The 60948-nt window shown below is 39.9% G+C and overlaps 1 protein-coding gene across 1 annotated transcript; it reads left to right on the top strand.

Annotated features, from left to right (window-relative positions):
- Nucleotides 1-855: 855 nt before the first annotated feature.
- Nucleotides 856-47235, top strand: tspan15 (tetraspanin 15). Its single transcript, XM_071545136.1, has 8 exons — nucleotides 856-989; nucleotides 15597-15782; nucleotides 16781-16855; nucleotides 23044-23139; nucleotides 36564-36680; nucleotides 42499-42549; nucleotides 43334-43450; nucleotides 44512-47235. The coding sequence occupies exons 1-8, from the start codon at nucleotides 900-902 to the stop codon at nucleotides 44674-44676; spliced, it is 897 nt and encodes a 298-aa protein (XP_071401237.1). The 5' UTR covers nucleotides 856-899; the 3' UTR covers nucleotides 44677-47235.
- Nucleotides 47236-60948: the final 13713 nt, after the last annotated feature.

Below are 60948 nucleotides of genomic sequence, written 5' to 3'. Positions count from 1 at the left end.
TATATAGGAAAATACATTTGTGATCACCCTTGTTTATTTACAAATCATGATATACAGTATTTGTAAATCTTGTTTTGTGCATTTATTTAGGCCTATTTACAGTATGAAAGACTCCTGATTCCCTAGATTAACACTAACAGGGTAGTGTCCTAAACACATTTTTCAGTTCGGTGTGTGTCCGATAATTGATTAACCAGTAAATGATGGTAATGGTGGTGTGGGGATGAGAGGAAGGTGGAGGGGGCCCCAGAGTCACCTCCTGTGCAGTGGGCCCATAATTCCTAGCTGCGCCCCTGGCTAGAGGTGGTTGTTTGAGGCAACCTCATCAGTTATTGAGGTTCAACACTTCAAGACAAGTCTGAAATTGTATTTCACATGTAAGCAACCCATCAATCAATTCAACAAAATGTCAGTGGACTTATATAAAACGTATAATAGCTTCGGTCTCCTATTTCGCTCCGATTTTCAATTTCATTTCACTTCGAGAGGTTTATGAGCATGGTTCAACACAAGTTTACATTGATGTAAGCAGACAGGAACGGCAAATTCATCTCACTCTCTTTCACCCCCTTACTTCTCTGAGACACTCCGCTTTTATTCATTTCTTCAATCAATTTAACATGAGGAGCACAATTTCTGAAATTCCCAAAATACATTTTAAATTTGCGATATTGTGTATGAGTTCATAGGCCATAGTCTACCCATTGGTTTGCATTACACGAGGAACATACTGTATATCCACCTATCATCCCCCGCACCCACCCGTAACCGCCCCACAGCACCCTCCATCCATCATCCCCGCCCTGCGATTCCAGGTGTGGTGACGATGACAACGCGGAAGTGGGTTGTCAACAGCAGCACAGAGCCGCTGGAGTCAACTGTCAGCGAGCAAACACACAATGTCCAACAACGACGACGTCCGATACTGCCACAGATTCTCCTATGTTGTCCTCAAATTCATCCTGTTCAGTTATGCCATCGTTTGGTGGGTGAGTATCGTCAGTTTTTTTCTTTACGTGCACACAGAGAGACGCAGCGCCGTTTGTGCAGCTCTACGGAGAGATAGTCAGGGTGTGTTTTCTTCTGATGGGACAGTGTGTGTGTGGGCTGTGTGACTCGCGTTTACAACAAAAGACAACATGGGGAAAACATGGGTTGACGAGGAAAAAATGGAGACACAGAAGCTGAGCCTGTTTGATACTTAAACGTTGAGTTGTGTGAAGCTGCACATCTTTGAAGCGACAGGTGTTCGCGACTCGGACAGCGACTGAAGCCTGTTGAGTTGAGATATGGTTTTCTGCTGGCAGGAGCCTTTTCTGATAAGCAGTGTGGCCACACCCTCTGTAGTGGATTTTGAACCTGCTCTTACCTGCCCACATAGAGGAGCGAGACTCGGAGAGAGAGAGAGATAAGCAGGCTTTTCTCTGGGGGGGCATTCCTAAAACTGCTGTTGCATTTTGTGTAGTTGTGTAGCCTGGCGCTGCTTTGGTGAGACTGAATTACAAAATGAGTCATGGGCCTATTTCTGGCGGGACACCACATGACAAGAGCAGCAACCTTTAATAAGTAAAGGTAAACTGTTTTACAGATGATGTCATTTGTTTTACTAAAACTGAGATAGCTGATATAGAAAATGTTATTTCCCCTTCATCCTCTAGTCAAGTGGTGGCATTTGCAGTTTTGTAGTATCAAAAGTATCACAGTGTACTAATTAATAATTTACAGTCCAGCTACTTGTGTTGGTTGTGTTGGCAGTATTAATACATGCAAAGGATACATTGAAATGTTCAAATGTTTAAGGATAAGATGCACATACTATTTGGTACTTTCTGCCCTCTTGGGACTGTAGCTACCAACCATTTATAATAACCCGTTTTTCATGACTCTTTACTATGACACTACTTGGTATCGTGACATTTGATTTCATATTAATATGGTAATATAGAACTACAACTGTAGTTGTGGGTATATTTGTCTGCTTTACCAGCCTCTTTAACATGTACTCATACAACATTGTTAGGATAATTTCTGTCTACATGGTTGGTCAAATAATTACAGTGGCAAATCCATTCAGGATCCATTATGCACTGAGCCGGTGGATGAAAAAGACAACACCGTACACTGGTGTCATGAATCGCTCTATTTTGCTATGCCAGAATCTAATGTTTCTGTTCTATTAAAATTATTTTAGCTTTACATTTACAGGGTAGCTTCCTTTTTCCTTGATACCTAACAAGGGACCTTTGTAATAAGGTACCTTGTCTGCAGTTAGCCTCTGCCTACAGCCAGTAGGATCAAACCGCTTTCAGATTAAAAGAAATGATAAAAATCTGCTGGTTATCTTAGTTGTTGGCTATAAAAAAAAATAGGCCTAAGCCATGTCATTTTTATATTACTGTGCAGCCAGTTCATTTAATGACCATCAAACTAAGCCTTGAAACTCTCTTAGCCTACAGCTCGTAACATTGTCAGCAGCTAGCTAAACTATGCCAGGCATCCCAGAAAGAATTGACTGCACTAAAATGAAGTAATATGATTCCCTATTAACAATGTTCACATAAAATGAATTGAAAATGTATGTTATTTGTTATGGTTTTATTTTCATTTTGGAAAACCGTTTGTCAAAGTGGGGACCTCCGTTCCGGGAAGTTTCGTTGCTACCCAACTAGGAAGCTTCCTGTGGCTTGAGACAGAGCCTTAAATTCATGTATCACCAACATTACAAGCAGCCATTCTCAAGGAGTGCCAAAACAACAGTGCCCAGGACAGAAGAATAAGTAAAAAAAACAAAAACAAACAAACATATGTGTTTCCCTAGAATATTCATGTATCATCAATAATAGAAAAGTAGTAGGAACAGTCAAGCAGAGAGAGTATTTTATTTTTGTAAGACAGGCACAGTTGCCAGTAGAGATGGAGGTGAAGTGTTCCCTGAAGAGAAACACTTAGTCCAATTTATTTACTTGCTAGATGAATTAGCGAATAAATAAAAGGTCAACCAAAAAGACCATTACCTGAGTGGTGGGAGCAGCTCTATAACACTACCTAATAGGGTATGAAAGTGCTTGGTAATGGAGACTCTTGGCAGCCTAACAGGCACATCATACTCCAGCACACATCTCCGGCTGTAAGACGGCACAGTGTGATTCTCCAAAATGTCCACCTTATCTAGCGATTTAACCTTGTGTTCAGTCTTCAAATCGGATTTCTCCAAAACCATTATTGCCTTTCTTTTAGAAAGGCAATAACTTAATTACAACAAATCACTTGATTCAACAAAGATGTCACTTGTTTCAACACTTCTTTAAATACGTTTTTTTCAGTATATAATTGAAACAAGATACTACAATGGCATACATTTTGTCGCTTGTTAAAAAAAAAAAAGTGACGATAGACATTTTTTAGACCCAGCAGCTGCTCTCTCTCATAGACAGCATAACAGATTCTATATTTGTGCAGACAGATGGCCGATTGAAACCACACTTACTGCGCTAAGTATTATTTATTTGCTTCTTCTGAGAGACATTTGTGAGATTTATTCATGGAGAGAGAGGGAGAGAGTGGGAGAGGCAGAGGAGTCAATAATGGGTTTTATTATGGAGTATGAATGCGGCCTTGATAAGGGAGGTAAAACAGTTTTAAGAGTCATATGTTCTTTGCCTCTACACCATGCTGATTCTTCAGTCATGTTAAACAGGCGTTCGTCACACACTGCCTCTGAGTTTATTTCAGTATGAACCTGTCAAGAATAGGGAGCAGTTGAGGGCATATTATCACTTCTGCCAGGGACAATATGGCATGTTCACCCCCACAGTGGGAGAATATTTCTAATTCAATTATAATTTGTCCTAGCAGTGCTTCTGGTATAATGTTTCATAAAATTGGTGAATGGAAGTAATTCAAACTTTGATTCCACGCTGTTTTTAGATACATTTTAATGATAAGAGCATTGATTCTGAATGCTGGCCCTGTTGCTGAAATTTGGGCCTACGGTAATTACGCTTGTACTTGTATCTTCACATCTCTTATAATTAGTGGTGGATGCAATGGTGAAAAACAAGCAGTAAACCTCAACCCCAGATATAATGAAGGGCTATAATGCAGCAGACTTTTTTGGTAACATATTGTAGAGCAACATTGGCCAAGGAAATATCCCAGCAACATTGGCCAAGGAAATATCCTGGCACTCCTGTATTGATTACTTGGGATCTTGTTGTTGCCCAGACAAACTCTGTTGTGACTCTGTATGTTTTTCCCTGTCTCATTTCAGATCCTTGTGGTTTGTCAGTTGGAACTTTTACACTGCCCAAAAAAATGCCTGGTGTATTACTGTCTCCCAGTATCTGGCTTTATTGGTTTTGTAAAGACTTCACTCTGACTCAGTATCAGTATATATCTTTAAAATAACTCAGTATCAGCTTCAGTATCCCTGGACAGGATGTTGGTGAGTTGGAGCTCAGCTGCTGAGGGTGCAACAGCCCCGCAAAACTTCCTGTGCGTTCAGTTGGAGGAACAATGTAAAAGAGACAATGAGTTTTTTCCTGCACGCTGTGGAAAATAATTTTCCTCAGATGAGGACAATGAACCTCATTTGATCAAGGTTATTATAGTCAACTAAAGCTAATACCAAAACATGACAGGAAAAAACATTTTAGTAAACTGAAATAAAATAACTGAAACTAGACTGAGATTAAAGCTTTTTCCCGATCAGAATTCTATTTCCTTAAATCAATTTCACTGCATCCAAAAACTAGAAACTAGAAAAAATTAGAAACTATAGAGAATTACCAAATTACCATGCCAAACTCAAATAGTACCTACTCACTTAATGCTAACAATGCACTCTGTAGAGCAGACTTATTATATTATATTATATTATATTATATTATATTATATTATATTATATTATATTATATTATATTATATGCAGAGTTTATATTTACCAAACATGATAAATATCATCTATTGTAATCAAATACTTTTGATTGTTGGGTCATAACTCCGACATGTTTGATGGGTCGAAAAAGGCATTTTCATTATTAGATTTTGGATACAATATATTATATAGGCCTGGTTTGTTTTATGTAGCTTGTTGCAGATGATAAACATTGTTATACATTGTTTGCTCACATTTTGAAGATAACCTTCCCTATTGAGGTCAGCTCTGAACTTCTTGTTCTTGTGGGTTGATTTCCCCTCAGTGTGTTTCAGTTCTATTCTTTTTTTAACCCTTATTTACCCAGAGAAAGTTGACACGTTTTCAACAATGCTCATACTGATACAGACTCATACAGTTAAACACATTCACACTTTGGGATTGCCCAATACAACAAGTCTTCGGCTTCTGACCACTGAGCTGTAATTGGACTGTATTTGGGGGTTAAGTGCCTTGCTGAAAGGCTCCACGACCGTTGATGCTCAGTGAGGGAAGCATTACTCATTTCCATGGCCAGATATTCCCATCCAGTCCAGGGATTTGAACCAGTGACCTTCACTAGGATCACCCTGCCTGGCAGCCAGTGGTTTTCACACCAGGGACAAAAAAGCCTTGAGCCCCAAGTCTGGTTTTGTAGGCGTTTGGGTAGGCTCTTTGTGCAAAATGTGCCGTGTCTCAAGGATACTAATCTAATAGTCCGTAGTGATTTGTCAGCCTTACTTATCAGCAATGTACCTCAGCTTTACCTTACCTTTTACATTAAATTGATTTTGGAAGGACAATCTCTAGAACAAGTTGGACATCCATTTTATTTTTACATGACATATATCCTTTGGGTACCAACCCAGTCTTGAAAAACATTGACTTTTAGCTTTGTCCTCAGTGTCTGTGATAATTTACATGGCAGCATTACATATTATAGATGCACCAATTTATGTGCATTAACATCAGTGAATTTCCCCAATACTATCTGTTGCCAAGAGCCATGCATAGCATGTCAGAAATTAAAGCACAGGGACAGAATTTTCTTCTTTTTCACACATGGAAGGATATTAAACATGTCCAATCAAGAGGAATTGATTTTTATCTTAATCATTTTTGTTTAATTGGTCCCAAATTGATCCTATACCTTTTATTGTTCAGTAAAAGTAGTGGATCAGATTGGTAGTGCCGGACAAGACTTTAAGTGTCAGTGCCATATCTGTTATGGCCCCTCTTTGAGTCCAACATGAGGTCAACTAGTGAGAGAGAATACAGTGAGTCATAAACAGCAGAAAAATTAAGACACCAATTATGATAAATGAAAGCGAGTCAGGGTAAACATGAACTTAATTCTTGATGTAATTATCCTTATTTAGCATAAAACAAACTGTTTATTTCATATAATCATAAAATGAAGTGACCATGAGTTGACTCTATATTATCCTACAATGATGCTGTGGGTTGTATAAGCTTGTTTTCAGTGCTGCATCTGTCTCCCAGGTCTACATAGCCTGGTTTCAGTGCTACATTTGAGTTTCAGCGCTATATTCCCCCACAGCAGTTTGTGAAGCACTAACAGCGCTGTAAAGTTGGACTAACAGAGTGTAATAGGTTATGTAATACAACGTAACCTTGGCCTAATTGCCTGGTATTGTCACTAAGAGTCAACTTCAAGCTGAGTGTATGCTTGTAAAGTGTCACTGCTTGTGTTATTCCAATTATCTCAGACATTTTAGTCAGGATTTGTTTACATGACCAACAGTGATTCATGAATCAACAAAGATCATTGTGATGATGATAACTTGTGAATGTTGACCTATTCCATTGTTGGCAGATATTGTGAGTTGCTCTGTTTTACAATGTAAAAGTAAATGATTTGAAGTGGCCTCCTCTCCTCCTGGCTCAATGAAAGTGTCTTTGAGGTGGGCGGGCAGATAGCCAGTAGCTAGATACCATAACACACAGCAAGCAGGGACATGTAAGGAAGAGACATCATGGTGGAATGTAAACAACACTCGGCCACTCACTGACTATTACTGTACACCACTTCCTGCCCTCCCTCTGTCCCTCCTTCCTTCCTTCTTTTCTTCTTTCCTGCCTTCCTCCCATCCTCCTCCCTTACATGTTGTCCACTTTACTTTGGAAAGGCTGAAGACAGACAGATTGTGGCCATTTTAGCAGACAGATAGCGATTAAAGAACATGTGAAAGAATGAGATGGAGAGAATCCTAAACTCTGTTTGCAGTAGCAACACACTGCGATCCAGGCCGTCGCCTCCACCAGGTTTGTTCTTGGGAACCATCTCGACCTCAGGGTAGATGTCATCAGACTCCACATTAGAAAGTCAGTAGAAGACTGCTTGTGTTAGGCAGCGCCCGGGTGTTAATGTGTGTAACTGTGCATGTGAGGCAGGGTGTTGCACAGAAACGCTACACGTGCTCAGTTGGCTTTCCCTGCATAATTAAAGGGGAAAAAAACACATTTTTATCTAAAGTCTTTTTCTTAAAGGTAACTAGTAGGGACGCACCGATCAGTTGGCCACCAATCGTCATCGGCCGATAGATGCTGTCAATGGTTCATTGGTGATTGGCCAATCACTGTATCTATCAGCTGCCCGATCACATTATAGGCCTGCAGTCGTTATTTATGTTCATGTGCCATTTGACAGTAATTGAATCTGTTCTTTAAGTGGCCTCACTGTTTTTAATCTCAGAATTGCCTGGAGCACAGCGCAGCGCAGAGAGATACTTGGTTATTTAATGTTGCTCCTTTCTGAACAGAGCATTTTGAGTGTTTGATTATTGTATTCATTCACTGCTTTCAAATGGTACTAAACATTGACAGACATATTTTCATTTTTGACATTGAATTTCATAGTCTATGATTGGTTTAATGTATTGGACAGAAGGCACAGCACATGCTGCTTCAATGAAAAACTTTTTTATGTGCTACCCATGGCAAGAGGTGAGTAAGCACCTCAGTCATGAAGCACACACTAACATGTAATATCTATGGTTAGGTAAAAATGATTTATTTACACATAGGAGCCACAAGAGCAATCTGTTAAACATCTGTTAAAAATCTGTGCTAAATTGAAATTTTATTCTTTATATTTGCAGCACACAGTGGTATTCCATTGTTAGTAGAAAGTTTGGTTAAAATGCATAATTTCAGTGGACTATTGGATCAATGATCAGTCGATCGGACTCTTACAAAATCAGTAATCAAAATCTGCCCCAAAACATTCTGCTCAGTGCATCCCGACTTAACTAGTAACTGCAGGTGTTAGATAAATGTAATGGAAAAAGTACAAGGAAATTTACTTGGAATGTTGGTGGGGTATAAAATTATAAAAGTAATTTAAATAAAAATACTCAAGTACAAGAAGCTCAAACCTACCTGAGGACAGAACATGAGTAGCTGTAAAAGAAAACAGCAAGCAGTAGCTGGTTTTTTGAGGTACGTGTTTTCCACAGATTACACTGAATTCGAAGTCTGTAAAAGGTTTTTTTTTTTTTTTTTTGATTGGTTAATCAAGCTACTGCCTTCACCAGTTATCATCAATTATCCTCCCTCGGTGTGCTGTGTGATGAGCTCAGGTGTGCCTAGACATTTAGTTCAAATGTTAACAAAATCAATGTCAAACAAATTATTACATTTGACTAATGTTGGACTTGACCCAAGTTGGATTACCTTGAAAAGTGTGACTTTTTGTGGAGGTATCACATTTAATTAATTAAAAACTCAATTTAGCAAGCTTTTAATTTATCTTTTTTTTTTTTATCCAAGCTAATGCAATTTGTCCCAATCCAGCAGCTCAGTTTGCTTGCAGGCCCTTTTCTATAATTAAATGAGGCTTGATGTGATATTTTCAATCAGTCAATTACTTAGTGGGGAAGGGTATGTAGTTGCTTGGCCGTATAGCCACAGCTCTAGACCAGGACTTCTTAAATCTAGTATCTCACCCTGTAACTCAGGCGTATAAAAACATACCAGCACTCCTATCATGTGATCAAAACTGACTAAACGTAGCTCCTTGATGTTCAGTCACTGTTTGCATATGTTTGAGTGTGCTGTCTGTGATTAGCAGTGTGCTGCAGCCCTACAGTGCAGCCCATGGGTGCACTCCATTTGGTAACGATTTCTCCTCGTCTCCTCGCCTCGCGTCTCTTCCTCGACTCCTCGGTCAAAAGTCACGGAGGAGACGAGGAGAAGATGGGAGGAGGCGAGTGAACCTGGCTTGTCAGTTGGAACGTCCTCACATGCGCCATATTGAACTGACGTGTGAAGCGTTGCGTTGAGGCTCCTCCCGCGCAGGATGACAGCTGTCTAAATTATTCTAAGGCTGATGTTTTATCCACATAAAAACGTTTAACAAAGTTCAGATTAATGTTTAATTCAACTAAATTATGCCAGCCTCTAATGAGCCTTGTCTACCTCATGAAGGTAGAACACCGTTTCCTGATTTCTGTTTTTATTCAGTTTTTTTGTTATTCTGTTTGCTGTATGCTACATTTTAATTTTGTGAAGCACTTTGTAGCACTGATAAGAAAGTAATTGAATCTGAAACTTTTATCCTTTATGCGACTTGGATTAGGCAACGATCATGTGGGCTGTTTGACATCTCACTGGCAATGAACCAAAGTGCTTATTTTTTATTCCTAAATAAATAAATAAATTCCCAAATAATACGCATATGCGCCGCTCAGGTAGGCGGTGTGGCCCGGGCGTAAGAGCAAAATGTGCGATTTAAAACAATGAAATGCTGTTAATGAGGTTTAGTAAGAATTTATTCTCCTGAAGAGAAATTCCATGGCAACACACACAAACACAATTCACAAGCAAGATTCCAACAAAAGACAAACATACCGGCCTTTATGATGAAAATATGTGCTGTCATGGCAACGGTCATTACGCCCCGTGACCAAGGTTATGAATATGGTGAGAATAGAAACAGAGGTAGGCTACGCCTAAAAGGCAGAGAAATTTGCATTTTATGTATTTTTTTATAAAAAAAAAATTGTCTCTAATATAGTTGAAAATCGCTCCGTCTGCTGCTCAGCCCGTGCGTCCTTGGTCACTTCCCGGAGAAACCTCAGTAGCGCTCCCTCTCCTCTTCGCCTCTTGGCTGCCGGGGGACCCGAGGAAGCCGCGGAGGTCACACATGGGAGCGGGCAGCAGCATCTGATGGCCCCGGTTGCTCATCAGGGGGACTGGGATCGGGGCTGGATGGGGACTGGGATCGGGGCTGGATGGGGACTGGGATCGGGGCTGGATGGGGAGGGCACAGCAGCTGACTTCGGCTGCTGGTCCTCCACACACGAGTCCATTAAAGCGGGAGGGAGCGCCGATGGCCTCCCGCCGGTAGTCTCATGCATGAGGGAGAACCAGGGCCAGGCCGCAGCCGTTTGCTCCCCATCCTCAGACCCAGTGCCCGACGCTGGTGACTTGAGGTCCTATTAGAAAGAGACGTGCATGGTAAAAGAGTCGCATGTGTGCATTTATAGGCTATTTCTATGTCCTAATGAACGGATTTCATTCAGGCTTATTAGGTCATGGAATGTCATTCATATTAATGATAAATCCTATAAAATAACTCCATATAACATTCACGTTACTTGCCCCCCACTCACCCTCTCTATGCGCTGGAGGATCAGCTGGCGCGTCTCCTCTGTCCCTATAATCACATTCAAGCCATGCCTATTTGGGAAAAGTTTGACATCCTACAAGTACAACAGATCTGTCAGTATATGAACATTTCACGTATAACCCTTCATTAACAAATGTTCGGCTAACATTTAAAACCTATGCTATTTCTGTTTGAAAAATATATAACAAGTTGGGGCTACTTACACCTGTGGATTTTTTTTCTGCCAATGTCCGCACATTTTCTGATGGTGTGGAGGCGGGCTTGTATCTGCACGTGCCAATGGTTGATTGACTTCACTCATTATTTCCGCATCGAGGATGCACCTGAGTATCCTCTGACCACGCCTTATTAGAGGACGGAGGCGAGGAGACTTGAAGGATCCTTCATGCGTCTTTTAACCAATTGGAACATCCTTAATGATGGCAGCTCATTTTTGGATGCCAGGTCAGGGAGGAGACGAGGTCACGAGGACGGAGGAGGAGACACAAGACAATGCACCCGAGGAGACATGAAGGATCCTTCATGCGTCTTTTAACCAATTGGAACATCCTTAATGATGGCGGCTCATTTTTGGATGCTGAGTCAGCGAGGAGACGAGGCCGCGAGGACGGAGGAGAGGATGCATTTTGACCAAATGGAATGCACCCCCTGTTGTGACCATAGCACAATACCTCGTTAGCCTGTTAATCAAGGCACTGCCAGGCTATTTAAACACTTGAAAGGCCGAGCCATCAGTGGGCGGCTGTTTTGAATTCAGATGTGAAATCTCTCAGCTTTCAAAACATCCTTCCATGACATTTCTTTGACTCACTTTTTGTGCAAAACAGTCTTGTTAGATTTTTCAAAAATATAAGAAACTAGTAGTTACATTTTCATTTACCCCCTTCAATTAGTGGCTTGTTAGCCTTTTCTTAGATGCTCAAGATTGGTGTTTTTAGTGTTGTTCAAAGTTTTAATAACAGTGTTTGGGCCAGCTGGAGGAGGAAGAAAGATGCAATTACTGTTTTTTGTCAAACTCTCCTGCATACAAGTGATTTAGCAGACCTTTCTTTCGAATGCTGATGAGAGGTAAATGTTTTGATAATATTGATATGATATATATATATATCTATATACTGTATATATATATATTTTTTTTTTCAATCCAATACCCAAATTGAGTTTGTCCCTCACCCAGCCAGTGACCCTGTTTTGTTTCTGAGCCTTAGTTTGAAGAGATGTTTCTCTTTAGTACCACACTATCATCTTTTCAAACACTTCCTTTAGTTTGACTGCAGGCTCTGATGCTAGCTGTCCCTAAAGTGAGCATTCACTGCTGGTGTTCTGACCTTTTTTCCACTCTCTTTATCCATAATTAAAAACAGGCAAGATTACTCCTTGAACCTTCTGACCTGCAGTATAGAGAATAACACAGAAGTTTTGTGTCTGTATGACAGAGACAATAGTAGCTGTGACCTGCAATATGCTTCGCCTTGCTTGTGGTTTTGATAATTAACACGATTCATCAAAATCCTAATAATGTTGTACAGACAGATTTCTAGGTAATTTCTGAACTACAGTTGCAGACATTCACACAAAGGGCCCTATCTTACACCCGGCACAAAGCGCAGCGCAAGTGTCATTGCTAGTTTCCGACCGACGCAGTTGTCATTTTCACACCCAGCGCCCACGTTGTTTAAATAGCAAATGTACTTGCGCCCATCTTTGCACCCATGGGCGTGTTGGTCTTAAAATGAGGTGTGGGCAGGCGCATTGTTGGTGCATTGCTATCATGAGGCAGCGGAAAGCGATTGCGCCATTGACCAAAAACCTGGTCTAAAGTCTGGCACAGTATTTTCCTGCTATTTAAAGGGCACATTATTCAGATAGTAAGATCTCTCTCTCTCTCTCTCTCTCTCTCTACAATACACACGCAACGTTACCATGCAAAATAGAAAAACAGGATCATCTACTATGGAAATTTGCACTTTACTTTGTTTCTGACATGTATTTTGTTGCCAAATTGCCATATGCTTTCACCATTACGCAATGCCAGATGCCAAAAACTAGTGTCCCTCTCACCATTACGCAATGCCAAATGCGCAACGTACATGTCCCGTTAACCATCATCACACATTGCCAATTGCTAAATACGCAACCTACAACCAAGAAAAACAACACAGTAAATATGTAAAAAGCACAGCCCAGCAAAAAGTCATGAAAATAAACTGCAAAGGCATCTTACCTTCACTGGACGCACACACATCACCATCGCGCACGAGCAGATCCGTTTCCTCAGCAGAAAACCGTTTGTTTCTTCAACTTGCCAAATCCGCCATTTAAATAGCAATGCGCCAAGGTGCAAGCGCACCTGGCTCTTGAAAGGAATGGGAGATGACACTCTGATTGGTTGAGTTCATGTTACGCCCAAAACACACCTATGATTAATTGAGGGACTTAGTACAACCCCTTTGCGCCTTACTTTGCGCCTCCATTGTGTGTCGTTTAACTAGCAATTTGGATTTGGACATGCCCTAAATGCACTTGCGCCATGCGCTTTAGACCATGCGCCATGGATCGTTTAAATAGGGCCCAAAGACAGTCAAATGCAGATACACCAGAACCCAACTGTGTTTTGTTGTGTGTGTGTAGTGTTGGCCGGCGGTCATTACACAGATTAAAGTTGCCTCACACAAAGCCTCTTCATCACAGTTCTAGACAAATTTATTGGTTAATTAAATTAAATTAAACTTTTATGAAACCAAGTGATGAGAGTTCTAGTTGCTTTAGTAATTATACTTTATCATTTAGCTCTCTATTAACAAATTGTCAATTTATAAATTTGTTGACGTCTATGGCACCAAAACATTTCGCAGCAGCTTTATTAAGTGGCAATCGTTCTGGTTCTGATTTAGCCTTCATTTCATCTGACAAACAAATACATTTTTAATGCAGAATACAAATACAAAAATAAAAAGAGCTATACAAGACAGATGGATTGTTTTTTGAAGTTTTTGAGTTGAGCGAGAGAGAAAACAACAAAGACAAAGTTGCAATGATACAGAGAAGTGTGTGTGTGTGTGTGTGTGTGTGTGTGTGTGTAATCCAGACAATCTGATTCACGACACTGATAGCTCTTTAAAAAATCTAAGAAAGACAGACATTGATTGATTGTTGAAAAAACTACGATTAAGTTAGATAAATTGAGAGAAAGAGAAAACTTCAAAGACAAAGATGCAGAGAGACCGAAGTGTGTGTGTGTGGGTGTGGGTGTGGGTGTACAAACCAGACAGCAAACTGATGCTCCCGATAGATTGACCATATCCCTAACTGCAGTGCTGAACCTGGTGAGAAAACCTAATTAAACAAGGCTATCATTTACAACAAGACAAGAAATACAGACTCTAATTAGGCTGCTTGGTGTCAGTTGGGCAAGTTTCCTCAAGGCTCTAGAGATACATGGGGGGATGTCACATGGGGGATGTCAAGTCTCTTCTTTAGATTTGGTCCACTGATGATAAAAAAAATGTGCGGTTTGTATGGGAATCTACAAGCAGGTGTGAAGAGTTTGTACCCCACTGGCTTGTAGTGTGTCTATGTGGCATATCTCCAGCATGTGCCACATAGGTATCACCAATCACATGCTCCTCAGTGTTCCTGTCTTCAAGTTAATTACTGTAAAACTTCCAGTAATCATCAAGGTCTTTCTTTACTTTAACAAAACAGAGCACCGGGCCTTTATTATAGAAAGGCCATTATTTATTTTGGCAGATCCACGGCACCCGGTATGCCGAAAAGTGATTTTTACCACTTTTCTGTAAAGAACTGTGCTGCTCAAATTTAAACAGTTGCCTTTTTGTGCCTCAAGCAGCTGCTACTAATAGGCAAGGCAAGGCAAGGCAAGGCAGCTTTATTTGTATAGCACATTTCATACACTGGGGCAATTCAAAGTGCTTTACAGGGTGATAAAAATACAGTAAAGGTAAAAAGTGCAAAAATACAGACAAGAGATACAAAAGATAAAAGACTTAAAAAGTAAACTAGTGCAGTTCAAATCAAATGAGATAGAAAGATGAAAGAACACAACAAATACAACAAATACTTCCACTTTTAGATGCACATTGTGAGTGAACCCATATGTTTTTCTGTAATTTTCTTTTCCCCTGTCCTTCCTGATTCTACTCTTGATCTGATATTTACGTCAGATCTCACTGCCTAAGGCAGACGAGAATCACAGATTCTCCTCTTGGTCAAAAACCTCACCATCCAGAGATGGATGAGAATCATACAGGGTAAAGCTCTGTCCCCCCCACATATAGTGTTCACTCATGAGCAAGTAAGCATTACCTGGACAAGACGAATGAAAATTCGTACTTGCCCGTGTCAGCTCTGTTGGGATCCTGAACAGAAAGAGTTAAAATTAAGGTTATTTAAAAGCTGAGCTAATACTACTACTGCTGCTGCTACTATTACTACCATTACTACTACTATTACTACTAAATGGAGTAACGCTGTAAAGCGATCCAAGCGGTAGAGTTTATAGAGTTTGTTATGTTTGCATAATGAATTTCAAGGCTTTCATGCCAGTACCTGTATCCATGGCAGCAAGATCAATTTGTCAGCATGTTCCACTACATGCAACGTCTCTTGTTGGTAATACATTTTGTCAATTTTAGTAATTGTAATTATGTTAGGCTCTAAATGTGTGAATTTAGGCTCCTTTCTGATAATTCCACCATATATATATTGTTTTTTTATCCAGGCTTTTATTGCGGACCGGCCTTTATTTACATGTACACACAACACTCCCCTAATCCCCCCTGTTGTTAGAGCCACTATCTGAGACCTGATCTTTACTGGAAGTTATACAGTAAACACATCCATCTCCAATCTTAAATACATTTTAACTGTTTAATGTCTGTCTGTTTCTGTTGTTTTGATAGGCTCGTGTGTCCAGGTCATAGGATCTTTGGCGTAACCGCTGCATGTTTCCATTGTGTTCCAGCTGATGCACCGATCCATCCTAACTGCTTCTCATTGTGTTTCTAGTTGATAGGCGGGTTCATCCTGGCCATAGGGATCTATGCTGAGGTGGAGAGACAACGCTACAAGACGCTGCCTGGAGTGTTTTTGGCCCCAGCTGTTATCCTGATCCTCCTGGGAATCGTCATGTTCATCGTTTCATTCATAGGAGTCTTGGCTTCACTGAGGGATAATCTCACTCTACTGAAAGTGGTGAGATTTGATTCTATTCTATCGTATTCCAAAATATTCTGCTGTGCTCTATTCTGTTACATTTTACTCTATTGTATTTTCTTGTGCACAACGGAAGTCAATACATCACCCACATATTTCTAAACCCTGTTTGGCGACACTGTGTCACCCCTGACAACAAGCATGGCATTCTATTATGCCAGCTATCAAATTAGGAAAATCTAATTTCCCACATTTCCTTTTGTTTGTGAGGAAAAGCGGTAGCAGCGAAACCATAATTTATGCTGCTGTGATCATAGTAAGAGAGCTAACCAAATTACGTTTTCTAAAAATAAATTGAAAGTGCCGACAACAAAGTGGCTGCTAGAATGTAGAGTGACGTGTCTACAATTTTTGTTTGTGTTTCATAGTAACATACGTTTCCATTGTGCTTATTTTCTTATTTACAAAGCAGCGTAGGATTTGAACAATGTTGTACTGTGTACGTTTTGTTTTCTGTTTTGTACTAACCTCCAGACACAGTGATTTAGCTTTGATGTAGCCTGATGAACAGTGCTACTGTCTTTGGTGAAGCAACACTTAGTAATAACAACCAATACTTACAAAATATACTGAAATGGACTGCTGAACTTACCTAGTCTCCCACACAGAGACACACGTCCACACATGCTCTAAAAAGCAAGGTGTGATTGTTTGTGTGTGTGTATGTGTGTGTGCATATAGATGAAAAAATGACTCTTCTCTTTAGAGGATGAGAAATTGAAAGTTGAATTGTGAATGTGTTACTGAATTAAATAGATACTGAATAATTCATAATGATGGTGATTATGAAGATGGTGTGTGGTAAATGACACTGGTTTGAGCACGTGGCTGAAAGGTTTCACTTGCATGGCATTTATGCATTGTGACCATATTACAGCAGTACAGGATGTGCCTTTTGTTGGTGCCTTTATGAGTGCGTAATCGCTGAGTTTGATTCATTAAATCCTGTTCGTCTCTGTTTTCTGATTGGTCCATAGTTCATGTACACTCTGACCGTGTGTCTGATCCTGGAGCTGCTGGGAGGAATCATAGCGCTCGTTTTCCGTAACCAGGTAAGCCGCCCGAAGTACCAATCAAATGTCTGAGACTTAGAAAAGCTCCCACCTCAGCCAGGTGGGCTGTTGTGGCATATAGTGGGGGAATAAAATCAGAAACCCAAGCCTTATTGAACAGTAATCTGATATTGACCTACTGCAAATCATGAAGAGCGATCCAAACTGCATTAATCAAAAAAAATAAACAGCTGAGTAATATTGATTAATTTCCTACCTCAGTTCTCATGAATGCTGACCTTTTTCACTTAAACAAGGACCAAATATTTGTTACTTTTAATATCCGAGTCCGTCAATTAAATATATTTTAATCTAGGAGCGCCTAAATGTGGCATTAGTTAAACAGGAATACCCTCCCACTTTGTAATTAACATTCAGTCAGTCAAGTTGACATTGGCATTATAAGTGGATGAACGATGAATAACCGCATCATTACAAGTGATTATATGCTGTAGAAAATCATTTGACCCACGTGACCAATGATTCATTGGGACAAGGTAAACCATTATGACTCACATTTAACAAAAGTGATTAAAAACATCCACCAAATGGCATATTTTATATAAATACTGTAAATGTTCATACATGAATTCAGTTTTATCACATCTCTTATTGAATTAAGACTTTGCTGGCAGCACATTGGAATGTTATTTGCTCATATTTCCAGTCACAGGGAGAGTAGAATGTATTCAAAGTTAATCTATTCAAAGAGAAGAGTGGATTTACATTTGTATGATATCAGTATGCTGATGGAGTGTGCTGCTTCCTTTGCCTGTCTCTGCTTCTGTCTGTCTCTATGTATCTGTTGTTCTCTCTTTGTTTCTTTCTACTTCTCTCTCTCTCTCTTTCTGCCTTTCTCTCTTTGTCTTGCTTTCTCTCTCTCTCTTTATTTTTTCCCATTCTTCCTCTCTGCAATAAAAGCCAATAGTGTTCCTACTAATGCAGCTTCATCTGTTCTATTTATGTAGACATGACTCAGTAAGCAGGAGCCTCATTAGATCTCACAGCCTCCTCCAGAACAGGTTCAATCATAAGCGAGAATTTGTGAAAAAAAAAATTGGTGAGGATGGATGGATGGATGGCTGTCATTTCCAACTCAGTAAAGACCCAAACGCACTGGATGTAATAGCTGATGTGGGTGATTTGCTGCCTCAGTGGCGTGCTGCAGGTGGGTGATTTGAAATGTCAGCACCACAGTAGGTAACTGTCATATTTTCTTAAGAATGAGATGAAAGATGTTTTGTGGCCTGGGCTACAATTACCTTCTTATAATTGTAGACCAGCTACAACACCACCTAGTGTATAGACTGTTCATGTTTTGTATGCTTGCTAAATTACCCATTTAGCTTGTCGTCATTGCATTACATTTTTAAGTCTGTTTGCCTTGTCAGTCAGTCAACGGTCACTGCAGCACTGGAAGTTTCATCAAAAACAGTTTTAGTGCTCTCTTGAGGCTTCAAAATCAAGCAAGGTTCGGAGCAGATGCATCAAGGTGGTTTGCTGCACTATTTGACACTTAGTGAGTGATGGACTGTTGAAAATAACTGGTATGTTTGCAAACATACATGCCTGACACTGCCAGTGTGTTTCTGCTTTGAATGATTAATTTGGTCTACTTGGAGTTTCATATGGCTGCAGTTTTGATTTGATGGATAAACAAACTTGCACTGACTAATTTTGTCACAAAGCCAATGAATCTTGATACCAAAATTAATAATTTGTTACCAAAATTCTCTATATAATACAGATATCATATATAGAAATAACTTTTGTGTTTTTTGGCAGCCATTTTTCACTGCAAAAAACATGCTTGTTGCATGCTGTGTTAGTGTCCTATCCATCCCCACCTGTTCATTGCTTTGCACAGTTTGTCATGTTTTTAGTAGTTGGCTTATTAAATTATGCTGTAAACATTGAAAGTTGTTGGTTGGCACAGTGGTGAAAAACTCACTAGACCTATAGTGACCTCCTTTAGTGGCTGCAGTTGGCAACTGCATTCTTCAACCCGTGGTCAGTTCCAGTTGACCAGATTACACCAATCCATCCCAGACCAATGTCACTAATAGGTGTTCTGTGATGCACGGTGGTCTGTCTTTTCTTGGTTATCATCCAGCAGCAACGACAACAGCTTGTCATGTCTGTGGAGAATTCAGGGTAAACCAAACCAAAATAGAGACTTTATAGGAGTAGAATTAGTAATTTGTTTCATACCGTAATCCTCTTAAACACAGTGCATACATCATAATAAGGCATGTGATGATAGCTGTGGATGTGTGGACAGACTAGGAGAGCAATAATACTCATCATCAGGGTTGCTGCTGAACGTTTTTCTGCATTTTGCCTGTTGTATCTGGAAAAGCATTTGTTTGGCTACAGTTAAAGTCTTTCCTTTTTTATTCTAGCACCTTGGTCGAACTGTGAGTTTGCGACCGAGTCTGCATTCGTTACATAATCAATACTGTTGAGCAGGTGGTCTGACTGGGTTATCACAGCGTGCTGAGTTACAACACACTGCCTTATCAGTCGTCTGGCTTATAGGGAAGTGATAGTGTCAGTAAGAACGCATTAAGAATCCTGAATACTTAAATTAAAACATTTCTTAAAACAAACTTTTAACATCACATGTAGCTTCAGGGATACAGGAAATACAAGCAGGAAAAGATTGGTGACCTTCTACTTCGTTTATACTTGCAGGAAAACAAATTTTAGCTTAATAACTAAAGTGCTAAAGTAAATGAAGTATAGACATCTCCTTTTACAGTGCTTGGTGGTGATTTGGCCAATACAATAAAGACATTTCTAAATGTTTCTGATGTCAGAAAACTTTGCCCCTTGGTTATAAGATAATTTATAATGATGTGCATTCAAGATCAGAATTACAGATTAATGAGGACATTAGTTGGACTCTGTCTCATGATGTTTATTGCATGGAATTCGCTTGCTTTCTCTATCTATCCTGACACTTTGCACTCTACACTGTCTAAATAAAATGACATAAACAAATGTGAAAAATGTCTTGCTCTGTGGAAAGCACATTAGTGTAGACACAATAAGGTCCTGGTTTTATGTTTTTGTGTTTTTATATGATATTATGGAAGACTCTTGTATATGTATTGAACATTAGAGAACATTTGTAAAAACATAGGTGACAACGGCATGAGGCATTGAAATGGCTTATGTTACTGTTGGCAGATAAAAACCTCCAAAAAGTATCTCCAAAAAGTCAGCTTTTCATGAATTTAAAAAAGAAATGATCATGATTACCAATTGATTATGATTACCAATTGATTGTGATGCATTTTTACAATTACAGAATGGATTTCAAATGGGTTTCATTTCATTAACCTTACTCAACACCAGTGTTGGGCAAGTTACTGAAAATTAGTATTTAGTTACAGTTACTAGTTACTTCTCTCAAAAAGTAATTGAATTACTTTACCAATTACTGCATAATAAAAGTAATTAGTTACTAGGGAAAGTAACTTTTGCGTTACTTTTAAATGTCTGCTTCAATTCTCTTATTACACATAGCATTATTTTAGTGTTGCTGTGGCACAGTGTGGGACAAGACAACTATCAAATTTTATCTATCATTGTACCCATTATCACTATCATAAAAAGTAAGTAGTGGAACAATAAAACACAATAGATATGTTTTGATAGGCGTATTTATTGTAGCCTCGACAGGCCTTCAAATCAAGCATTAGTACACTGTGTGAGCTAAGTTACCAGACCAGTAGCAGTGTTGCCAACTCTTTTCCAAGGAAAGTAGCTATTGGCTGCTCAGAAAGTCGCTAGAAGTCGTCAGATGATGTCATACGATAATTTGCATATCAATATATAATTCTGCACTTGTTATGCACGCTGCAGCGTAGCCCGTTTTAATACAAGTGCTGACTCCGCCCACCCGGGCCAGTTTCGCCGTACACCGGTAACAATTACAATTGTGGGAAGCAATGTGATCATCAGACCTCTCTGGATTAGACAAGCAAGTAGAGAAAACCGACATCAGCCATGCCAATTTATTGCCAAATGCTTTGGGATTCAACACATTAACATTGCTTCCCATGGTCAGAAAAAGTCGCCAGATTTGTCGCTAGTCGCTTTTGAGAAATAAAGTCTCCAGGGAGGTTGGTAGTCTTTTGATTCACTTGCGCCACATAAAGTCGGATGATCATAAACCGGATAATCCAGTAACGAGTAACGAGCCCATTTAAATTTTAGTAATTGTAATTGCGCTATTAAATTTGAAAAAGTAATTAGTTACATTACTGGTTACTGCCAAAAGTAGTGGAATTACAGTAACGCTTTGTAACGCGTTATTCCCAACACTGCTCAACACATAGAGGACCATGTAAAAGTCTGGTCCATGTAAAAGAAAAACACTAAAACTTGAGATGTGAGGTTTTCATATAACTTGCACATGACTGTGTAAGTTTCACTATTACTGCAGAGACAAACTGGTCTTGATAAAGAGATCTCTTATTCATGAATATCTTTGTCTCTCTGTGGGGAGAAGCTTCAATATCTGAGCTCAGTGTCTCTTTCCCTCTTTTTAATGCTTTTTTATCATCCCATTTACATGATAATTACATTAAAGATAAGAAAGACAATGGCCAGACAGATTTCCGTGATCTCAATTGGTGTAACCCTTTCAGTGAGACCATCATATGACATAGGAGAAGCTTCAGTGTCTACAGTGTGATATACGTTTCAGTGTGTGATCATGACAGTTTTAGTTAAAACACAATAAGGACCCAGTGTCTCATATTTTACCTCTTTATCATTTTACTGTCATCTCATTTACATGGAGATTGCATTAAATAGGCAGTGGCAGGAGAGATTACAGTGGGTTTTTAATAAGGTTTGAGGTAGACTTTTATAAAGATGGATGGGTTTTTTGTTACGGCCTCATTTCCATGAACACCGTGTTAAAGATGACTGGCATGTGAGCTTACAGTGAGTTCTTTAATATGGGTCTAATATCATCATCTTTCTGACTGTCTGTGTGTTTCAAAGGGAAACACCTCAGTATGCTAACTCAGATATCCATATGAGTCTCTACATTGTAATGTGGTTTTCAAAATGGCTGCAGGGGCATTGACCCTATAAGACTCAAAGAAATGATCTAATACGTTCAGGTGAGGAAGAGAAGAAATTAGCAGATAGGCTCAGTCTCTTCTATCTCTTTGTCTCTTATGAGAGGAGCAGTCTCAATTTATTATAATCAGTGGTAAAAAAAATCCAAAAGTCAAAATTGGATGAGACATGTTTGATATCAAAGCTGTTGTATTATATGCTGACATCTTGTTGTCTCAGAAAGCTACTGAAGACATTGTCTTTAGAGACACATTCATCACCAGTGACCTTTGTATCTCAAAAAAAGTCAAAATTCAGGAAAAAAAAATGTTTTACCACTAACGCTCAGTCATAGAGGGATGGGCTAGTTAGCAGATGCAGCTTTTCCTACTTTTTTTTTGCTAGTGGGCCATTCTAGCTGTGGGCAAGACACCACATGTGGACAGGAATATTCTGTTAATTGGTTCATTAATGGCTAAAGGGATAATAAATGTGCATTTAAACAGCTTAACCCACATAAGACCTTAACAGAAGTATGGTCAGTATGAAGTATGAAGAAAAGAGACAAAGAACTGAATCAGGTGAAATGTATGTGGCTGAACCTGAGCTCTGTCTAGGTCATGTGACACACCATTGTCCAGCTTCAATTCAAAAACACACCCAAAACTTTGCTCTCCCTGTCCTTGATGAGCAGCGAAAAAGACGGATGTAACAGACATAGAGGTGGATAGAGTAAAAAGTACAGTAAATGCTTCAAAATTAATTAATTAATATGAGTAAATGAGTAGTTCCTTAAATGGAAATATTCAAATATAATACACCAAGAATGTACTTAAGAAGAGTTCCAAATTGCAAATACTCTCAGTCACTGGATAGACTGATATATTAGCCTAATGTGACCCCACTGCACCAGATTGTGACTGACAGATGTGAGCTGTCAAACTGTCCTATTTTAATATTCCAGTTCAGCGGTTCAGTCACCTTGACTGATCAGGACATTTCCTCTCCAGGCTTGCCTGACTAAAACACCTCGACTGTAAAATGATTGTATCATGGAAACAAAGAAACACACACATACACACTGTTTTGTCTTTGTCTCCCTCCCACAGACGGTGGACATATTCAATAAGAACATCCGTAAAGGCATTGCGAACTACTACGATGACTTGGACTTCAAAAACATCATGGACTTTGTTCAGAAGAAGGTAAGATTAGATCACTTCTCTATTTAGCCCTCCTTACTATCATTTCTTTCTCTTTTTTTTACAGGGGCAATCCCCATCAAATGACAGGCATTAAATGCCTTTACTGGCTTTTCGTAGAGGCTATAACTTGCTTTGGTACATAGAATAAACCCACGTTTAGTATTACAAGGCTGGGTCAGGATTTTAGGGCCAGTGATCCAAAGTTTGCTCATTTTGCACAAAAGGAATTCTGGTCCTACAGTCTCCCAACTTCCACATTGTTGTCATTGTTTCCTGTATTGTGTAGACCTGAATAATTTATGGACCTGGGAATGAACATAAGATTGTGTTATACTCTCTAGTTGTGTGTGGCCCTGCCTTCATCTGTGTTTATGTGGTTTGAGGTTGTTGATGAGTGTTAATGAGTCTAGTTTTGAAGTGACACATATTGTCTTGGCTTGTAATTAAAAGATGAAAGAAACTCCCTTGTGTGTGTGTGTGGCTTGGCTGGTAATTGCATGTGGATCTTAGGTGTGTTTGTGTGAGTGGTCGGTGTGTGTCGGTGTCAGTGCATGTACTTTGTGCATGTTGATATTTTTTGTGGGACTTCAGAGAGACCATACCTCTGTGCTTGCTTAGCGCTAAAATGAAGGGAGATTAAGTGCAGACTGCTGTGCTGCTGCAGTCTGAAACACACAGAGGGACAGAAGCTGCACTGAGCTGTTTTTCTCCTTCCTTTTAGTGTAAAGTGAAAAGGGATGGATTATATTACAGAACCAATGATTGTTTTTGTATTGTAATTCTGTGTTGATGTGTGTGGGCAACTAGTTGACTTCTACCTGGATCACCACCTTGAGATCTAACTAGTGGAAAGTTTTACTCGTCTGTGCAACCGTTAATAGGATGATGGATGCTCAGGCAGTTTGATCTCACACATTATAATGGACAAGGTTCTTAAACTTTTTCAACTCCAGACCCAAATGAAAAGATTAGTCTCTCATCCTGGAGCCATGACTTATTAAACCGTTGCAGGACCACACTGCAGAAAGCTTGTGATCAATTTTAGGTCCTGATCCATAATCCATTTAATAAACCAGGGATTAAATGCAAATTATGTCAGATCCTGTGTGTTGTTATTTTCAAGCCGTCTGATTGGCTCTCAGCCAGCTGGGTTGACCTTTCCATCCGCCGCCCCTCACTTTGTTCTAATGGAGATCTGACATTTATTTCACCACTCTGTCCAGCAATGGCTGCCTTTGTCTTCTGAACTGGGATAGACAGTAAGTGGCCCAGACAATAATATTGCACTGTTAATCAAAAAAGTATTCACAGTATTGACTACTGCAGTGTCCGCATTCCAAAAAGCTGCAAATTTTTATCAACTCCAAAGAATCAGCCCGACCCCCCATACACACCACCCAGCTGACATATTTTCAAATGCTTCAAAAGAAATGTAGAAAAAGCTGTCTCCATTTTTATCAGAATTGATATTGCAATCACAACATTCAGTATTGTAATGAGATTTTGTGTTAGTATCATGAAGCCTTAGCATACTGGAGACAACAAAGCCATTCAGTCAGTCTGACAGACACTGAGATCATTTACTCGGTGCTGGATTGTTGTTCTACACAAAAGTGATCATGCATATTTATAAATCCATTTTGGATTCATCACAGGAGGCATGGCTGGCATTTAGAGCTGACAAACACCAAAATTGCTTTGTCCATACAGCAATAAAACCTTTATGTAATTTTCTGATAGAAAATGCACAATGACAAAAGGTAATTCTTCTTGGTTAATTTCTTTCCATGCAATATTCATGTGGCCCTTTGGTCGAAGAGCAGCCTAAAGTACAACTGGAATGCATGGTTTGGTTTTCTGGTAATAACTACACAAACATCAGCAAATTTAGCCACTGTTGCTGCTAATGGAATGTGAGTCATGGGGGAAAACGATATGTTTCATAATTCATCGTCAACCACCTGACTGTCACATGAGTACAAAACAGGAACTGATATATAACCAGAGATATAATGGAGAAAAAAAGTGCAGAAATGGAGAAATATGTTTGATATACAACAATAAAAGTACAGCAAAAAACACCAAACTTTGATGAACTTGCTTCTAATTGTGTTTAAGTGATTTGAATTAGAGACATATAAACACAATTAAAAGCAAGTTCATCAAAGTTTGGTGTTAAAGTGATTTGAATTAGAGAGGTCTGGGTTGAGGAAAGCACAAAGTGCTGTATTGCCCTTTCAGAAAACCAGATCACTCAATCCACCTGTCTGCTGTTGACACCAAGCTTAATCTAATAGGCCAGGAGAAGCCCTAATCGATTGGTTTGGTCCATAGAGGGTGTCCATCCATCAGATAGGAAGCTATCTTAACAAAGCTGTCGGCAGGAACAGTCGATGATATACTTTGAGCCACAGATAGTTTGTTCAGGTCGCACTCTGCCCTGTCGCTGCTCCCTTCTCTCGAACCAACAAGTCTTAGCTGAAATTATCTAACAGTGTGTGTAGTATTTCCCTTATTCATTTTATAGCAGAAGAGGATGGGGATAGTTTTGGTTTTATTTCCACTTCTGCCCTTGTTTTGATCACATCTTTTGTACAAAAGGCCTGCCCTTTTTCTCCTGAGTGTCTTTTTCAGACTGGGGGCATTACTAACACTGATCACCTGAGGAGTTATCAGCTAAAATGGGCCATGTAACCAGTCTGATGGGCATTTATACCACAGTATTTCGACTATACTGTATATGCTTATATGTAGCCACACATGCCTAATCTCTCCTCAAGAGCTTCTCAAGAGCTTACATTGGTCATCATGATTTGATGTGGAAAGAATGGATTATTAATTAAAATGAAAAGATATAGAATTTCAGGTATGATGTTCAGTTGTGTTAAGGACTTTCTTTATGGACGCTGTCTGTCACGCTGGTGGATAATGGAACCCCACAAGGAAGTGTAATTATACCTTCGTTGTTTTCAATCATGATTGATCATGTGTATTCTAAAGTTGGACAGGATGTAGGTAGATCTTTGTTTGCTGATGATGGAGCGCTGTACAAAAACGGCAGGGATGTGAACTATATTGTAAAGCAAAGAGTTGGAGTGGTCTATGGAGTAGGGATTTAAATTTTCAGTTGAGAAAACAAAGACAAATTGGGAAATAATTCAATATTTCTAGTCTGTTTATATGATCCTTTCGATTTTTAGGGGTCTGGTTTGATGTTCGGCTCACTTGGAATTTACACAGAAAGTTATGAACAAATGTAGGAACGTTTTAAATGTTATGAGGTGATTGGCAGGGAAGGAGTGGGGAGCGGATAGATCTGCTGAAAGCTATATATATTGATTTGATGAGATCAGTTCTGGATTATGAGTGTGTGGCTTATGGGTCAGCCTCAAAAACTTTGTTGGGAAAGTTGGATTTAATTCAAGCACAACTTGAAGCACCAAGGATTTGTTGCGGGGCTTTTAAATCTACTCCAGCTTTACAAGTAGAAATGGAAGAAATGCCATTGGAGCTTAGACAATTATTGACAACATATTGAGTTCATTTACAAGGACATAAAAGTAATCATCGTACTAAAATATTACTGAACCGTGCTGGGAACATGAAAGAAGGTCAGTCAGGAGCTTTGGGTGGATTGTTAAAAAGAAGGCGTTTGAGTTTTGATTACTGGACAGGAGGTTCTCTCCTACTGTATATCTACAGTATATCTGTGGTTATTGCCACAGCCAATAGTAGATCTTAACGTACTAGACTTGGTGAGAGATGAAGTGGGGATAATTGAGTACATTAATACTTGTATCAGAAATAATTCATTTTCTACAGATATACACAGATGGTTCTAAAGATCCTAAGACGAGTAGAGCATCAGCAGCAGTGGTGATTCCAGAGTTTAATATTGAATATGCAAGAAGATTAACTAATGATGTGTCTGTATTCTCCTGTGAGCTGATGGTAGTGGTTATTGCCTTATATTGGATAGAGGAGACTGAGAAAGGTGATTATATGTTCAGATTCTTTCACAGCTTTAATGAGTTTAAAGTTCTTCAACTCTAGAAGTTGAGAAGATTTGTTATTAGAAATTTTACAGTCACTATTCAGAATAGATTAGATGGGTCTGCACATTAAATTTATATGGATACCAGCTCCTATAGCAATTGATGGGAATTAAAGGGCAGATGAATTAGCAAAACAGGCTATTAGGAGAGATAACGTTTAGTTTGACATTAAGATAAGCAAGACAGAAGCCAGAGGGGTAATTATGGAACAAATTAAAAAGATATGGCAAAATAAATGGAATGGAGAACGTAAGGGACATCACTTATTCCAAATTAATCCAACAGTTGGGCATGCACAGTCTAGGGGGCTAAATAAGAAAGAGCACAGTGTCATTACAAGATCATTCTGGGCTAAATAGTACACTCCTCTTGATTAGGAAACACATTAATGGAAGATGTGATCATTCTGGTGAGGAAGAAACAGTTGATCATGTTTAAATACACTGTCAAAAATACACCCAAGAGAGAGAATCATTAATAGCTAGATTAAAGTTAAACTAGATTTCAATAGAATTCTGACTAGTTAATCAGGTCACAAGTGCCTTAGATCTTTATTTAAGATTTTTTTTCTCTCTTATATCCTTTGTTTTATTATTATTTTCAGTGCTGGAAATGGACAGATTTTACTGGGAGAAACCCTACAAAGAGATCCCAGATATCATCAAGAGAATCAATACATATGATCAATGTAATGCATGTGCCTGTGATATATAGCCTACTAGATTGCTCAACTGCTTTTTCCTCACTGTAATTCTGCAAAGGTAAAACAAATGAAAATAAGTCATATGATTTCTGCTTGTACAATATTAATGTTTAGCACAGAGAGTCTTACCCTACTTCTATAAGAGGCTTTATGAATATTGCTGTTTTTGTACTTTTTATGACATCACTGAGAATTTTACAAGTAGACGGATAAGAGAAGCTCAGCATGTTAACTTTCGTTTCTGAAAATTCACTGTTTCTCTGAATACTTTTTGTGCAGTGAATCTGTCAGTTCAATGACACATTTTCCCATTAAACATTAAATCACTACAACCTTTTGGGCTATCCACTGATGTGTTCTTGAACACCTGGGACCCACACAGAGTGTTGGCTACCTCATTAGGCGAGAGAGAGAGAGAGAGAGAGAGAGAGAGGGGATTAACTTGCATTACATCCCAGGTTGTGTGTGTTTTGGTTGCTGCGTCCCTCTCATCGCCAGGCTGAGGGACGACACCACCGCATAGCTGGCCAGCAGAGAAGTTGGGTAACGTTGCCTTGGAAATTAGTCAAATGTATGGTGCTCTCTCATTGGTTTCTTGAATTTGGGTTATATTCAGAGAGCAAAACATTGAACTCTGATGTTCTATCAACCACAATAATTTTAATACCAAACACAGATACTTGGGTGTAGGGCTGGGCGATAATTCAATATTATCGTTTATCGTCTTTCAGTGGAATCATATCGTGATGATATGAAGATATTTTGATATCGTGACACACATTTCTGCCGTCTAAATTGATGATCACAACCAAATTTTACTTGAAAACTCTCATAAAATGAGGTATGGTAGGAATATTATTTGAATATTTCTGTTTTGTTTGACATCACACCTAACATTACCATTTGGTTCAATGAGATGAACATTAATTTGATTATTTAACGTGATTTTGCATACATGAACCATATCGTGATATATATTGATATCGAGAAAAATACTTATGATTATCATGATATTGATTTCAACCATATCGCTCAGCCCTACTTGGGTGTCTCTGAGATTGTTAAACTGTTGTGCACGGTTGATATAAAATGATTGCAACAGTTGTGAAGGCATAAACAATTATTATTTAATATTTTGTAAATGTCAAAATGCTCCCATTCTCATTTCTGTGATAATAAACTATTAGGCTCAGACCAGTTGCTGGATGGGTGCCATACAATAATGATTGGGGAAGGAGCGGTTCCTGGTGGACACAGCCTCACAGCCCAGTGGGCAGCTAGCCAATTAGGCAGTTCACCCAGTCAGTCATACAGTCAGCCAGTCTGCTAGTGAACAGCCAGCCATCAGTCAGTCAGGCCGTCAGCTACAAAATCAGTCACTCAGTGTGTCAGCAAGTATCTCAGTCTGAGCAACATGGCCGAGTCTGATGGCTTTCTCCTGGTAATGGACCTCTAAAGAACGGGGGGCAGAAGGAAAACAAACATCTGAAAAGGAAGGGGAGGAAAATGATGGTGAGGGGTGAAGCTGAAAGATCAGCAGAGCTACACTTTCTGTTATGGGATATGATGGAAAAAGATGGATGAAAAAGAGATAAAATGGGGAGGAGGAGAAAGCAAAGAAAGAGTGACATGAATTGATTTGTATTTTATTTTACTATTGAACAAAGGGGTGTATAATGTCATCACTCAAGTGTGAAAACGGTTACTAACCAGCAACTCTCTGAGAGCCATTTACGGACAAAATGTACAGATATATACATATATATATATATATATATATATATATATATGTATATGTGTGTGTATATAGTATAAAAAAAAAGAAATCCTCCTACTCAGCACAGTGACTATTAGCAGGAGCAGACAGCCTAGTTAGGTGCTGCCATATCATTACCTGGCTGTCTAATAACCATAATTATGACCAACACACATCAAATTGGTGCCTAGAACTTGCTGCTTCCAGCTGGAAAAAAAACACAAATTAATGTTTGTGCAATGTGAGGATTTTCTAGTGGGCTGCTATGTTTTAAACATTTTAGCTGAAATGGGTTTGAAAATAGCATTTAGCTTTAGCCTGGACTCAACTGAAGTTGGAACTGCCAGTAAAACTTTATGACTAGTTTCATTACCATGAAAAACAGATAACCACACAGTGGATCTAACCAGGGCCGGATTAACCAACCACAGGGCTCCTGGGCACACATGTCCTATTGGGCCCCCCACCTCTCGGTACGCACCCACACACTTTAAATTAACATACTAGCCTGTTCACAAACAATACAAATGTAAAGGTTCAAAGTAATCTGAAACTCAGATTTAGGTATTACAAACTGCCATTCCTTCTATCTAGAGCTCTCTCATTCAATTTGAGAGTGATAACATTTGTCTAACCCCAAGACAAGCTTTAGTTCCTAGTTTTAGGTGGTGGGGCTTCCCTTTGTTTACATTTGGATTGCAGGTTGTGGCTTTAAGGAGGCAAGGTGATAGGTGGCGGGAATGAAGGACAAAAAAAACAAACAGTTAAATGTTGAAATTTATTGAAAATGTTTGACTGTCTGTACCTAGACCCCCCTGCCCCATCTGTATATAATTAGTGCTCTGCATCTTAGCTGGATGATATTCACTAAATGCACTGCTCATTAACATACAAGCAAGAGGTGGCAGTTTAATAACTGTGATTGGGGCCTCCGCATCAAAGGAAATGTCATTAGAGGCTGTGACTTGGGCCCCCATAATCATAAACTGTGGCCTACGGGCCTATATCTGTCAGGGTCCCACCTGACTGCACATTTCAATTGAAATTCGTGAAATGTTGTAAAATGCATTGAACATGGACACGGTACTTAGAATATTTTAGGGCCCCTGGTGGTCTGGGGCATGTGCCCTGCATGCCCCGTCAGTGATACAGGCATGGATCTAACCTTTGTGGTTAATTTAGTAATGTTTCATCTGCCATGTTGCTGAATGAGAGGGCATCAAGCAAATATTTCTTTCACTGTTTTTGAGTGTCCTACCACTTACACCAAGCACCTGGTCTACCTTCTGATCGTGTATCCACTACATCCTTGTTACTGAGAAGCATCATCACTCATATGGTAACCTGTCAGGAATGTCTTGCTCTGGGGAAATCCTTCTGTTCAGCTGAATTTAATCGAAAAAGCGCTTAGGAACTGAAAGTTAGGCGTATTTTGCTGTTCTCTGAACATGTTCTGAACATTCTATCTTTCTCTCCCATGTTCTGTCTGAACATAAAGCAATGTTCATTCACATGGCAACATTATCAAAATTCTGTGGAGGCCATGTTAGGTGTGCCAAAGGAAATTACATACAGATACACCAGGAAGTGTCCTTTCTACCCATTCAAGTTCTGTGCCTGGAGATCCCCAGAACCTATTTGGAGAATGGCTGCTGTTGACCTGACAGAGTTACACAGGAAGAGCTAGAACTCAAATTAATTATATGAATTAACTGATATGAAATTGGACTCGTGAAATTACCAAATATGTACAACAAATTTATGGCAGGAGGTGTCAAACCTTTACTCGGGGGACCTGCTTTTTCAAAATTTCTCACACTTTAAAAGATATTTTGCAGTATTCTCTATTAGCTGGAACTGTTTTACTCTGTGTAATTTAATGGCAAGGAGTTGTGCTGTTTTTGGAGTCAGAGCCAACAGCTCTAGACATTAATCACATCATAATTATTTAGCCTTCCTGTGACCCACGTTTTGGGTCCTGACCCACTGCTTGAAAAATCCTGCTGTGTGGAACCATGCCAATGAGACGGGGGATAACACCCTGGCACACTGGCATTATGTTGGCATACTGATCACGCTGCCTGGCAAAGAGCAGTCTCATATTTATTAATTTATTCATTCTCTCGTTATCTCTTGTTGTCTCACTCTCTCTTCCTCTCTCTCTTGGTATCTGACCCTCTCTTTGTGTGTCTCTCTCTCCTCTTTCTCTCTCTCTCCCTCTCCTATTCAATTCAATTCAGATATGCTTTATTGGCATGACTGTTAGGATGTTCATATAGACTCTTTCTCTATATAGTCATATTGCCTCTCTCTTTCTTTCTTTCTTCCTTTCTCTCTCTCTCTCTCTCTCTCTCTCTCACGCTCTCTCTCTCTCTGTCTTCCTTCCTCACTTTCACCCTCCCTCCCTTTTCCTCCCGTTACAATAGCTGTCTCAGTGAATGAGTACAATGCACAGCTAATATTATGGCTCTCGGGTTCTTATTTCAGTGTTTACTGTATTGTCTACCCGCGAAGGCAGTCGACAGTCACCATTGGAAAAATAGAAATTAAACGCTGAGTTTCTTAAACTCTGGATTGTGATTCAAAATGAGTCCTGCCTTTTGTGGGTCCCACATTGTAAGAGTAGTAATAGTTTAGCATTATGTTTTATGAAGCTAAATTTAAATTGGCTGAAAATGTCCCTGAGGTTGTTTTGTCACAATCCTGCCTATGAATCAGCACTTACTAAAGTAAGGCTTGAGTTTTTATAGGGTTTCCATCTGTCCAGAGTACTATTATAGAGTACTGTATATAATTAATGGACATGAACATGCTTAACCATGCTTATAGCTTCCATAACAGCCTGGGTTGTGCACCAATTTTACTAGCAACGGCGTGGGGAGAAAACAGGAGAAACGGAGCAGCCAGCTTCTGGAAATTATGTAGATACTCAGTTATTCACTAAGATTATGTTGCTAGGGCAGTTTATGCATGTTTTTGCACCTCAGTTGCTTGAGCTAAGAGTGCAAAGTTTTATGTTATTCACTAAGAAATGTATGCAAACCAAGAGCTGGTGCAAACAAAAGAGCACTGAGCAAGCAAATAACCCCCTTCATCACCAATAATCACAAATTGTGTGCTTCAGCTTTGTGTGTCAGCTCAAGGCTGGCACCATTGCTCCCTAAATCGCCCTTTATAATTGGAGCGGTTTCTGGTCTGATCTGATATTCTTGGACGGAGTACCCCCTCCCTTTCTTGCCTGACTTGCTGGTGATGACGTCCGTGTCTTCGAGCAATGACAGCAGCCATTCTGAATGGCCAAATCTCTTTGCACATAAGCCTTTACTAAGATGTTATACTTTATGGGCTACAATAATTTGGATTAGTTGATTTTGCAAAGCGATTTGCATGGCCTCAGCCATAAATAACTGTTATCTGTGCAAAATAATTTGGTTTACATATAATTTAGATATGCATTACCATGATAGGCGCACAGAAGCTTGAGCTTTTTGGTCAGCACTGTCAGGTATGCTTTCAACTCATTGCGAATGGTTAATGCATGGTCATTTTTGTGCTAAAGCACACGCTCTTCCCTGCAAACCTTAAGTGAATCTGGGCCTCGGTTTTCCAACGTGTTTTGCGCTAAATGAGCGCTAGACCCACCTATAGACCTATGGCATTATGTCAAGGTGCGGCCAATTCAAAAACAGGGCACAGCCAACTGAGGCAGGAAAAACATTGTTTGTTTAGTACAGTAAGCTAGTAACTTGACTGGAGTAGCCTAGCAAAAGTTAGCAAGGAGACATGGAAACAGTAAATAAAAAGAAAAAAAATGTATGCTTGTCCCTTGCATGCCCAAGTGATTGTCTTATGCACATACAAACATACCAAACTGGATACAATTAATTAAACATGCATGGCCCATAGACCAGATGACACATAACAGCTTTTTGTTGCTAATGTTTATGTTGTGTATCATTTTTATCAAGTTAGCATAGTTTAGCCAGTTGAAGGGACTTATTAGTTGTTAGTTCTCTCAGCTGGTGCCTGAAGTGTAGAGTTCAATGAAATGTGATTTAAAATGTTATCGTCCATTATGTTTTTGAAAAATTCTTCTCTGCAGCAATATTGCCTCAGCTTTTGGAAATAAGCAGAGCTTCACTAGCTAACTGGCTATGCTAGCCGAGAAGGGGGAAGTGTGGAGTCAGCAGAGAGTGCAGACAGTGTTCAGGAGTTGTTTGCTTCTCATTGACTGTGCTCCTTGTATGAACCTGTCACTAAGACGACCCTTCAGATGTGCAGAAGCTTTCTATGTTCATGATGTAGCAAATCCTGAAACTCAGACTTAGGAAAACAAAACTATCCAAGCAGAAATTGGTATCGGAAACACAACAATGTACACCTAAGAACCTGCTAAATTAGATGTATGTTGTTTTGTGGTGTTGTCTTCCGTTGATGAGCCTGGGTGCCAGTTAAAAACAAAATAATAATGGACAAATTGGAGGGTTGGGTTCAGATTACTTTCATTTCAAGCAATTAAGCAATTAAGGAAGTGGATTTTCTTTATCATTCAAATAATGAAAAACATTTTGTTTCAGGAGGTTGTCGTATCCAGCCTATTGAAAGATAACTATGAAAGAGTACTTTGTCATTAGAAAAGCAATTACATTTTAATTGATTGAATTGACCATAATCCTGGTTTCTTGGCAGGGTGGTCTCTGAAACAACATTTAGACCATGTGACACTGAAACTCTCAATTAAAACAATTAAAACCAATAATAATGAAGTTGTTTGAACAGCATTTAGTCAGTGTGACACTAAAACTCGCTGCTGAAACCAAAAAGCTTTTAGACAGGTTTGTAGCCTTTCTAAACTCATTTATTTTTCCTGTGAAGTAATGAATATTTGCAGCCTCTGGGCTTTTTTCAATAATGAATTGTTTGAAATAACCTAAAAGGGGACAATAAAAATCATTGGTTGGTGTCACACTATTCTGTGCATGTGGGCATTCATTTGTTATTTGGGGCCACAAGTGTATTGATGCACAAGAGTAAACTCCAATCTGTGAGGCACAGTTCTCCAACCTTCTAATGCTGAGTGGGGTGGGTAAGGTTGAAGAGCCTTTTCATTGGAGAAAAAAGGATTTGGATTTGAACATTTATTATTTTAATGCGGGTTACATGAATAATGCATCTCATGGTTCCATAGTTTGAGAAGACCTCAAACACAGCATGGATGACTGCTACTAAAGATTCCTGTTTTGTGGGTGAGCTGTTGCTTTGTTTTGTTTCACTGTTTCAACCTACTCTATCAAAAAGACTTGGAAAAACCTAAAAAGAGGAATTTTCCGCAGAAGACCAATGAAGCTATACTTACTATGGAACAAAACATGGACAGTCTCTTGAAATTGATGATTGCTGAGCTCTACATTTTATTTATTTTATTTGTCCCTGCCTTTTGATGTATTGTCTTTGTTTTGTTGTACTCAGTTCATTCACTGCAAAGGGCGTTTTAGGACGTTACCTGCAATGTAAATTTATTTTTTCACTTGTTAAATGTTAAAACTCCCACTGGAATACTTAGCCAAATGATGCCTTTGCCATGATAGCATGTTGATATATAATTTTTTCTGAGTCTCATGCACCTGTCCAGTGCTTGTTTAATTTAAGGGTATAGCCATCTGTGCCCAAGTCAAATGACCATTCAGGAATATTGCTGTGCCTTTCCATCCATTGTATCCTGGTTTGGATATTACAGGAAAGGGGCGTGGATGAGAGCAGGCAGGTCACCGCTCACCGCCCTTATCAAGAAGCCTCCTATCATCTGTGTTTTGTTGAATTAGGCCAGTGGCACCTCCAAAATGTTCAATAGTAAATTGAATCCCAGAACTATTCTCCATACCCGTTCTCATCTATACAACACCTACACTACCCACTTAGCCACAATGTCTCACCCAAGAATTCCCAACGTTACCATCACAACAAAAGCTGACCCCCTGCTTGACACGGCCTGCTCTGCAGTTCAGAAGCTGAATTGTACCGGCGATCGTAGGCTAATGAGGTGGCTGACTGTGCTGGATAGAAATGGTCTGCTCAGCTGTTCTGAAAATGAATTTAATCTGCAAATGATAGGCTTAAATAGCAATTATAGCAGAAACTGAGTGGGGTATATGGCTACCCAATCCTGCTACCATAGCTATGCCATCATGTGCTACAGTAACTCCTGCCTTTGTCATTAGATGGATTTCCATACTTGGGACCCCAGCTGGTGTCTTTTCATCCAGAGCCACTGTGTATCATTTTGACTGCTTCAGAAGCTGCCTTTGTAGCCCGATGTCAGCTCTGATCATGAATCCTAACTCCCTGAATAATATAACAGTGGATCTGGCTGCAAATCCACAGGGAGCACCCAGTCCTAATGTTCAGCCTCTGCTGCTAGCGCTATTTATCTAATCTTAGCCATAAAACGGTAGTTCTCAGTCACCACATGTGCCAGTCCAATGATTATGTAGCTTTTCATTCCAGCCAAACACCACAAGAACTGATTTCAGTGATTTGCCACCTTCAAACAGAGAGGGGGGAACTAATCAGTGAAATCAGATGGTGTACTTTAGTTGAAATGAAAACCTGCATAGTGCGCACACACACACACACACACACATTCACTTGCAAAATTGTCCTGGTAATTATGGCTCCTTTCAGCTCAAAATACTATTGCCATTATGTCAGCACAGCCGAAAAAAAAATGTAACAAGTACTTTCTTCCTGTCTCTGTGTCTCTTTGTCTCTCCCTCCTGCCCCCCACCTCATCTATCTCTCACTCTCCTCACTCTTTTCAACCCATCTTGCTCTCTCCCTCCCTTCTCTCTGTTTCTCTCTCCCTCTCTCTCCCTCTGTCTCTTCTCTCTCCCACCTTCCTTGTCTCTGTCAGTTTAAGTGTTGCGGAGGTCAAGATTTTAAGGACTGGGAGGTCAACATGTACCACGACTGTTCTGCCCCTGGTCCGTTAGCCTGCGGTGTTCCTTATACCTGTTGCGTTACCACTAAGGTAGGTATCACTACTATTACTGTTAGTGTTATGACTACTATTATTTTGGTTACTGTTACACCATAAAACTGTCTGTCTTTTATGGGCATCCCAATGCCTGTTGTATTACAAGTAAAGTCATATTAGTACCTTCTGCTACTAGAAAAACAGTACTCCTGCTAAAACTACTACAGTACTACTATCACTACAAGTACCACTGCCATTACCTGCTGCATTACCACTAAGGTTCTACAATTACAACCAATCTAGTTTTATTACTACTGCTAGTACTACTACCACCACTACTACTGTGAGTGCTACTTTACTCTATTTAATACTGGATTGTGGCATGCCTTATGAAATATTATTTAAATTCCATGCACAAAGAAATGTATTGTGTTTGCCATGTCTGTGTGTGTGTTTATTTTTCTTTTGCTTTGTAAAACGTTCAAGAAAGAGCCATGAAGCAGAAACCATAATGCCCGGGGGGGCACAGAGCCAAAGATGAGTTAAAAGGGCTTAGATGTTGCAGCCTTCCGTGTTGTTTTGCATTCTGCTTTGCACGTAGTAAACATCAGTATAACCCACAGCTTTCATGTCTGTTGGAATCTGAGCCATTTCCTCAGACCGCCAAAAATTAGTCATGGTTGGGAAGATTGGTTAGAAAGGCGCTCACTAGTCGAAGGGAAGCTGTTTAAATCCCTGCAACCTACAGTGCCCAATTTCACCCAGAGGCCCCTGGGAAAAGATACCACATCCCCATGGATATGTGTATGAACTGGTTCGGCAGTGCGGGGGTCATTACTGGGAAAAAAAGTAATAAATTACACATTACTCATTACTTTTCTTAACATTAATGCATTTCTTTTCTTATTACTCCCCAAGAAAAGTAATTGGTTAAGCTACTTGTTATATTACTTTTGCGTTACACCCTAAAACGATTGTGCTAGGTTTACTTGCCAATAAATATTGTCGACCCAAGCCCACATTACCAGCAGAAGTAGTCTAAATAATGACAGACACAAAATCTTTCTTTTAAGGTTTTTAATAAAGTCAGAGCCTACAGCATTACATTCTGACTTTCTGAGTCATATTTACCACTTTGTTGGCTCATTCATGTGCACTCTACTGTAATTCTGATATTTCTGACATGACTAGAACACAGGATAAGAAGAGGGGAATCTTTTGATATATTTTACGCCAATAAAGAAGTTAAAAAGGTTAAAGAGAGTAACAACCTATCTGTTAGATCAGTAACTGTAATGTGATTACTGAAATTAGAACAGTGATGCGTTACTTTCCTCCGTTACAGGAAAAAGTGATGTGATTACAGTAACGCATTATACTAGCTTAGATGACCTGAAATGCTTGGATACAGCAAACATTTCATCTGTGGTTATTCTATGCATTTATAAAAAGGACTGGGAATTCCTGAAGCAGTCTGCACAGTTTGTGTGTCATTATAGTAATAGCTGTAATAATACACAGTTAGTTTGACTTCACACTCGGCCTTCCCTATGACGATGATTAAGCCTTTGCCATTCCATTACACAGACACATTCACATGCATTTTCCTCCCACACACACAAGCACATGTTCTCCCCTTAATTTACACACCTACACTCCCCATATGTGTTGTTAGCAAGGACAGAAAGAGAGAATGACCAAGAAATGAAATGGTCAACTCTCCCTCTTAACTGACCTGATTAGAAATGAGCTATCCCTCTATCCTTTTCCTTCGTTCTCAACATTGAATTGTCCTCCGTTACATTTTATTACCAGACTATTGCTATTAGTTATTCATGAATATTGACTAAATCTATTTTCAATTCTTGTGAGTCACTCATGATAATAACATAAACTAAGTGCCTAAAATGTAAAGTATAAAGTTTCCTATTAATTGACAGCATGTAGTATCACACCATTGTATCCCTTATTTTTATTGCAGAGGTAGTTGGGCTAATTTTGGTTTTGGTTCCACATCTCTCCCTGTTTTGAACCCAATTTGGTTCCAGTCCAGGTTGTAGCACTAAAACTTTAATCTAGCCTACAGTCTTCTCAGTAGGTCAAAAGATATGGTGGCGGGATGAACTCAAAATATAGTGGAGGAGCAAGGCTCGGTCTGCCTCCCAAATTACCTTTGATAGAACAAAACGTTGCCATTGTTATTAAAAGGAGGAGGAGCCTGAGACAGACCAAAGGAATTAAAACTGATTCAGACTTGTCCGTTTTCCTTCTAGACAGGCAAGAGTAATTTACATTATGTAACATTTGTTATGTGGATTATTGCTGGGTAACTAGTCTAGCCCTACTACTTGATCTAATAACTCATTTCCATTACTCAGAACCAGGCTGTGCAGGGCTGAGCCTGGTAAAGGCAAAGCCCAGTTGGTTTGTTATTCGTTTGCATCATATACAGAACGAACAGGGCTAACGTTATGTTCATTGCAATGCTGCACCGCTGTAGAGGCAAGATACCGCCGACGAAGCTGTGTGTTTCTTATGCTAACCATGGCAAAGTTTAGCTGACCGATTCGCTAAGAAATTATGAATCAAAAACGTATTATATTTTGTGTAGTTTTGTGTTGTCTTTTGTATTCTGCTCTCTACATATATGACAGCAGAGTTACCGAACAGCGCATAGGGGAGAGATCATGTTATCGCTCATCAGCTCTATTTCTCACAATCATTTGGTCTTTTGGCAAAAATCTTGATAATGCACATCAATAATTGGTCAACGTGATCTGTTCTGATGTGCCATAGCATAATTCTTAACCTTAATGGTGGAAATCTATAGCTCCCAATAGAGCTGCAACGATTAATCGATTAATCGATTAGTCAACTATTAAATTAATCGCCAACTACTTTGATAATCGATTAATCGGTTTGAGTAATTTTTTAAGAAAAATAAGTCAAAATGCCAAGATTCCAGCTTCTTAAATGTGAATATTTTCTGGTTTCTTTACTCCTCTATGACAGTAAACTGAATATCTTTGGGTTGTGGACAAAACAAGACATTTGAGGACGTCATCTTGGGCTTTGGGAAACACTGATCGACATTTTTCACCATTTTCTGACATTTTATAGACCAAACAACTAATCGATTAATCGAGAAAATAATCGACAGATTAATCGACAATGAAAATAATCGTTAGTTGCAGCCCTAGCTCCCAAGCCCCAGAGTGTAACCCATGGCGATCTCCAGCTATTACTATGTTTCACTTTAGCTGTGTTGCACTTTACACCGTGTGCAACACCAGGGAGTTAAATTATTTATTTCCCTCACATTTTCCCTCATCGCTATAGCTAACAAGGAAAATGAGTGTGGTAATTTATGTTAACATGAAGGATCCCTCAAAACCCTCCCTCCCCCACTCTCACAACTCAACATTATAGAAAGCTATAGAAAAAAAATCTCCACTTACACTCCATTACATTAACAGTTTCCTCAGTGGTTCAAAAGTAAAACACATTTCTAAACACAGTGAAGTGCAATAATGGAATGCATTACTGCTCCGCACACTGCTAATTGACACATAAACACTGTAAGACATTTCTGCTGTTTCCATCTCAACATCTTACCGGATGTGTGTACATTTTGGACAGTTAGACTTTGTGTTTTTGCGTCAGTGTGTGTACGTGCTCATGTGTGTGTGTGTGTGTGTGTGTGTGTGTGTGTTCCCTGCTGAGTTCACTGAGTTCCCCTGCCCACTGCCTAGCAACTTGCCCAGAGGACCAGGGGAAATAAGAGTGAAATTAAGTGTTTTTCTGTGTGTTTTTTGTCACTGTTCCTCTCTCTCTTCCTCTCTGTGCCTTTTGTTTCTCACAATTTCAGTTTCATTTGAAATGAGCTGAGCATCTGTTGCCAAAGCAAATAATAACATAATCTTGAGATTAAATGGTAACAATAGAAAAAAATGGTAACAATCAGAAGATCATTTGTTGCCCCTGTCCCTTCTGTCAGCAAACATTCTGAAGTTTGGGAAATAAGTTGCTTGACTAAAAAATGATGAATAATAATCAATAAATTCATAGTTTGTACACATTATGAGGAAGTGCAGCCTGTCTCTACTGCCGCTCACAGAGTCTGTATTTTGTCAAGGATTTCTTCAGTTTCTCCTTCAACAGGATAAGGATTCATCTCTCATCTCTCCTCCCTCTCTCCCTTTCTCTCTACAAAAAACAAACATTTTCTCTCTCTCTCTTACCCCTATGATTCCCTCTCTCTTTATCCAGGTATCTCCTCTCTGTCCTCCCTTCGACAATGACAATAAGCGTGTGAATCACTTTTTAAGCCCTCAGATAAATAGCATTCCTCTCCCCATCTGTCTCTCTGTCTCACTTTCCATCTCTCTATTGTCCTTCCCTCAACCTTTGTCTCTCTTCTCCTTCCATAACTCGAGACAGACTGCCATACAGAAGGTCTCAGCTGCTAGGGAAGAAGCAGCGGGGGTATTAAGGAAAATGAAAACTGGGTGTCTCGGTTGAATAGCACAGTGGTTCTCAACCTGGGGGTCGGGACTCCACAGGAGGTTGCAAAATAATTTTAGAGGGTTTCAAGATGATTTATGGGACAGCAAAACCATATTTCTGCTATACAAATGTATTATTATGGATTTTTCTCTCGTTTTTGTTTTTTTCTTGTGTAATACTGAATAGTTTCTCGTCTGATAATGAATCAAATGAAACAACCTGATAGGGAAAATTGTGAGTAGGCATCACTTTAAGGGGTTACAAGCCAAAAAAGTTGAGAACCACTGGATTAGCATACCTTCTACTTGCAATATTGTTTGTTTGAATCCTCCTTGTAACCTTTGTTGTTGTTATACTCTCCTTCTCTTTGCTGGTACTCTTTGATGTGTGTTGTTTCTTATGTTTACTATCTAATCTTATCATCAACTGTGTTAGACATCCTTCCTGTTTATGAGTACCTACCTGCCTTTTCCTGCTGATGTCTGATGAAGGTCACCTCTTCCAAACGATAATGAAGTATGAATTTTTAATGCAGAGTGTTGCACCTGTTCATCCTGACAGCAATAGCAGCTATTCTCCCTTAGTTTGAACGTTTTAGTATAACAGTAATGCCATTAAATCTCAAACAAAGTCAATGAAACTTGAAAAGCGTGACTACCCCTCCCCCCACCTCTCTGTCAGCCTCATTCTCACAAGGCTCTCAGCGAGGCTTGTGCCACTGTGTCAAGGAGACTGGCAGTTTATCTTATTTGAATACGGAAAACCACAAACTCAAAGTCATCAGGCTTGGATGACCTCACAGACACACACACACACACACACACACAGATCTTTCCCTTGGCAGTATTGTGGTCAGTCAGTGTTTGGTTTTAATGTTACACACACACACACACACACACACACACATAGAAACAGATTTTCTTCAGTAATGGAGTCCTCAGAAGTTTTGTGGTCAGTGTTTGTTTTTAGAGCCACTGTACACATTGACAGGGCAAGAGAGGGTTGATTCCCCGTAGGAGTTTTGTGTTATCCATGCTTGTGTGTGTGTTGTGTGTGTGTGTCCGTGTGTGTGTGTGTGTGTGTGTGTGTGTGAGAGAGAGAGAGAGAGCGTGAGAGAGAATGAATTTAAATGTGTGTCTGTGTAGTTTGTAATCTGTCTCTGCTTTATGTACCCACAAAATTCCCACTTCTAAAGAAAAACTTAGACGTTGGCTCTGTCTGTGTGCTGTTAGATTCCCCCTGACACTGGGAGCTCTTCAGAGCGTCTGGGTCCATTTGACTGACGAACATCTCTCTTTCTCTCCCTCTGTCTGTTTGTCTCTCTCTCTCTCTCTCTCTCTCTCCCTCTCCCGCTCTCTCTCTCCAGCCTAATGAGGTAGCCAACACTCTGTGTGGGTACCAGGTGTTGAAGAAAGAGGTAAGACTTCCATGACTCACCGTTAAGAACAGAAAGATCTTTATTTAAACTCATTATGCAGATCTCATCCTCTCATATCTGTCGAAATAGAGGAAATCACATTCTGTGTGGCACTGGAATGCTGAATGTATATTAATATAGAGACATGTAATCATAGTATTCCCATGATGTCACATGTGTTTCCTACCAATATGGTGCCTTACAATATAGACAGCTCAGCTGCTGTCTCTTGTATGTTTTGCACTGTCCCATTGTGCAGGATGTGAGGGCCCATTGTCCTTGCAGCTTATGTGCCAGTATGTACTTGTGTTAAGCCGGTTGCCCTGACAGGAGGACATATTCCTGCAGTGAGCTGGTGACTGTAGCCCACCATCACTGCCACAATGCCCTTGAGCAAGGCAGTTGTCACAACGGTCTTTCGGGGAAGGAGAGACACTTTGATTTCTTTATTTGTGCCTGTATGTGTATGTGTGTGTGTGCATCTACTATAGGAAAGTTATGCAGACAGAAAAAATCCAATTACCTGGTATAATAAAATAAAATTAATGAAATAACCATATTCATCAATTATTTTATGAAGTGAAACATTGTTATGAAATGTATTGTTTCAGAATAATGTCACATTGCACAACTTAAAGACATTTTTTGCAGTTAAATATGAAACAATTACACAGACGCCTTCAAATGTTTCAAAAATTAACGGTTGGCTTGCTTTGTCTTTGCTTGTCAAACTATTTGTATAGCGCTTTTTATGTATTATCACTATTTTTTGTCTGTCTCACAGCGTTTGGACCTGATAGGAAGCATCCATATCAGAGGCTGTACTGATGCGTTCCTCATCTGGCTGGCTGACAACTATAAGATTATGGCTGGACTGCTGCTGGGGATACTACTGCCTCAGGTACACACGCATACTCAACTAGAAGACTGTTTGCAGGCTGCTACCAGACCATAGGCATACTGCTGCTGCTCACACCAGACCGCTCACGCTCCTGTTCACATACACACACTATACTGATACATAAACAATCTAGGGATCTGGTTTTTCAGGGGGTTTCTATGCTTGCCAGCAGGTCAAGTGTCTACATCTAGATTCCTCCAGATCTGCTGAAGTCACTGAATGACTAGGATTTTTGCAGGTCCTTGCTGAACTGATGGCCCTCATGAAAGATCATTATAAAAACATAACATTTGCATGACAAATTCCATTATAAAAAGACATAAGATATCTATGGACACAGCCAATAATCATTCAAAACTATCACTCAACACTCAACACCGACTTTATTGAAAATTACGTTAACTTCTTAGCTTATTTAAATTGCCATGCTTAAACTTATACTACCTACTGTTGTGCATCGAGAAATCACACAACTGAAAACGCACAACTTAACATGCAACATGATTTTACTCCAAACCCTTTATGATACTAAAAGATTAGAGGTGTTTCTGTATCCGTAACATCATGTCATAGAAAAACACTTGCTCTCGTTTCCTTAATTGCCAAGACTCTCAAACCTGGCAGGCATGTAACTAGTGCAAAGTTAGTTTTCACTCGTTTTCAAAAGACTGTGAATGTTGAAAATGTATCTCAGACACAAATGGGAATAAAAAACATTTCTCCGTAGCCAACAGCCCGAGGCAAGCCACCTACATGACTAACAGAGAGAAAACTTTGCTGCTTCATGCTCAGGCACAACTCACAGACAAGTCAACACCATGGCACCGGGAAACTTACATTTATGTTACCAGTGATAAAAGAAGCAGAATAACTTTCACCAAATGCAGTGCACACTGGTATTTTGGTGTAGAGCATTTCAGTAGCTTGCGCAAGCAGGCATTCTGAGTGGAGAAGTCTGTTTCATTCAAGTTTACCCTACATTTACATGAACCCCCCCCTTAACCGTAAACCCTTAACACTTCCTCTCATTCCTCCCTTTCTCTCTCTCTCTGCGTCTGTAGTTCTTCGGTGTGATAGTCAGTTGGCTGTATATCACCCGTGTTGAAGACGCCATCAGTGAGTACGGCCACTACACAGACGGACTGCTGGACCAGAAGGCACATCAGAGAGTAGCCAAGCAGCGGGGCATGGCCAAATGGTGCAAGTGTATGCCTGAGATTGACTGACAAATACAAAAATCAGTAAATGGACTCCACTCCAACTTACACTCACAGTTGTTTAGGTCACTCAGGTTGCTCAAGGTACAGCTGTAGCCATTGTAGAAGTCCCCCATTGAACTCCATGTTTACTGCAGAACCGTCGCATTGTGTCTCCATTGCAGAGAGGAATTGTTTGGATTTTTTTGGAAGAAGGGATTTTAGTATAAGGAGTAGTATTCAAATGTTCCTTTACTGCTATACTCTGTGGCATTCAATAAAGAATTGTTTGCAGTGCTAATGCAGGGAGGGGAAACCACTGTAAGTGATGTCTCATTTAGATATGAGCTGTATTTTGCATTTCGCTGCACTGTGCCTCAACCAGCCTGAGGGAACAGCACAGAAATCAGTCCAACCAGTTCTGCAACTCAGTAAACTATCACACTAGAAATGGCAGAAACAGAGACCAGTCTGATCAAGTCTGCAATATCTCACACCGTGCCACAATCTACAGGTTTTGAGACTTTTTGCTGCATTTATAATGGTCTACCTTGTTTGTTCTTCCTGTTGCCAATTAAACCACTACTGCACTCCTGGATCCCATCCAACCACTGATGTACAGTACTGCTTGGTTCCAACCACTACTCTTGCCAAAACCTTTACAGGTTCCTGCAGTGCAAGATAGACTAAATAAGAGACTGTATAGGCTAGTAGACTGGTAGCCCATTTTGCGTCATTTTCATATGTAACTGCCTACCTAATTAGGTTTGAGTCTAAAAAAAATGTTATTTGAAATGTGAGTCCCTACAAACATTTTTAAAGCATTGCTGTACTCTGGGCATCCCCATCTAAACCCTGCTGTGTGTCCAGGTTACCAGTTTAAACACCATGTTCCTCAAAGTGCCCACTGCACCTACATGACCAGTGCAGCATAAGAACTGTCTGCCCCACCCACTAACAATGCACTGAACGATCTCATGTTTTTTTATTGTATAGGACTGTTTTTAAAAATCATCTCAACCACCAAGAGTATCTCTGTCTCTTGATGTAACGATATACCAAAGATGATCAATGTCTTAACTTATATGCTCCAGTTGAACTTTATTCCCTTTTCATCAAATATACTTTCTGGAAAATAAACTCTTAAATAAGCAACTTACTGGTATGATGAGAAAATAGGTATTGGTTTCAGCAATGTCAGTTCAGTGACACAGTGCTTTCAGGATGATCAATGGTAGGTTGATGTAAAATAAGAACTAATTTGCCAAAAAGTCAGTGTATTCCTTTAAGTGTCCCATTAACACTTCCCAACTTTTAATGCTAATGTAGTGGCACTGCCATAACAAAATGGCATCTCAGGGTTGAATATATCGCTCAATATAGGCACATTATAGCTCAGTCAAGCAGAATCATCAGATAAAGAACATGTTGACCAAGGATACAGATAAAATTGCTTTTTTGAAGCTCTGTAAAAATCCAATCCAGTGTGATTTTGAGTTTTATAGAAGTGAACTTATGAAGTATGGGAATTTTATAAATATTTGTGACTTTTTCAGGGGTTTTTTTTTCTTGTGTGAATTTAATGTACTACTGAAATTTGTTTTGTTTGGTGTGAAGTGGGAGACCAAAATTTGAATCTTTGTTGATGTTGTTGGTTTTTCTCTCTCTTTGCAAACATTTCAAGTCAGTTAATTTAGTCATTACTATTTCATAGGATACAAGGCCAAAGATGTTTGGTTTCCACTACAGGGCCAAACAGGACTCAGGGTTTACATATTAGCCAGATTTGCACTGGAGGGTCGAATAGCGATTGCCAGGACTTTATTATTGTTGGCCTGGTTGCCACTACAGGATTAAATATAAATAAATAGTTCAGCTCAGATTAAAATTGTTATTGCTGTCTTTGCATCAAGCGTTCACAGCATTTTTCACTTAGTTGTCTGCAGTTTTCAATGACAAAATAATGTGTTTGATGTTGACATTACTAACATGTTGCCCCTGACCCTGATAAGAGCCATTTGGCCCTGATTTGGAAAAGTGGCTTCTGAGGTTTGGAATCAATCATTATTTGACTGTAACGTGTGAAGGTCTTGGCTGGTGGGTTGAAGGGAAGGGTTTTGTGTGTATATTCACTTGGTTGAAGGGTTTTTATATGTGATGTAGTTGTACCTACTACCTACCGTTTATGCCGGTATTCACACAGAAACAGAGAATCAGATGTTCAAGCTTCTGTGACACAAATCCAATGTTTTTTTTATGAAGTGGTGAAACGGATTTGAAAATTTAAGCGTATTTTATTGAAGCGCAGAGACAATCCACACTGTTGATTCCCCTCAGGTCACCTTGCTTGTGTGCCTCATTAAACCAGATCTCCTAATAGTGATGAGTTAAAGGGATTGTCTTAGGTAATTAAAGGGATGGCAGGCATATTTAAGAGCCTCACTAGTCGATCCAGAGTGTCTGAGAAGTTGCCGTTATAAAACTTTTTAGCTATTTACTGGTTCAAAGCAGGGCTGGCTGGGTTCATTGAGTGGAAAATGTATCAACCTCAGCCCTGAGAGAAAATAAAACTTTGATGTTATTTCAATTTGATAACCTGTTTTGTCATTAATTCTACTGATGCACAGATGAAAGCCTGATTTGAAAATTAAGCCTGATTATAAAATGGTCAAAGCAAAGGCAGTCCTGCTGCCTTTAGTCTGTACTGCATGGAGGATTTTTTCAGAATATATCATTGTCAGAAGAATTGTCATAACGTCTATAGGCACTACATCCTATCACTCCAGGGAGCTGCTTTCTATTCTTGTATTTTCTTATTCTCTTTCCTTGATGTTTTTGATGCACGAGTTGCCAGGCTACAGGACTACTAGAAAGGATTTCCAAGATTTTGTGAGGGATTAAGCCTGTGACTTTCAAATCAATCAATCAATCAATTAGGTCGTCCTCGGACGAGCCCTCCAGCGGCGTTTCCAGTCATCTCGATCCTCCATGTATCTGGCTAGCTTGCCAGTACCCTGGCGAGCTAGCCCCTGCATCTTCCTTTAGTACATCCACGTATGTGGGTGTGGGGCGCCCTCGTGATTGATGCCCGTGTGTTGGCTCTCACAGCACCAACTTGCTGGCTGGAAGCTCCCGGTGTCTCTGGCAGTGACCGGCTAGCCTCATTCTCCTGGATGCTATCTTCTCACTCAACCTTGGTAACCCCCCATACAGATGCTTGTTGGTAACGTGCTCGTTGTGGTCGATGTTAGTGCTGCTCGCAGCATTCTGGTGTAGCACCGATCCAGGGACTTCTGCAGGGTGGGCTTCAGGGTCCAGCATTCACAGGTTGGAGTTCCACACACTGGCCATACCGTTCAGAGCCTTCCATCCAAGCGCCTTCCTCACTTTAAGGTCTTGCTCTGACGAGTTGATCCATGAGCCCAGGTATTTGAAGTCATTGACTTCTTTCAGAGCAGTGCCTCCTGTTGTCGTTAGAGGTGGTTGGTCCAGGAGGATGTTGTAGGTGATAACCTCGGTTTTCTTGGCATTTAGCCTGAGGCCAACCTTGGAACACTCTGTCTCCACTCTGGTCAAGAGCTCCTGTGCCTGCTCCACACGGTCAGATAGCAGGCTGATGTCATCCGCATAGTCTAGGTCCATTAGGACTACAGCAGGGAGTCGTCTAGACCTCCTAGGTGTAATAGTGAGGCAGAGTTCCTGCTCCCGTCCACTGATGGCTTGCCTAAGTGTATAGTCCAGGACTATAATGAAGAGGAAGGGAGCGAGGGTGTCCCCTTGCAACACCCCCGCCAGGATGTCAAACTCCTCGCTGTTGCCATCTGGGGTCACCACCTTGGCTCTTGTACCCGTGTACATGGTCCCTATGGCCCGGAGCAGGTTGGGAGAGACAACGTAAGCCTTGAGTATCTTCATCATCACGCCTCAGTGTATCGAGTCAAATGCCTTTTTGAAATCGATAAAACACAGCACCGCTGTCAGGTTGTTCTTTTTCACCTCCTCGATGATCCTCCTTAAGGCCAAGGCTGCGGTCGAATAGTCTTTTTGCCTAGGAAGGGTCCTAACTGAGTGAAATGACCCGGAAGTACCTAAGTGGCAGCCATGATAAGAGCTGTTCGAATTCTCTAAATGCTAAGGAAAGGTGCTTCAATGCTTCCTTACTTAGCTCCTTTAGCATAGGATACACTGGACCATCCTTTACGAAAGGAAAGGAGATAGTGCCGCCCCACAATTCCTTGCGGCAGCAACATTCGGCACCTTTTGGCCGCTCACGAAAACAAACGATCATGACCGACAAGGGACGCAGATCATCATGCAAGTTACCGTTGCTTATTACGCATTTTCCATCTTATGCCATAACTTGCTAATATGCATGTTTTGAACAATATGTTAAACCCATAGGCGAACTATGAACGTTACACTGCTGTTGTAAAATGATCAAAGTGAAGTTAACGTTGTAGCGTAACCTATGCTCAGTTTGGATTAGTTATTTCTTCATTCTGAGCGTTGTTGTATTGCAGCCTTTAGGAATATCATTCATTAATTTTACTTCAGTCACAGATGCTGAAACCCTTGCCTTAATAAATAACAACTTCAAAGCACAATCAAGTCAACATTTCAAGGTGTTTACTGAGTTGTGTGGTGGTTCTTAAGCTATTATATGCATAGGCTTATAATCAAATCATAATCAGCATATTAACCATAACACAGAAGTCTGTCTTTCAAGAAAAAGGGATATGAGACGTTTTTAGCCAGATGATGTTTTTAATTCAACATGTTTGAAACTTAAGAATGATGATATGTACAGTAGTAGATTTGTAGGCCTAACATGTTATGCCTATCTTGCATGAATTTAACAATTATTTTCATACAATCATACTAATTGGGATTCATGTCGATAAATATGAGTGGACAGGAGGGTGAGCGTGAGCAACCATTCTCAATGTGACAACCATTTCGTTTCACTTTTGTGACTGGTAGCCTATATTCCTTTCTATTTCAATTCCAACCTTGGTGATGAAGCAATATTTTTCACCGGGTTGTCCACGTTTATACAGCCTGCATGAAACAACACGGTAAGAACACGAGATGCGCTTTTAGTAGTCCATCTTCGGAACATTGTAGTTTCACTACAGCAGACCCATCATTAACTTCCGCCGTCGCATAATTACGTAGCCTAGTGTAAGTGCAGTCGGATTCTCTTAGCACCGCGGTTGTCTTTTCCTAAGCCCTTATGAATTCTCCTTCACATCTTTCCTTGACCTCATGACGTTTTCCAATGGGGTCAAGGAAAAGTGGTTAGGAATAGGAGTTAGGACGTATTTTTTTGACTATTCGACCGCAGCCCAAGATCTCGGCGACGGTGTTTCTTCCCTCTCGAAAGCCATTTTGGTTCTCTCTCAAGTGGGGGTCGATGGCGCACCGTATCCGGTTTAGTATCATGCAGTTGTACAGTAGAACTTCTTTACTTCCTCGACTGGTGCTATGTTGGTAGGTGAGTACACGACCATGATGGTTGTAACTGGGTTACCATCGAAATCTGCGATAAGGATCCTCTCGGTGTGATGGTGAACCCTACTCAGAGCCTTACGCACCTGAGAACTCAGCATTAGCCCCATGCCACTTATAGCAGCCTGGGCCTCATTTCACCATGCAGATGAGGTGATGAACGAGAATCTCTCCACTCTGCAATACACGATCGGATCATCAGCATGTACTCTCCTGTGCTCCTGGACTCCCAGGATCTCCACTCCCCTTTCTTCAGCACAGTGTGCAAGCTCCGCCAACCTCGCTTCTTCTCTCACTGTGTTTGCATTGAAGGTTCCCATGGTAAATGGTCTCCGACAACGCAAGAGTGCATTAGACCATGTGACTTTCCATGTTCTCTTAAATAAAAGCACAAATTTGCAGTGACTGTTTGACTGTGTGTGATGATGAGAGTTGCATTTTTGGCTAGCATTGAAATGCATCTTCACCATTGATATGACAGTGATGACTAATGAGAAAATCTTACCCATCACATTTAACCTTACAACACTTAAGTGCCAATATGGCCTTCTTTTGAGCTGTTAAAGGAAGGGATAACTAGACATTTTGAATTTCGCTCTGTTCTTTTTCCTTATCAGGCACTTGTCACATTATAGGAACAAAATTTGCATTTGACATTCAACCGGACCGAAAACAGCGGGCTATCATTGTGAGCTTTTTTCACCCTTTCCAAACAGCTTTTTAGGTTAGCCAAAGGGCAATGTAGAAACTTCTTCCCCACAATATGACAAGTGCCCAATCAAAAAAATAAGAGTGAAATTTAAATGTCAAGTTGTCTCTTTGAAGAATTTGGATGATAGATGTAAGTTAAGTTTTTTAAAGGTTATTAGGGCATTTCAGCCCACCTCTGATTGGTATGCCATTTACTGTATATAAACCATTTGTTAGAAGCTTTCATCCACAGTGACCTATAGCACAATGAGTGCATGCATTAAATGAATGGATGGCCATAAAGGGAATTGTATCCTCAATACTAAAAAGTTAGTACCGTTCTCAATTCACTGAGTTACACCGAACCACACTCAGTGAAAAAAGTAGTTTATCAAGTTGTCTTTGCATGTTTGAGGGTAGAAAATAAAGGTGATGTTATGCTCTCTGATGTGTTCTATTGTTTCTCTTTGGGCTGCTTGTAGTGCTCAGAAGATCATGTTACCTGTAACACTGTAGGGGTAATTTGGTGTGTGTGTGCACGTGCGTGTGTGTGTGTGTGTGTGTGTGTGTGTGTGTAGGCGTGTGGAGGCTATGGGACTGGTGTGCTATAGTCCTGTTAAATAAATGATGGTTGTATACCAGAGAGTGTATTTTCTAGGCCAGGCTACATAAGAGTTGCTGTGACCTTAGAAAGGTTAGAATAGAGTGCTAAATAGAGCCATTAGTTGTGTCCAGCATAGCTGAATCAAATGCCATGCATCTCAGATATGAGATGATTGGACCATTAATGATGAGAAACACAACTTTTAGAATTCTTATTGAAAAAACAAACTAATCAAAGCTTGTTCTAGATTACATCTATCATCAACATCTATGCTGTAGCTTTGAAGCAGTTTCATCCTAAGCAGATATGAGCAGGCGCAAGCCTCTTTTATGCCAATGGGAGAACTAGATGTCTCAATCAAGTCAAATTTATAAAGTACATTTTAGAACAACTGGAGTTGATCAAAGTGCTGTAGAAAAATATATAAAATCACACTTACCATAGAACATCAGCATAGTACTACCAGAAAAAAGCACAAGACATGCACTTACAACCAGACAAATCAAGAGGCTACAGGATAAAAATGAGTTTAGAGACGGGACTTGAGAGAGTCAGAGTCAGAGGAGGCTGATGTGATGGAGAGGGGAAGACTGTTCCACAGTGTGGGGGCCGCAGCAGCAAAGGCACCATCACACATGAGTTTAGACTCTGAGCAAGGAACAGCCAAGAGTTCCATGACCTGAGAGGTCTGGAGGTTGTACAGTGGCTTAGGAGATCCTTAGGCCAACCCATTCAGGACATAGAAAAATCAGTAACCAAACCCTAAAATCATTTAGGTTTTATGGCTGATATGCCTTTTCCAGTAACCTGTCAGAAGACTAGCCACACCATTCTGGATCAGTTGCAGGCAGGACAAGATACAGGGAACTGCAATAATCTAGGCAAGAGGAGATGAAGGCATGTACAACTTTTTCCTTTGAACCAGAGGACAGACTTGATTTTGGAGATGATTTTGCATTGACTTGTTTGTCAAACTTAAAGGGAGAGTCAGAAATCTTGGCGTAAGGCTTAACAGGTGGACAGCTGGCCCAAGCAATTGCTAATCAGTTTTATGGAGTCAAGAGAGCCAAAGAGGACAACTTCAGTTTTGCTCTCATTCAGCTGGAGGAAATGTTGTGCCATCCAACATTTGATGTCTGCAGCTCAATCCCTGAGGCTGCCCAGGGTGCACTGGTCATTTGGTTTTAGAGGGAGATAAATCTGTCTATCATCTGCATAACAATGGAAGGAGATATTATACTTCTGAATGATTTGACCAAGCAGCAGCAGGTAGCCTATACATCACATTGCCTATATCATACTATAAAGCAAGGAATTTCTGTCTGTATGTGTGTCACTGTTCGTCCGATCTACTTCACACTTACGGGGTGTGTTGCTGGGGACCCATGGACGTGCAGTGTCGAGTGTGAAGTTGTTTGGATGAGCAGTTCTCGAGAAAGCTGCAAGCAGCAATACCGGAGGCCAAGCAATCGGCCCATTTTGAACAGGCATGTTTTGAACGGGCACTGCACTACTTCAATCAAACCAAGGCAGAGCCCAAAACACCAACCCCATGCTTAAGACGGTCAGACAGAATATGATGATTCTTTGCCCCTGGGAAACTCAGGTTAATGTTGAAACGACAATTGTTACAAAGCATGTTCTGAACATTTCTGACTCCTTGGACCATTTTGTTTGAGACCTGCTCAGTTGTCTCAGACACTGCCAGACAACACCATGCAAGAAGAATGGGACTATAGGATGTTTTTCTTCTTCTGTGTGTCATTTTAGCGTTTCTCCATCTTAGATTAAACCAACGTCTTCAACTCCATTATACGAGCAGGGCTTGTGAGGGAAGAGTGTTGTGGAGGAGAGCATCCTGGTATGATGATTGGCGAGTGCTCCTGTGAGTGGGTGTATCTGTTTTGTGCTTTTTCTTCTTCCTGCTCCTGCTGCTTAGAGGACCTCCTGCCGAGAGAAGCCTGTTAATATTTTACTACTACCACCACCAAGGAAGAATAATTTATTTTCCTAGAGCACCAAGGAAGAAGAAGCTATTATAAATGTTCTGGAAGTAGTGGTCATGTTGCTCTGGTCCACCAACACACTGCTTAGAATAACTTTATATAGGTTTCTTCTCTCTCCCTCCCCTTCTCTCTCCCACTCCACTCCAGCTTAGAATAACTGATAAACAATGATGTTGGGGTTTTTTTATGCCTTAATTTCTTTTAATTTTTTCCTTCCTTTTTCTCCTTCTCCGCTCATTCCCTCCCTCTTTATCTCCATGTTTTGCTCTCAGCATTGGCAGTTTTAATTGTGGTTCTTATTATGGATTGCCTTTAGACACATTTCCCCTCCACACCCACTTCCACTGCCGCACACACACACACAAACACACACAGACATATATATATATATGTACCGGCAGCAGCAGACATATACACAGACACACACGTTCAGGTGAAGTGAGTTTTATATTAACACAAGCCAAATCATGTGTCATACATATTACATTATTGCAATGGTGTTGACATTTCACAGCATGCAGACATGCAGAGAAACAAAGGCACATATAGACAGATAAACAACAACACAGGTTAGGCAGATAGACATCTTGTTTCTGCCCTGGATGTTTGTAATGTTGTTGCCATTTGACCGCATACAGCCTGTCAGTAATGTGACTGCGGGTCAAAGACAGATGTTAAAATGACTTTCAACAGTCTTTCACTCTCCCTCCCTCTCTCCTCCCCCCACTTTGATTCTGTCTCTCTCTCTCCCTCCTTCTCCCCTTCCACTACCTTCACATTTTCTCACTTATTTTCATTTGCAGATTGGTTTGGAAAGCCAGTCAAAGGCTTTGTAGTTCATTACACAGTGCTAACAGTGTCCAATATTACCCAAGTGGCCCTGTGTGAGGAAACTTGGCCCATGTGTAGGTGAACCGACCTTCTCCATGAATTTATTTTTGTATTTAAAATCAACTAACACGCACAGAGATAGTAGAGCTACATGTTTTTATACCACCATTCATATGATATCTTATGAAAAGTTATGCACCCTTAATTAATACTACACATAAGTATGGTCAGCTGCATCATTGTGCTAGAACTACTTTGGTTAAGATTAAGGTTAGGTTTCTGCAATTAAAACCTTGGTTAATGTTAGGCAACAGCAATTTGGTTAAGGTTAGGGTATGAGAAGGGTATGGTAAGATTTTGGTCATGGTTCAATAAGAAAACCTTTTTTAAACTTCACTCCACCACAGAACTTCTTGGCATAAGTTGGGAATTTAACCCGGATCATTGAAGGCAAATTCAGTCATGGTGGGAAAACGTATTTCTCTCACTTTTAATGCACAAAGCATGTATTAGCATTTTAAGAAATCATGCTCATTTCATGAAATTTAGTAGAGCAGAATAGAGCAGTTAAGTCCTCAGCTTCTGGAACCACATGTGTGCCCCCACTGGCCTACATAAGTATAACATATACTTTCTCTCCTCTCCCTTTCCACTTTACATCTTTCCCCCTTTCTCTCTTCACTTTCTTTTCCCCTCTCTTTCTCTCCCATGTGAAACTTCAGACTTTAGACAGTCACACAGCTGACCTGTGTGGCTGACGGTCACCTCTCCCCGTCTCCCTCTCACTCTCTCACACTTTCACTTCTCTTGACTTTCACTTCTCCTCCCCAGCTGTTCACACTAAAACATCATGAGCAGACAGCTGCAGAAAGAGACAGAGAAAGAGAGAGAGATGTGTGCGCTCTGTCAGGCAGACAGCCAGCCTTATATGACTGTGTAGATGAAATAGATGTAGAAGTGGACAGTATAGCACTGCTTTGACTCAACACAACACAACATTTTTTTACTTAAATAAAATGTTTCTATGGTCCTTCATGCACAGTGAATGTTCAGTGGAATAAAGGACAGATCTAGCCAACATCTGACAAACAATCATTCCTCTTCTACAAATTCCTTCCTGCATTGTGGCATACTTTTCCACTGTGGTTGATGTTCTCACAGGTGCATATAAATACAAAAAAATCAACTGATTACCAAAAACAATTGAAGAATAGCACAGTCTATAAATATTCAAGAATAAATTGTCAAATACTGTGAATTTGTCAGAGATATCCAACTTCAGCTGTACTCTTAAATCTCATTGGACACAGACCACATTTCTGTTTCTGTTGTGGGCTATGTGTCATCTGTTCATTTTAAAAGAAGCCCATATTATTAAAGGAAAGGAAACCTTATTCATGGGGGTGGTGTTGGTGGGGGGGTAACCTTTTCACATTTCATATTCTTTGGTCATATCACATCAAAACAATTTATAATATTTCACGGAGGACGTGTCCCCTGTTGGCTCAGTGTTCGCTGCACATGCAGTTATTCTAGAGGCCGAAGTCTATGATACGCAGGCAACTATTTGAAGTACTGGAGATGGAAATATTTGCATAAACTAAATTGGATTTCTGTATGGAAACAAAGCATGCATCTTTTGTAGAAATAGAAAAAACATTGTACAATCCACAGTCATGTCTGTATTTGATTATGGAGACATATTATGTTTGCATGCTGCCCCTCCTATATTTCCAAGTCCCTGAATGTAGTTTACCAGTGCCTTGTGTTTTATTACAAGGCATATGTTTCGGATTCACCATTGTGATTTTTATATCCAAAGGTTGGGCGGGCCTCCGTAACAATGAGAAGGCAAATGTAATGCATTATGTGTATCTATAAGGCTCTATTTCTAGATGTACCTCACATCTCTACTGTCTTTTACATCCAGTAATTATGGTACCAGATCAAAAGGCCTGGGTATTTTTGAATTGTCCATGCAGAAAATCTGCACTTGGCCAGGTCCCTTTCTGGTACCATGCACTTTATTAAGGGAACAGACTGCAAAGCCCTTTAAAATTAGAATTTCTTCTCCTGCTCTAGGGTTTATGATATCTTCCATTTTGTGTGATGTTTGCAATTGATTTGCATTAGGTATGTATGTCCCTGCATGTTGCTAACTATGACTGAATTGACTGAACATGTGACTGAATTGTATTGTGTATTTTCTTTGCCATTTTTTCTGTCATGTCTCATAAAAATAAATCTAGTTCTCAACAAAACTACCAAATTAAATGAGGGATGAACAAAAAAAGAAATTACCAGAAATTACAAGTTACCCAAGTATTATCATTGCCTTAAATGAAATTGTTTTTGTTTTTTCGTGATTTGATTTGATTTGCCATTCCTGTACCAAGAGTACATTTGGCATTGAGTTATTCAGAGAATAGAAAAATAATTTCATAGGAAAACCCTAAAACCAAAGCACAAAAGCAAAATATATCAATTAAATAAAAGTTAGAACAGAATAAAATATAGCAAAGAACATTTACACAAGACACAAACATAAAGTGATTAATATCAGATCCCATGTTCAATGCAGGAGAGTTTGGAGCCCGATGAGCCACAGGACCTTCGTCCTCACAGCTCAACACAATGATCCATCTGGGAACAGAACATGCTTTCAGCCTCTTAGCCTTTTATCATCTCATCAGCACCGGACAGGCTGGAAAAACCGAGGGAAGGAAGGAGGTAGACAAAAAATGAGAATGACAATGAAGGAAATATAGAAGAAGGCCATTGCCCTCATCATCAGAATGAAAACGGGAAAGAAACAAAGACAGAGAGAGAGAGTGAGAGGGAGAGTGAGAGAGAGAGAGAGAGAGAGAGAGAGAGGCCCACCATGGATGCAGAAACTGAATCCTGTCTGCTGTTTATACAATCTGCAGACCACCTCTCCACACCCCATTACATGAACATAACATAGTGTATGTGTGTGGTGGTGGTGGTGTTGGCTCTCTAATGGCTGATTTATCATTACTGTCAAACCTCAGCCCAACATTCACATACACAAACTTTAATCATCAAAAAGTGACCCCTTTTTCTATTCTTCTGGAGACATTTGGACCCCACAAGACAGTAAAAACACAGATCACACACAGGAATCCCCTGAGCCTCCTCCCTCCCACCCATCCAACCTCTTCTGGACTGGTCATAGGAAGTTAATGTTCCTAGGTTAGAAAGACTAATGGCTGATGGCTAACAACAGGTTACTTTTAACTGCAGCCAGCTAAAGTAGGACAGTTTTTATTTGGGAACTAAAATGTTTAAATTAAAAACAAATTCTAATAAAACCTCAATTTTGATATAATTAAGTGCTGCACTGTTGGGCAGCAGACAAAGTTTAAACCACTTGCAATGTTGTCAGGTCATCATTTCTCTTTCTTATGTCTTCTCTGTCTCTACTATCTGCTGTCTAAATTATTATAAATGCCATGAAAATTTAGCTTTGCAGCTGCCAATCCTCACTTAGTTGTGTTAGACTACACTGTTGGTTGTACTGGAAACGATTTAAAGGGAGATGAAAAAGTATGTCTTCCCATTTGTTAGCATTAAAACAAATGGGAAGACATTGTTAGCCATAGATTTTAGGTACAGTCTGCATGGAGACATCAGTTTACCTGCTCATCATCTCCCTTGCTGGCTCAAATTATTAAATATAACCCTCTTGTTTAGGGAGACAACAGTTAACTCAGTTTTCCCTTAAATTATTATGTGCATCTTCCTTGTTAAATATAGTGTTTAGGAGGAATTGTTTGGGGAAACAGACGTTTACCCAGCATCCTCCTAATTAAATCTGAGCAAATTACCCACTTGCTAGTATTACTGTGATTCACTTAAATTCCATTTCATTACTTTTAATTTAGTTTCATTTGGTTTGCCATTAGCTTGTGGCTAATGAGCTCAGTCAGACAGCCAACAGATAGCAAGGACACTGCAGAAAGAAGGTCCTTTTCTATTGAATTTAGCCAACAGGAAAGCAAGGCTTTTTTTTTTCTTTTTTTTTTTACATGTATCCAAGGACAAAATTTCAGCTAGAGAGAGAAAGCCTGTTTAAGACCTGGGGCTTCATGTATAAACTTTGCTTAGATTCACCACTAAAAACCTGAATGCAAAAATGGAAATGTATACAGTGCTGTATACACCAATGTGCACATGGTTCTAAATCAGACCCAGTGGAGGATTTATGCATAGCCTATGTGATTAAGCTAATAGGCGATCCATTAATATCCCTTTATCTATGCACACACACACACACACACACACACACACACACACACACACACACACACACACACACTTAGACACACATTGTGTCACTAAGTTCAATATTGTGTGGGAGTCTGCTGGTCATTCATTAGTCTGGTCCTAATGCTGACATTTAGCACTGCACAACATAACAAGCTTAACTAATCAGTTAGCAGGTGGAGTCTGGACAACGACAGGAAAACAGATGAGAGATGTATCCTTATTACACCTCCTACAGCTGCAGAGCCATATGGCCCTTACAGTTGCAAGCTAACTGGATAGTGATGCTACTTGTGCCTCTTTATGCCTCTTACTGTTGCACAAATATGAATTCTTACTCTTTTAAAGTCTGTTGAAAGTGGAGACACCCAAATATGTCGCCATAGCTAACATCACTCAGTGAAATACAACTGATACTGTCTGGGACTTATTTGTTAATCTGGTAGTCAGTCTGATCTAATGCTTTTTTAACACAGATGACAACAGACACAAAAAAATAACTATTAGAATAGACTGAGTGGAGAATAGCAGGAAAATGAATGAAGTGTTGTCAGAGCAAACTCTGCATCAGTTCAACTTGTGGGTCAAGACCTAATTATTGAGATGTACTAACAGAGTCAGAACAAAAAACATGTTAGCAGGGGAAATCCCATAAATTGCTAATTTTCTTTTTCACAAGTGTTTGCTTATTATCCATGGCCTAATTCATAGGACTCACACAGCTGCTTCCCGGAATCCATTTCACCTGCACAAATGATAGAGTCTTCTGACTAGATTGTTTCTGACCTCTCACAGTAGCAAACAGTTGCTTTCCTCATGGGGGTAAATATTAACACAGGCTAATGGAGTTCAGTCCACAAAGTCAGAGTCCTGTATACACCCAGCCTGCCTCCGGAGAGGAACACTGTATAACATTCAAATGGTCATGTGATTAAACAAACAAAGACAAATTGAAAATGAAAATGAGCGGCTCCTGGGTCTGGATTCAGGCTACTTTCTGGTGAGTCCCCACATAAAAAGAGTATGCTTTAGGTAATGAGAACTAGGCTTCAGGCTGTAAAAACAAAAAATATCACAAGCCAGTGAGCTTGAAAATTAAAGGGTCAGTTACTATGACGGCAGCTAGGGAAACTAAATGATGCACAGATTCTAGAAACCAACACATTAGTTAGCGGAGCTTGGGACAAAAGACTTTTGTCTTACTTTTCAACACAACATGTAATAAAAAAATGTGTGACTAGCAAACATGTTTTGTCTCATTCTGAGAGCAACCCTATAGCATTTTATAGAATAATGATTCTCAACACTTTTCCTTGGAATGGTCGCCCAGGTTGCCCAGGAACTTAACTAAATGTTGTGTTAATTAACCAATTAGCTTGATATCTAAATGCCTCTATTAGGAATAGATTCCAATGACCTGGGTGGCAGATATACAGAGCAATTTTTAAGCTACACAAAATGAACTGAAGTTATCCCCCAGCCCCACCCCACTGGTACAAAATATTTAAGAGACAACACTATATTGACTAAAATGGCAAAATCGTTATCTGTGAGAGGATAATGATCTATGTAGCTGCACAAGCCATTACTATGTCAATATTATGACATCATCCTTCATGAGATTCATTTGAAATGATCCAGTTGAGTGAGCCTCTATCTGTGTGTTTGTGTACTCCTGAAGCTATTAAAGGCAGTGTTTTAACCACAATTCAAAAACATTGTTGTTGTGAAGACAGAATATTTCAAGTCACATATTCCCTCCATCTGCAGTGACTGCAGTAGAATCTTCAGTGTTCCATTTAGCGATGTCATTATGATGTCACGCCAGGTAGTTAGTTCCACATGCAGTACTTTGACTCATTGCAGCATCTGTCTTTATGATGTATCTGCAAGTATTAAGAATGTTGAAGACAGTTGAAGTTCTGCAACTCTACAATAAAAACACTCTTATCTTTGTTTTATATACAAATTTGATACACACACCTGTATCTACTCCCTATCTATCAGGAATAGGTAATAACTGTCCATGTACTTCTGACATTTTATAGCTGCCATTTGGGTAATACAAGGTTTTCACCCGACAGCGACAATTTACAATGACAGTGAATGGAAGCCCAACTTGGTGGAACATTTCACAGTACTGTGATTTTCTGAGAATATTGGTCTTTTGAGTAGGCCTTACAACTATGAACTAAAAATCATTTGGATGTAAATAAATATTTAATACATGGTCGATGGAGCAGCTCCAGGTCTCTCCAGGCGAAAAGTGGCACCCTGCCAGAGGTGAGCTTGTGATTTGAAGGTCAACAGTTTAAATCCCAGGTATCCTAGGCAGGATGATGTGAAGTGACTGTTCAGGTACTGTTTAAATGCCCC

The sequence above is a fragment of the Centroberyx affinis genome, unplaced genomic scaffold, assembly GCF_046629955.1.
Source record: "Centroberyx affinis isolate AG114_WGS23_722 - 3 ecotype Tasmania unplaced genomic scaffold, CSIRO-AGI_Caff_v1 ptg004778l_1, whole genome shotgun sequence".
Taxonomy (NCBI): Eukaryota; Metazoa; Chordata; class Actinopteri; order Beryciformes; family Berycidae; genus Centroberyx; species Centroberyx affinis.
Note: the sequence above shows the minus strand (reverse complement) of the source record. Positions and strands in the feature narration are given on the sequence as shown.

Excerpts from the sequence above, each read along its gene's own strand:
- tspan15 (XM_071545136.1), top strand. The coding sequence starts at position 900 with ATGTCCAACAACGACGACGTCCGATACTGCCACAGATTCTCCTATGTT. Across the intron at positions 15,783-16,780 it reads ATCTCACTCTACTGAAAGTG|TTCATGTACACTCTGACCGT; the intron begins GTGAGATTTGAT and ends ATTGGTCCATAG. Across the intron at positions 36,681-42,498 it reads CCTGTTGCGTTACCACTAAG|CCTAATGAGGTAGCCAACAC; the intron begins GTAGGTATCACT and ends CTCTCTCTCCAG.